We start from the raw sequence: 72089 nt of genomic DNA on the forward strand, positions 1-72089 counted from the left end.
CCTTCCTAATTCCTGTGAGACTATGGGACACCCTTTAGTGGCATGAATTGGTTTTCAACTCACTAAACCTATTTTGAGCACCTGCTGGGCAGAAAGCACACAGCTGGATGTGTTGGAAAATACAAAGTTGAAAATATGTCTCTTCCCTTTCACCCATGTCCATGCATATCAACCACAATCACCCTCCAAGGCTCACATATGCAGTTACTTCTGATACACAGTGCTTAGCATAGAGTACGTACTCCATAAATATTTGCTTAGGGAACAAATAAATCGGTCTACTTGGATGTCCAGACATAATAAAGGCACACCACAGTGCCAACAGGTAGGTACACACCTCTCCCTTCCTCTCCCTTTAAAAACTACCCAAATAAGCCAGACAGTAACCATTAGCATCAAACCCTGTTTCCTTCCTTTGAATCACCCCAGTTTTGGCATTTCTCTTGTCTCCTTTTTCTCGGTACTTGCTTATCTGTACCTCAATTCACCACCTCAGTTCAGTTCTGGCACCTTCCCATTGTTGCATGCTATTAGCACATCTATTGAAATACTTGCTAGTTGATTCCAACTTTGCCACAATATTTCACATCAGACCCTTTGGACAGGGTCAGAGGTGTGCTGTCAGCTTTCCAGAAGGAAAACTCCAGGACATAGCAGATTTCAGTTTCACTCAGCACTGCCTTCCTCTCTACCTTACCGATTTTTAAATAGAGTGTTGGTACATTCAGAGCTGTGTACCTTTTGGGAAGATTGCCCTGAAAGAAAAGGCAGATAAAGAGAAATTAGCTGGAGGCAGAAAGTTAAGAAAACATACAATTATCCAAGTGAGAAGAAATGAATGAACTAAGGTGGTAATGAAGAGGGAGAATCAGAAAGAAATGAGAGACACATTAAGGGAAGCAAATGACCTGGAAAAGTGATTGGATGAGATTCAGATTCAGCAAGCTATGGTGGACTGGTGATCTGTGAAGCACAGTGCTGTATCACAGAAAATAGCCTTTATGGATCAGAGCTGCCAGAGAAGGTGCCACAGAGGTGATGAAATGGGAGCTGAACACTCAATGACAAAGAATAGTATGTGACTCCAGGTGGGAGATAATGAATGGGGAGCATGTAGTCGGAACCACAGAAACAACCATGGATCCTGTAGGATCCTTATCATCAAGGCTTGATAGGGTTCCAAAGATTTGCTGGACATTTAATGTCCTTCTCTGCCCAGCACTCATTTCTTCTTCCGAAAACAAAGCCCGTTTTTCCAATGGGGAAGCAAATCATTGTGATTCACCAATACTGACCACTCCCTTATCCCGGCTACCAGAGTGAACAAATAATGCAACAAATGTGAGGACTCTATTACCCTGACCTCAGGGATTTGTTCAAGTATGGACAATCAGCCTAAAAATATCCAATTAGAATGATTTAAAAGATTGAGATGATCTATTCCAAGGCATTAGGATTTGGATTTCTTTTTCAAGCTCAAATGAATGTACTCAATCTATTTTCCCCCTCCTCTACCCTACACACCCACTATTGTAGCCACAGGGACAGTTGTATGTAATAAAAACCTAATGCCAAATAGCATAAGAGGTTAAGAACATTAAAAAACAAAATAGCCTGGTTCCCAGGTTACTTTTTCTTCCACTGTACCCTACTGTCTTCATCACCCTTGTAGAGACTTTGGCAGAGTTATGTAATAGAGACAGTATATCCCCTCCAAGAAAAGAGATTTGTTTGCTAATTACACAATCATTCTCTCATTATTTCTGCTCTGTTACCCCTTGTTACTTCTTACACAATTTTTTAAAGACAGGATACAAGATGATGTGACTTTACATTGTACATGCAGACACCCATGCCTTTGAAATGTGCTACTGGTTTTTATTTATGACTGATTTTATAGTTCTCTTTATTTTGCCATGCTAGGTTTTTCAGGGTAAAAGTTTAATTGTAAAATTGGATAGAGATTAGGGAGGAACAAATACCACCCTATTGTAAACACCCACATTTTCTGCATTGAAGATGCATGGCTGTGCTGGATTGCAGTTTGCAGAATAAGAAGACATAGTCCACACCTAGGTGCTGACATTCTAAAATAAAGCAAACCTGTGTTGTTCAGTTGAGGTGCTGGGAGTCTCTTCTATTATGATCTCCAAATTTAATGTAAAGAGTGTTTCTGAACACCTTTCATGAGGCAAATGTAATATAGGTCTGGTGTTCATATGTCCAGTGAAAATCCATGATCAATAGATTGAGTTTTTACAGGACTTTTGAGAAAAATATTTGAAAACTGCTTGGAATGATTTGGATAGGAATATTAAAATAAGCCCATATCTTAAAAACTGTTAATGAGAAAACTTATGTTACTAGACTTTTAGGGGAAATCAGCAAATCACAAGAAAACATGATGAACTGGAAGGTTATCTCAAAAAATAAAATTCCAAAGAAAAACTTAGGCTCATCACATAAACAATTACTCATATTTTTCTAAGCCTTTCTGTTTACAAAGATTTTATTCACAGAGTCTTATGTGAGTTAGAGAGAGCTGGCACTATTATTTTTATCCTCTTTTGACAGCAGATGGAATTGAGGTGTAGGGTGGTTAAGTAAATCTGCAGAGGTCAGACAGCTAAGAAATGAGGAAGACGTGACACAAAGAGCATTCCTGCCTCTCAGTCCAGAAGGCAGCATGAAAGAAGATGGGATCTGAAGTCTGGGCTTCCCAGACATTGGCCACAATTTCCTGCTATGTAGGACCAGCTACTTAGTCTTTTTAACATCTCTGCTCTTTCTCACCTGCTATGGTTGCTCCTTGTGCTTGGAAAAATATCTCCACTTTACTCTCTTAAAAAAAAAAAAACATAAAAAATCTTCTTGCAAATTTGTTTAAGTTCCTGGTACACGCCCAAGGGAATATAAATCATTCTATTATAAAGATATATGCATGTGTAAATCCATTGCAGCACTATTCACAATAGCAAAGACATGATATGTCCCATCAATGATAGACTGGCTAAAGAAACTGTGGTACATATACACCACGGAATACTATGCAGCCATAAAAAGGAATGAGATCATGTCCTTTGCAGGGAAATGGATAGAGCGGGAGGCCATTGTCCTCAGCAAACTAACACAGGAATAGAAAACCAAATACCCCATGTTCTCACTTATAAGTGGGAGCTGAATGATGAAAACACATGGGCACAAAGTGGGGAACAACACATAATGGGGCCTGTCACAGGGTAGTGGGGAGGAGGGGGAGCATCAGGAAGGATAGCTAATAGATGCTGGTCTTAATACTTGGATGATGGGATGGTCTATGCACAAAATCACCATGATACACATTTACCTATGTAACAAACCTGCACATTCTGCACACATACCCCTGAACTTAAAATTTTTAAAAATTAAAAAAAAAAAAAAAATCTTTATCAGCTCAATATCATCACCTCCCTCAGGATATTTTCCCTGATACTCATGCCTCCCCTTAAAAGCAGGGTTATATGCCCCTCTTGTGCTCCTATAGCTGCACCCTATGTCTGCCCCAAGTTTCCATTGCACTTTTCAGAGTAACTGGGTCGCTTATATATCTCATTAGGGGTAGAGACATTATGAAGTGCAGTTGTCTATTAAGGTTGAAAGCAAACTCTAAGGATGCCTAGGTGAGTCTCCTGCAGTCATTTCTTACTAACTGTGGGATCTCAGGTAAGTTGATTGGCCCTTCTATGCTTCATTCTCGTATTTGTAAAATGGATATTTATTAGTTTCTTATGGCTCCTGTAGCAAATTACCATAAACTTGGTGGCCGGAAACATCAGAAATTCATGCTTGCACAATTCTGGAGGCCCAAAGTCTGATATCAAGGTGTTGGTAGGGCCATGCCACCATGAAGGCTGTAGAAGATGATCTGTGTCTTGTCTCTTCCAGCAACTGGGGGCTCTGGGTGTTCCATGGCTTGTGGCTATATCATCCCAATATCTGCCTCCACGGTCCCACTGCCTCCTCCTCTGTGTGCTTCTTCCCTGTGTGTCTCCTATAAGGGCACTTGCCACCGTATTTAGGGCCATCTTGGATAATCCAGGAGGACCTCGTCATCTCAGGATGCTTAAGTACATCTGCAAACACCCCCTTCCCAAATAAGGCCACAGGTCCAGGGATGTGCATATGGACATATCATTTTTGGATGATCCCTATTCAACCAACTACAAAGTATTATAACCGTTTGCTTAGTTTTTATGTTTGTTGGGAATGTTGAAGGAGATGACATGCATAAAGCTCTCGGAACAGTATCTGGCAAAGAATAAAATGTTCAATAAATGATAGCCATTATTATCATTCTGTTTCCTAGTGACTATCACAGAGGATGGTACATATATATATATATATATTTCTTAATTCTTATTTTCCTGTTTTCCTAAGTTAGAGATGTTAATTAGCACACTCTAGATATATTGCTAACAGCAAGGGTTTAAATAGTTCATGCTAGCTAATCTTCACTTTAACAAAGATATTCAGTTACCCAGAATTCTCCTCCCCCATAACATCTGAATCTTGGCAGTGATTCCAGTTGTAGCTCTTTCTCAAGGGAAGAGTCTCCAAGTTGAGGGCATGGAGAATTTTGCTCTTTGCCAGTCCTCGAATAATGAATGACTTCATTTAAAATAAAGTTGAAGAGGTCAAGTGTATGTGATTATAGACGTGGGAAGGCTATGAAAGCAACCATCAAATAACCACCCTGTGAGATTACAGGCATGAGGATGGACCAAGGCTGGCAAAGAAATGACTTGCCCATGTCTTGAGTTGGCAACAAGGCAGGATCTCTCTTCTTCCAGATTCAGCCCAGTCTTATTCTCACCAATGCTCTGCCTCAACTTGCTGACACCATTCAGTGCAAGAACTAATACCCATGATAATATCATCTATTTGAAAAAATGGAGGATCAGAACCAATTTATGTGACTCAACAAAATCTTACTCTCATAAGCTCTCAAGACTCTATTTCAATAGATCCATGTAAAAATAATAGATAATAGCATTATAATTTGTATTTTGTATTTCACTTTTATTTGCAAACAGTACCTCAGAAAAGCAGTATAAGATACTTCAGGCTTATTTGACACACCCAAAAGTCCTCTACTTTTCTCTTCTTCTTTTCCTTTTTTTTTTTTTTTTGTTTGTTTGTTTTTGCTTTTGTTTTTGGAGACAGGGTCTCACTCTACTGCCTGGGCTGGAGTGCAGTGGCATGATCATGGTTCACCGCAACCTCGACTTCCTGGGTTCAGGTGATCCTCCCACCTCAGCGTCCCAAGTAGACACAGGTGTGCACCACTATGCCCGGCTAATTTTTGTATTAGTTTGGTGCAAAAGTAAGTGAGTTTTTGCCATGAAAAGTATTAATAACTGCAAAAACCACACTTATTTTTGTACCAACCTAATACAATATAATTTATAATATAAATATTTTAAATAATATTTTTTGTAGAGACAGTGTTTTACCATGTTGCCCAAGGTGGTCTGGAACTCCTGAACTCAAGCTATCTGCCCACCATGACCTCCTAAACTGCTAGGATTACAGGCATGGGCCACCATGCCCGGTCCAACTTTTCTTCATAATAGGATCACTTTTTCTTCTTCACAAACTTTCTGCTCCAATAAAGTGAAATGCTCACTAACTCCATACCTATTCCATGCCTCCTCACTGCACACTTCTGTTCAAACTTTTTTCTTTGTGTCTTGAACACCTTCTCCTCTATTTCTACCTCTGAAGTCTCTGTTAAAATGTTATCTGCTCCATAAAGTCTTCCTTGTTTGCCACCAACTGGAAAGTGATACTTCCTGGCTCTGAACCCTCATTTTACACCTTTTACACCTTTATTGTGGCATTAATCATTTTCTAATTTATATTTACTTACCCTCCTTTTCTATCTGTCCCCTTATTTTATTGAAGTCACAGAGACATCTGTAAAATGAGAGTCAAACAAATAAACTGGGAAGTTCCTATGTCCACAGGACTTTCAGAGAGAGGTTAAATGTATAAGCCTGATACCTTGACCACAGCTAAATGGACCAGGATGGGACCCCAGTTCAAGACCAGCCAATCACTGGACTGACCAGCAGCTATGAGGCAGCAGACAGGGCTCATAGTGATATGCTGGAGCTGGCTTACGCTAGCTTATGGGCTCCAACTGTTCCATTTTCAAGATTTGAGGAGCCAGGTGGCATTATGTCGGCATCTTGAAACCATCTCTCGTGGGAGTATTTGTACCAAGGAAATTGGCAACACACAGGTGTCAGGGTTTCCCGTATCCCCACCCAGCCTCCCACAGAGAACCAGTTATTAAACATTTACCAGCACAACACTGATGACAGCAAACTGAACCTTCTCCCTGGGCAGTAGAAGTGTGAGACCTACAGAATGAGTCAGCGGTCCTTAACAGAAACAAAGGCAGAACTAACTCAGAAAGGAGGCTGAGCGCGAAAGACGGAGACAGACAATGGTATGAGGCAGCAAAAGCCACAAGGCTGAGAGATAGGAATAGAAATAAGCTGAATAATAATGGCAGGTTCAGAATAAGCAGAGTCAGGGAATGGCGGAATTGTGATGATGACAAATTCCTGGAGTAGAAACAAACAAGTGCCTCTGCCTTGGGATGATGACTAATCCTGCCTCCTGGACACTTTGCTGGATCCCACATGACCCTTTCTAATTCCTGCTCATGTATGGGGTTGGCTCTGCAGGAATGCCTTTTTTCCTTACTTTCCTGCCTCCCAGATAAACTCTCATGACAGAGGATGTGCAGCCCAGAGAACATGACAGAGTGACCACTGCAGTTCACAGCTCATAAACTGCTTTCACATCTATCCTCACATTTAATCCTCATGATAACTTTGGCAGGCACACAGGACACCAGCTCTTGTGAGCCTCAGCCAACATATGAGATGAGGAAGCTGAGGCTCAGAGAAGCTGCAAGACTTGCCCAAATATATGAGGCTAGAACAGTAAAGAAATGAGATATGATCCTAGGTCCTCTGGCATTAGGATCAGGAGCTCAGTCCACTTTTGGCATAGGTGAGCTGGGAAATCCACGTAAGATGGGAAATGCTTTAACACTTTGCCCTCTCAGATCACAGCCCATGAAGGACGGCAGGGTTAGTCAACCATTGGAAGGAGCCAAGAGGCCAAGAGATAGAAAAAGTCAGAGAAAAAAGAAAATGAAAGAGATGAGGAGAAAATGTGATTTGGAAGTTTGGGTATCACATATAAATAATATAATATATAGGTATGCACACACATAAATATACATATACAGTATACATGTAATATCACATTATGCATGTTATGTGGCGTCAAGCATACCTGGGTTAAAAATCTCAGCTTCCCTACTCGTTGGCCATGAGAACTTGAACAAGCCACTTACCCTTCCTGAGACTCTATTCATAAAATGAATATTAGTTTCTCCACCTACTTTATAAGATTCTTATAAAGCCTGATGTATGTAAACTACTTGACACAAAGCTGGCCATAAAGTATAATTTAATATATTTGATATTTAATTACTATTATTTTTAAGAAATAATTAAAACAATAAATAGCTATAATCACTTATTAATTAGGATCATTAATCTGCATTTATCCTTTAAAAAAGTCAGCTAATGAAAGAGTTGCTGTATATAAATCAAGGGTATTTTATACATGTACACAGTCCGCTCTACCAAAAATTAAAATTATCATTGAAAACATACAGGACTCAAAATTAAATGTCTTTAAATAAAACATAAAGCAAAAACAGCTGCTGCTGGAACTTGGTCCCTAGGCAGGTTTGATTTTTGAAATGACAAAGAGACCAAATTGTGCTTCGATTCTTGCCTGAACTGAGTGAGAGAGGGGGCATGACTGCCTTGCTGACAGCCTGCTTGGGGGAAAGATGCAGATGCTTAAACAAAGGATATTGTATGCTGGACACACAGCTTTCTGGGACCCTCAGCCATCAGGGAATTCTGCAGCCACATCACAAACAGCTTTGCTGAATTTTCCTTCCATTTTCTAAACTAGCAATCACCACAAGGAAGACACCCTAACGGGTGCCATGAATGCAAAGTTATTAGGTTGATCTGGAATAACACTCCTTGCCACTGGTAGAAAAATCCCCTATATTCCTGGAGACCTTAGTATGTGGTCTCATCAATTCCTAATAGAGCCTCTGCTAATGTATTACAGAACAAGACTAATTCCACCTGGAGGATGAGTATCTTATGCTGCAGCCTAGAAATTAGACCCAGAATATCTGTTGGGAGAGCTGTTTGAATATGACTCAAATGTAATTTTTTAATATAATTCTAAAGTTAAGTAAACAAAACAAAAGTAAACACAAAAAATAAAGCCAAGAATTAAACCAACCAAACAGCACTCACCTTAACCAATGACCACCTTTCGCATATGTGCTTCCCAGCTTCTTTTCCTTCTCATGTAAATGTTAGCAGAATTGAAGTTACAGTATCTTCATGATTTTGCAATGCAAATTTTCAGGAACTGGTTCATTGTATAAAGGGACTGGAACAAGAAATGGTAATTTGAAGGTATCCATCTTACCCTACGCAGGTAGGATGCCAGGGTGCCAGAAAGCGTCATCACTAAAGAAGTCTCACTTCCTAGAGAAAACAAAGTCAAGTTAAGGTGCTTCTCTTTGTACTCCAGGATGAGAAACAGCCCCATAGTGTTATTTATTTATTTATTTATTTATTTATTATTTTTGAGACAGAGTCTCACTCTGTGGCCCAGGCTGGAGTGCAGTGGCATGATCTTGGCTCACTGCAACCTCTGCCTCCTGGTTCAAGCAATTCACCTGCCTCAGCCTCCCAAGTAGCTGGGATTATAGGTGTGTGCCATCATGCTTGGATAATTTTTGTATTTTTAGTAGACATGGAGTTTCACCATGTTGGCCAGGCTAGTCTTGAACTCCTGACCTCAAGTGATCTGCCCACCTCGTTCTCCCAAAGCGCCAGGTCCCCATAGTGTTTTATCTCTCCTGCCCAGTGTTCCTGCTACACAAACTGATTCCAGGTTTTTGATCACACTCAATGTCTTCTCACTGTGCTGCCACAGCTGTGTTCACTCTGTCTAAAACTCTATTCCCCACCATCCATTTAATCACTCTGACTCCTTTTGACCACTCAGATTTCATATTACCCACCCCTTCGCTAGCAAACCTTTGCTGAACCTGACCTGACCTGCCCCCTCAGGCTCAGAAGGCCATACAGAACACTACAGCTACCACTTTCTGGCACTTACTACAGTATTTTAATTTTGGTTTTCATGTCAGTCTCTTTTTCAACAGGGAGGCATGAAGTTACATCCAGAAGGGAAGGGCAAGACCAGGAAGTGTGGCTCATGCCATCACCCATGGATTCAGGTGTGCCATGGTGTATTTGAGCAGCAAGAGCCTGAGCCTGAGAGCGAAGTGGGAGCAGTGAGACTAATGGGATAGCAGATGTGTCTATCCAGATGCTCCTTCTCCAGAGCTCTGTCTGGGCCTCCAGACTGGGGCTGGTCCTCAAAAAGGTCACACTGGAAGAAAAGGAATCTTCAAGAAATATAGTCATGATCAAACAGCCTGAGGATCAGGGAAAGGGATGGGTCAACATCAGTTCCTACTAGCAAGCGCAATTCCAGAGAGGAGTGGGAAAGGGAGACAGATGACTGCAAACCCCAGCGGGGGTTCCCTGAAGAACTCCTAGGCCCTCAGCTGTCAAGATGGAACAGGAAGACGTGTAGCCAAGGATGACAACAGTGGTCAGCCACAGTGCTGTTAAGCATGCTCCTGCGTCCAAAGAGATGCAAGAAGGAACACAAGAGATGGTCTACAGTGCCGACGCTGTCTGGGAAAAGGAGATTAGAATTTCCCTCTGTGGGTCCCAAGGGTAGGACCTCTCTAGACCACAGAGCTCCAAAATAGTGCTCTGTGCATTCATGTGCCCTCCCCCAGAAGCAACCAGAACAAAAGCTGGTAGAAAGAAGGTGCTGGATAAATCTATGTTGGATAGAAGGATGGAAGGATAGATGGATGGATGGATGGATGGATGGATGGATGGATGGATAACTGCCACTATAGGATTACCTGGATATAATTGTGTCTCAAGAAATAATAATCCCAGCTACTAGGGAGGCTGAGGCAGGAACCCAGGAAGTGGAGGTTGCAAATAGTTGAGATTGCGCCAGAGCACTCCACTCTGGGTGACAGAGTGAGACTCCATCTCAAAAACAAAAACAATAAGCAGTAATATAGAAACAGTATCACTTGGGCAGTCCATCACTTCTACCAGGAGTTTGGAAGGACAGATTCAGAAGACAAGCAGAGAAGCAAGTTGTGCAGCTCCCTGGAGCCATGGCCCCATAGGAGGCAGCTGAGCAAGTCTACAGAGGGAAGCCTCACTGGCTAAGATTCTACTCTTTGGTCACATCCTGCTCCTGAACCAGGTACCAGACTGTAAACCTGACTCAAGGCAGGGTTCCAGCATCCATATGTGCAAATGAGGAATGCTTGAAATTTTAGAATTCTGAAGGACTTCAGGAGTCCTGAAGAAGTTTTCACAGTTCCCAAACTACAATACTTCAGTAGTTCAGATATTCATATAGATATTTCATATTATTATATTGTATTATAGCAATGTCATATATTATTATAATTATATGTATTATAGATTCTATAATTATTATATATAACTGCAGATTCAACCAGCTGCATATGAAAAATATTCCGAGAAAAAAGCAATAAAAAATAACAATACAACAATAAAAGTAAAACTTTAAAAAAAATACAACTATTTACATAGTATGTACATTGTACTAGATATTATAAGTAATTCAGAGATCATTTGAAGTATACCACAGGATGTTTGTAGGTTATATACAAATACTATGCCATCTTACATCAGAGACATGAGAAGTCATAGATTTTGATATTTGCAGGGGGTCCTGAAACAAATCTCCCACAGATGCCAAGGGAAAATGGGGGATGTGTGTCTGTATATATATAAAATATATGTACATTATATATAATATATATAATATGTATATATTATATGTCTATATTTTATATAATATATGTATATATTGTATATAATATATGTATATATAATATATGTATATTATATAATATGATATATGTATATATCATATATTATATATGCATATATTATATATGCATATTATATAATATATACATATATTTTATATATGTATATATTTTATATATACACACATATGCATGTATATGTATGTATCCACATACCCCACACACTTACACATTATAGTTATTTGTCAATTAATGACAGTGATGTGCTCTGAGAAATGTATCATTAGATGATTTTGTCATTGTGTAAACATTAGAGTATACTTACAAAAACCTAGATGCTATAATTTACTACACACACAGGCTACACGGTACAGCCTATTCCTCCTAGGCTACACACTGTACAGCATGTGACTGTACTGAATATTGTAAGCAATTGTAACACAACGTTAAGTGTTTATGTATCCAAACATAGAAAGAAACAGCATAAACACAACATGAAACATTTAAATATTGTACACCTGTGTAGGGCAGCTCCATTATAATCTTCTAAGATCATCATATATGCAGTTGTTGATTGAAACGTCATTATATGATACATGACTCTACCTATGTAGAGGCAAGGAGGAGAGAGACAGAAGGATTATTTTAAGAAATTGGTTCACACCACTGTGGGAGCTGGTAAGTTTAAAATCGATCAGGCAAGCAAGCAGGCTGGAGATCAGGTAAGAAATATTGCAGTCTTCAGATTGAAGACTGGAAACGTAGGCAGGATTTCTATGTTGCAGTCTCTAGGCAGAGATCCATTCTTGTTAGGAAACCTTAGTCTTCACTCTGAAAGTCTTCGACTGATTTGACAAAGCCCATCTACATTACGGATGATAATCTACTTTACTTACTATCAATTGATTGTAAATATTAATCACATCTACAAAGTACCTTCACAGGAACATCTAGACTCATGCTTTACCAAACAACTGGTCACCATAGTCTAGCCAAGTTGACAAAAAAAAATTTCACCCTCAAAGCCGCGACTCCGCCAGCTGTCAGAAAGCCCCTTTGATAGAGGAAACAAGAAGGCTCTTGGCTTTGAAAATGCCAAATTCTTTGGCCGCATTTCCAGACTCTGGCAAGGGGGAGACACATTCTGGGCAAGAGAATTACCAGTTTGTAAAATGCTGACAAGATGCAAACCCACCAGGAATGGCCTTCTAACTGGGTGATTCACATATGCAGGGCAGGGTTACCTGGCTAGCACCTTCTCAGTGCATTCCTGCACCACAGGCGTCGTTCCCCCTGCCCATGCACCCTGCACCTCCTTGGCAGTGGGGGAAAACCCAACCACAAATGATGAAAAGGAGCTCTTGTATCATTAGGTGGGACTCTTGCCTCACCTGCCAAACCTGGCTAGACCTGGACAAATGGATTCCATTGTCAGATTGTTGTAAATGTTTTTCCAGCCCCAAGCCATGCATCCTTTCTGCTTAGTTGTATTTTGGTGTCATGGGAAAGCACTCACATACCCTCACATACCCCTTCCTTATGTGGGCCAAGGAGAAGTGCCTGGAATAGGCAGTGGGAACCCTGGCCTGGGTGCCCACCTCTCCATAACCTGGCACTGGCTGAAGCTCTGGTGACACAGCTGATTTAATGTGTTGACTAAGGCACACCCAAGCCTGAGAAACCAAGCCATCCTTTTAATATTGTATTTTTCCTTTTTAAACAAGGAATCTGTTGCCTTCTCCAGACATGGAACATCTTTCTACTTTGGAGGTTGCTCACACTCTCATGACTGGAGTCAACTGCAGGCTCAGTGCAGGTTGTTTTATTTTTCATTCCCTCATCTAGTGAACAATGAATGCTAGAACCAACTCACAGAGTCCTTGTGACAGTTCCACAACATACTGGAGACAAAGTGCATGACATATAGTATGCGCTGAACATCTTCTTCCTTCCCCTTCCCTATCATCTATGTAACATTCTTGCTGCAATGTAATATCCCATGTATTGTCCCATTGACTGATAGGACAACCCCTCGAGATAAACACTGATGGTCCCTGGCTGGAAGAAGTGAAAACTGGGAGTGAGTTTGCCAGCCTCCTGGATTTGGGATGGATGGTGGGAGCCCCTGCTTTGTTCCCAAATTCATGCATTAGCTAGCACACTTGTGTCTTTTTGTTTTGCAACACCCCACAGATTAGGTGAAACAGGGGAAATGGTTGTCAGGGAATATAATAACAACCAACCAGGAGAGGCGGGCAAGAGAGAGCTCTGAGGCTGCTGTGGGTGAGGCCTGGACACAAAACAGGGCCACAGAAGAGGTCAGAGATACAAGGTTCTGGGCCAGGATTGGAGTGGGTGGTGCAGAGCAGCTGAGGAGAGGAGTGAGGACCTGAGCCAATGGACAGAGGGGAGAAAGAAAAGGCCACCTTACCGAGGAGGAACTAATCATAAGAGATTCTATAAACATGTCATCAGCTGAGAGAGGAAAGTGGATGGGAGAGGAACTGTGTCAGGAGAAAGGCAGCTCCTTCACCCTGGACACTGTGTCTAAGCCACCATCTTTTGCCTGGAATATTGCAACAGCCTTTCAATGGTCTACCTGCTTTCAACCTTGACACAACCTTGGCCTCCACGGAGCAGCCAGAGAGACTGTAAAGACATGAGGCAGCTGCTCCTCTGCACAAAACCCTGCAGTGGCTCTACCCTGAGAGAACCCAAAGTCCTCATAGAGCCCTTGCAATGCTCTCTGGGGTCCTTATGATCTGCCCTTCCCGTGTACTCACTCTACTCCAGCCAAACCAGTCACTGGACTGGCCACACGCACACAGGCACATGTCCGCTGTCTGAGGGCCTCTGCCCTGGCCACTCCTCCACCAGAAATGCTCTTTCCTCAAACATCCACTGGGTGAACACCATTGCCTCCTTCAACCCTGATCATATCCAGGATTCTCAATGAAGTCAGCACATTGGATTTCCTACTGCGAATTTCCCCTGCTCTGCAGTCTCAATGTCCCTTGCCTGCTCTTCTTTCTCCTTTTTATTCCATACATATTTTTAAAATTTTTGTTTACTTTTTATCATCTGTATTTCATTACTAGAATGTAAAAGCCTCACAAAGGCAGGAATTTTTATCTGCTTTGTTCATGACTGTCTCTCAAGATCTGAAAATGGTCCCTGGCCAAGAGTGGGTGCTCCATAAACATGTGATTAAGAATGAATGAATGAATGAACCAATGAAAAAAAATAGCCTTGGAACCAGATAGGTCCTGGTTGTTCTCGCTTTTGTTTTATGTAATTTCAACTTTATTTTTGATTCGGAGGGGTATATGTGTGCAGGTTTGGTACCTGGGTATATTGAGTGACGCTGAGCTTTGGAGTACTGAGATTAGTACCCAGTAGATAGCTTTTAAGTCCTTGTGCCCTCCCTCTCTCCTTTCAGTCTCTAGTGGTCCCAGTGTCTATTATTGCCACTTTATTCTCATTTGTACCCAATGTTTAGCTCCCACTTATAAGTGAGAATGTGTAGTATTTGGTTTTCTGTTTCTATGTTCATTCACTTAGGGTAATGACCTCCAGCTGCCTCCATGTTACTACACAGACATTATTTTTTTCTTTTTGTTGTTGGGTGGTATTCCACACTGTAGATATACCACATTTTCTTTATACAATCCACTGCTGATGGGCACCTAGGTTGATTCCATGTCTTTGTATTGTGAAGAGGGTGCTGGTGAACATACAAGTGCATGTGTCCTTTTACAGACCCTGGTTGAAATCCCTACTCTCCACTACCTTTGTGTTTCTCCACTTGGGGAGGTATATTAAACTTTCCTCAGTGGTAGAATTGCTATCTGCAGTTTTCTGACACTCAGCATGTGTTGTGTTAAAGATTCCACCTTAAGAGGGGCCAGGTGCAGTGGCTCACGCCTGTAATCCCACCAGCACTTCGGGAGGCCAAGACGGGTGGATCACGAGGTCAGGAGATCAAGACCATCCTGGTTAACACGGTGAAACCCTGTCTCTACTAAAAACACACAAAAAATTAGCCAGGTGTGGTGACGGCGCCTGTAGTCCCAGCTACTTGGGAGGCTGAGGCAGGAGAATGGTGTGAACCTGGGAGGCGGAGCTTGCAGTGAGCCGAGATCAAGCCACTGCACTCCAGGCTGGGCGACAGAGGGAGACTCCATCTCAAAAAAAAAAAAAAGATTCCACCTTAAGGGTAGAGGCTGGAGGTGAAATAGCATTAGAAGGAGTTATCAGGGATTTGTCTTCAGATATAACATTGACGACAAGTTTGCTGCTACAGAACTGCTCTTTTGTAAGTAGCAAATTGTTATTTTCCTTGAATTTGTGCTAATATCTGGCCTCTGGAAAATCTCTGATAAAAGGCAGGAAAAGGAGCCCCTGATACTTGTTTCCAAGGGGAAGGATTCCCCAGGAAACCCTCACTCTCCTTATACCATCCAGCCAGAGTCACCTCTTTGGACTGTCGCTAGAATCCTGCAGAGCAAAGAAAGCAAAAGGGTTTAAAATGAGGGGACATGGAGAGAGGCTTAAGCAGCCTGGGAGGAATTCTGCAGAAAGAAAGTGACTGTTGTCCTTCCTGCTGAAGCTCCTTTTTGTTGCCCAGTCTGGCTGGAAGCAGCAGGGCCTGAACCTCAGCCAAGGGACAAAGGGCTTTTTTGGCTAAGAGAAGTACAATTGTGGTCATGATGGGCCAAAACAGGAGGGAAGCATTTTATGGGGTAACAGGGCCTCCCAAATGTCAGAATTGGTGCCTGCAGGATGTAATTTAATTCTGTAAGCACTTACTAAGCACCTGCTTTGTTCCAGGCATACTCACATGATTAAGAGACAATCCCAGGGCCCAGAGAATTCCCAAATTAGTAGAGGAGTCATTCATTCCATTTATTCATTTATTTATTTAATATCTTACTTCTTTGGCCATATAATTCAGTAATTAAGAACAAAGCCTTGAATTAAGAGAGTCAGGTTTATTCATTCATTCAGGAAAGATTTATTCAGTGCCCACTTAGGGCCCAACACTGCTCACCACCTTAAAGAGAAAAAGGCAGACAAAATATAGATCCCTACCCTCAAGGACATTGACTGCTTGGGGCTTGTGAGGGGAGACAGACAATGAACAATAAGCATAACAAATAAATTGCACAGTATGTTAGAAGCTGGCCAGTACTAAGGGAAAAAGAAAACACAGCCAGCGGCCCAGGAATTTTGAATGCCGTGTTCAATAAGGCTGTCAAGGTGAACCTTACTGAGAAGCCCACAAGTGAGCAGAGACCAGGAGCAGTGAGAGAGTTGGGCGGGCCTGTGGACATGGAGTAGGGGAGGGAAAGCAAGGCAGAGACAGGGACAGCTAGATACAAGGCCCTAAAGAGAGGCCATGCCTGTTCTGTCCAGGGCCAGCGAGGAAGCCCAGGAGGTAGGCAAAGAGTGGGAGGGGAGAGTAGTAAGAAAGTTAAGGTTACGGGCAGAGTATGCAGGGCCATAAGGACCGTGGTAGGATTTCTGCCTTTATTGAGTGACATGAGTAGCCCTGGCAGGGGTTTGGAAGACAAGTGCCAGGATCTATCTCGTGTTTTAACAGAATCACTCTCGTGACTATGGTGGGAATAGACCTTAAGTGTATAAAGCTGGAGGCAGGGAGACCTACTAGATGGCCGTTGCAGCAATCCTGGGGAGAGGTGACAGCAGTTCATACCAAAATAGTAATAGTGGAGGTGATGAGAAGTGGCTGAATCCTGAATATATTTTGAAAGCTGAAACAAGTTTCTATGAATTGACTCTAGGGACTCCAAGAGAAAAGGACGAGTTGATGATAAATTATAAGGTTAGTGGCCTGAGCCTATCAGGACTATTAAAGAGGTCCATTAAAGTGTGATCTTGGGCAAGTCTCTAAACTTCCATGTTCTTCTTTGTAAAACAGAGAATAATGATACCAACATTATAGGGTTGTCATGAATATTAAAAGAGATAATACATGCAAATCATTTGGCTTGTGAAGAGGGCACATAATAAAGGTAGATAACCAACTGATTAATCTTACAGCATCTTCAAGACACCAGAACAACACTTTGAGGGATTCTGATAAAGATGGAACAAGAATGAGGTGGAATAGGGGTGACTGAAATGCATGAGGAGACTGCAGTTTTATTCTCATGACTACTCCTAACCACTTTATTACCTTTAGTAAGTCTCTTAGCCTCACTCTATCTCAATTTCTCAATATATAAAACAAGAGGGAAGGTGATCAACATCAAAGATCTGCAAACAAATCCACCTTGTGTTTTTGCGAATAAAGTTTTATTACAACGCAGTCATGCTTATTTTTCTATGTATTGTCTATGACAGCTCTCCTGCTAAAACAGCATCGTTAAATAGTTATGACAGAGACTGTACAGCCTCCAAAGGTTTAAATTACATCTGGCCAAGTACAGAAAAAGTTTGCAGGCTCTGGTCTAGAGTGCTGTTTCTCACATAGCTGTTAGATATAAACATGACATGGCTAGGCATAGATGTGCCCACAGACAGAAAGTGTGAAATCTTTTCTTCAGATGAAGTCTTAGCCAGAAGCCTAATAAATAACAGAAAGTATGACTCTGACCTGGCTGATGCGTAGAAGGGGTAGGAGAGATATGAACGGTGTCAATTCTATCTCGGGCTCTGACCATTCTCACACCCTGGGTCAACCCTGAGGCACCTTCTCTTCATCCCTGGGATGAAACACAGTTTGAAAGACAGGAATCTCAGATCATCTCTAGGGTCTATTCCAGGTCTCTACTAATCAAGGAGACCATGCCAAATAAACTATACAGATTGGATAACACTTATGTTAAAAGCCTTAAAACTGGTTTTTCAGTTTTGAGAAATGAACTGGGAAGTTAATTTTATACTGGATAAGGTCAAAATTCACTTCTTGTTGTGGCAGACATTTTCAACTTTGCGAGCTAGAGAAGGGTAGCATTTCCACATTCCCAGCTTCTCCCTAATGAGCAATTAGGATATTAAGTGTCTGCCTATTACTTTGTCTTAATATAATGGGACCCTGAAAATTTTCAACTTCAATCGATTTTGACTTTTCTAATAAACTTCTATCAGGAAGAATCTTCCCTACTCTAACTTCTTCTATTTTCCTTCAGATTTGGATACCTGTGTGTTATAGATTGAATGTCATGTCCCCTCAAAATTCATATATCGAAGCCCTAATTCCCAATGTGATGGTATTTGGAGATGGACCCTTTGGGAAGTAATTAGAGTTAGATGATTTCATGAGGGTGGGGTCCTTATGATGGGTTTAGTGTCCTTATTAGAAGAATCAGCAGAGAGCTCGTTCCCTTTTCCTCTTTCTCTTTGCCATGTGAGGACACAGCGAAGATGGCTCTCTGCACCCCTGGAAGGGAGACTTGGCCAAATCAGCCGTCACCCTGATTATGGACTTCTAGCCTCCAGAACGGTGAGAAAATAAATTTCTGTTATGTAAGGCACCCAGTCTATGGTATTTTGTTACTAAGACACTGTACCTCCAGTTCAACCAGCTTACCAATTAGTCTCTCACCTCCCCATTCAAATAATCCTTGCAAATCCATATCTCACAAGAAATGTTGCTGATTTAACTAATGCTCTCTCTTTAATGCTAGTCTAAAACTGACAACCACCTGTTAGTCAACATCAACAGGCCCTCCCACACAAATATTCTATTACTAATGTCCAAAATAAATTAATCACCCCCCATTTCCTCCTCTATACTCATCTTCCCTTCCTCACTTCTATTAATGTCACCATCATTCTCCCAGTCACCTAAATTAACACACTTAAGATTCTATTTTATACCCCTGACCCTCTGCCCCACAAATGCCATCAACAGTATTTATTTTCTCTCCATTATACATTTTGCATTCATCTCATCTACTTCACTTCTACCACCATTTTCTGCCTCAAATCTTGGTCACCTCTCCCGTTATTATATTAGTCTGCTAATTCAGGTCCCTGGTTTCAATTACTCTCTCCTCAAGTCCTCTTTCACTAGACTTCCAGATACATCATTTTAACTGCAAATCCGATGATATCACTCCTCTATTCTCTATTGCTGGTATAATAAAGTCAGACACTTGTTTCTCATTTTAACCTAAATTAGAATTCTATCTACCTTCTTATTTTTAATTCGCACTATTCTTCCCCTTTACATACTTGACATGCAAATTTGAAGGAGATTGTCACTCTCTACTAAACCTTGCCCTTCTTTTCCTCTGGCTTCTTTCTATATTACCTCCTTGAGCTTTGCTGCATGTCCAAATCTTCCAAAGCCCAATCAAGCTCTTTTACTTGATGGTGTCTCCTCTGGTCCCCTCTCCCTGTCTTTCAAATACTCTCAACATTTTAACATTTACTTAATATATATATAATATATATACTTATGTATGTGTGTATATATATAAAATAAATATATACATACATATACATATACATACATATATACATACACATACCATTCCTATGACAAAAAGATTCATTATAGATAATAAATGATGGGTATTCTAAATATTATTATCATCTTCATCTATGCAAGTTTGATATAAAGTGTCTCCTAATTCCAGAGCATGGCAGAGATGGCTTACTCTTCACCCAAAATTTCTGCTCTTTCTTCTACAGAATAGAGCTATCTCTGGCAAGGCATTGCTCAGCCAAGGACTACACTTCCCTTGCCTTTTTGCATCAGTGAGGGACCATTTGACTGGTCTTGCAATGGAATATCAATATAAGTGATGTATGTCCGGGTGATGGTGATTAAGATGTGGATGTTGCTTTTCTACTCTCGTTTCCTTTCTACTGGCTGGAGGCAGAGAACTCTGAGATCTTAGGAAATTGCCGAACCCCAAGATGGGGAGAGTCTGGGTCTCTGAATCACTATTTGAAGGGAAGTTGTCTACATGAAGCAGAAACACCCCTATTATATTCTCAGCTGAGAAGGAAATAAACTTTTCTTGTATTAAGCCACCAAAATTTGGGAGTTTAGTTGTTAGAGAAGCTAGTATTATCTTAATGAACAGAATATGCTAAATGCTGAAGGTACCAGGGATAAACAACAGGCAGGTAAAATTTAGAACACAGTAAAAATCTAGCCATTATGAAGATGTAGTTAAAATATTGAGAGTATTTGAAGGACAGGGAGAGGGGACCAGAGGAGACACCGTCAAGTAAAAGGGCTTGACTGGGCCTTGGAAGATTTGGACATGCAGCAAAGCTCAAAGAGGTAGTACAGGAAGAAGCCAGAGCAAAATAAGAGCAAGGTTTCAGTAGAGTGACTATCTCCTTCAAATTTGCATGTCAAGTATATAAAGGGGAATAGTGACAATTAAAGATAAGAAGGTAGATAGAATTCAAATTTAGGTTGAAATGAGAAAAAAGAGTCTGGCTTTATTATACTATCAATGGAGAATAGAGGAGTGATATCGTCAGATTTGCAGTTCAAGAAAATTTATCTGGAAGTCTTATGAAAGAGGACTTGAGGAGAGAGTAATTGAAACAAGGGACATGAATTAGAATACTAATATAATAAACGGAGAGGTGACCAAGATTTGAGCTAGAAAATGGGGATAGAAATGAAGTAGATGAGATGAATGCAAAATATATAATGGAGATAGAAACATAAATACTGTTGGAAAAATGTTTAAATTAATATTATATAATATAAATTATATACTATAATATTTAATATATATTAAATATTATTTCCAACACAAAGGTATATATTAAAATATATATATAATATATAATATATATTAATATAATACATAATTATATAATATAAATATTATATTATAGATAATATAATAATATATATTATTTCCAACACAAATAATTTAACAATAATTGTAACTTAAAGATAATACTAATTATTTTTGAGATGAGGAAGCTTTGTTTCATAATATTAAGAAATGATAATTATAAAAGTGCCAGGTACAGTGGCACACATCTGTAGTCCCAGCTACTTGTGAGGCTGAGGCAAGAGGGTCACTTGAGCCCAGAAGTTTGAGGCTATAACACTCTATGATCATGCCTGTGAACAGCCACTGCACTCCAGCTTGGGCAACATAGTGAGACCCTGTCTCTAAAAATATTAATCATAATAATAAAAGCAGCACTCATTCAGCATTGATTATGAAATGGACTAAGGACTTCACATACAAGGTTACTCAAGTTTACAAGTTGTTGAATGAGGTTTTAAACCCAGATCTACCTGTCTCTAAAGACCATGTTTTATCCATTACTAGTTTAGGCTTCCCTTCATGTTATAGAGCTAAACTGTACATAAAAATAGAAGTTAATATTTAAGGAGTCCTTCCTATTTGCCAGCCTCGTTTATACTTCACCTGTATTATGAAATTTAATCTACAACACACACACACACACACGTATATACATACATAGGTATGTATACTATGTATATATATACACAAATATATGAATATATACATATATCCACATATCTGTGTGTACGTATATTTATATATACAGTTTACCCTCGAACAATGTGGGGGCTGGGGATGCTGACCCCCACCCACAGTCGTAAGTCCCAATATGATTTTTTAACTACTAATAGCCTACAGTTGACTGGAAGCCTTATTGAAAATATAAACAGTCAAGTAACAAGTATTTTGCATGTTACATGTATTATACGCCTTATTTTTACAACATAGGAAGCTAGAGAAAAGAAAATATTATTTACAAAAGTATAAGAAAGAGAAAATATATATACTATTCCTTGAGTGTAAGTGGATCATCATAACGGCCTTCGTACTCATTATTTTCATGTTGCGCAGGCTGAGGAGGAGGAGGACAACAAAGACAAAGGGCTGGTCTTACTGTCTCAGGGGTGGCAGAGGTGGAAGCAAACTCATATATAAGTTGACTCACACAGTTCAAACCCATGTTGTTCAAGGATCAACTGTATGTATAATAGAATCATAATCTATAGTTTATATATGTATGTATATATGTATATACTACATAGTACCATTATCACGTTCTTTATACATATGAGGAAACTCAAGCCCAGAGAGACTAACTTACTTTTCAAGGTCCAGTGAGCAAATGGTCCTGCAAATGTGAATTTCAGCAGCTAGAACACTAAGGACAAAAGTTTGCCACCTGGTAAGTCTCTGTGTTTGCAGGCCTGTGTGTCTCTGCTGACATGAGACCATGAGGTCATTAAGCACCAGAACTGTGCTGTATTTATTATTATATTCCCCGTACCTAACATTGCCTGGCACGCTTCAATAAATATTTGTTGAATGGAACTGATGAAGTTCAGGGAAAATTGTTACCAAAGTAGAACTAGCATTTAGAGTCTGTGAGATTAGAGGAGGAGTAACAATTTCTGCCAGAAAAAGAAAACAGCCTGGCATTTCAAGAAGCAAATTGAAGTCCAAATGTTTAGTGAACTTCTCAGTGTTTGTCTTCTTGGGGAACTTCTGCATTTCCGGCAGTGGGTCAGGACTGGAAAACTATAAGCAGTAAGGAGGTCACTCTATCTCACCCAGGCTGTCAAGAACAATCTTACAACCCTCTCATTGTGTGTCTCTCAGCCAAACACTGCTCAAGGACTCAAGAAACAGAAAAATGCTTTGATTATATTGGAAGTTTGGGGAATATGTTTGAGAAACAGTTAAATCCAAGGTCTTCAAAAGTTCATCTTTTATGTTTGAAACATTAAAAAAAAAAAAAAATTGAGGCCAGTGTGAAGAAGGTCATAAGATTTCCTAATGAGGTGACCTAGATTCATAAGCATAAAATGAATAATTAAGATTTGGGGGGGCATTAGGTAATACAAAGCATGGCCATATATAGTATCCAAATTAGACTCACTCCAAATCTTATTTTTTTTTTTTTTAAGTGAAAGGCAGTGGGTTTGCATTTGGTTGTTGGCTTTTGATTTTGTTGTTGTCGTTGTTGCTATTATGTTTGTTTTCAAAGAACTGCTCTTTAAGTTTTCTGTGAAGATAGTATATTGTGTTCACACTTTGTTTCTCTTTTCCAAACAATAGAACTGACAAAGAAAAATATGCATGTGTGTGGACGCATGCATGCATGCACGTGCAAAAAGACATAGGAATAATGGGGGAGAAAAGATGACTTATCTCAGATAAGGAAGGAACAAAGACACAAATGAGTGAGAGAGAATATAGTCAAGGGCCAGGCATGGTGGCTCATGCCTGTAATCCCAGCACTTTGGGAGGCCAAGGCAGGTGGATCACTTGAGGTCAGGAGTTCGAGACCAGACTGGCCAACATGGCAAAACCCTGTCTCTACTAAAAATACAAAAGTTAGCTGGGTGTGGTGGCACACTCTTGTAATCACAGCTACTCAGGAGGCTGAGGCGGGAGAATCACCTGAACCTGGGAAGCAGAGTTGGCAGTGAGCTGAGACCACACTACTGCACTCCAGGCTGGATGACAGAGGGAGACTCTGTCTCGAAAGAAAAAAAAACAATTTGAGAAATTGAGAATATAGCCAAGAGCCTCCTGGTCTCTGGACCTGGGGCTCAGCAGTAGGGCAAAGGGTTCAGTCCCACAGAGTGATGATCATAAAACTTAAGCCATCCAAGATGGAAAATCAGGGCTAGGCTCACTGCTTAGAGCTAGTGATATACATATAGGGTTTTCCCACTTATAAATAAGGGGGAAAATCCCCGCTTCCCAGCCCTACCTGGTGCTATGGATTTTAGCAAGCTTCCAGCCCAAGAGGGACTGGAGGGCACAGTCACCACCTCACAATTAGAAATGGAACGAAGCTTATTTGGAGATTGGCTTTACAATATTCCCATTATTGTTGTGTGTGAAACAGGGTGCCTGAAATGCTATGGTGAGACCTAGAGACCTATATGGGCCTGAAGGCAAGGGGAAGACAATTTTTAAATCATTAGGTAGGACAGAATTAATACAGATAGAGACAGAAAAGAATGAATAAAATTCTCTCATTTAACCCTAGCCTTATTTCCTAGCCTAACTCTAACAGAATAGAAACCAGTAATCAGAAATGCCAGATACCTCTGATACTGGAGATACAGTAAAACAAAGAATAAAGGTGTGTGTGAGAAGCAGTTCGACTCCTAGGATGCCTCATAAACCCCAAATGAGATAACTACTCTCCTCATTTCCACGTAGACTCAGGGCCTCAAAAGATGACGTTTATCACTTGAACCGTGGAATCCAATGCCTCTGGACTCAGTGATACCAGGTACAGCTGAGGGAAGAGTGCAGAATTAAAAATGCTCAAAAGGAGAGCCCAGTTCCCTTTTTCACTCAACTCCCAGAAGGTCATCATCTAGGTTTACAAGCCCAGGCAGTAGCCTTGAGGATTCTGGACTATTGACCCCAGGTGAAAAGTCATGTAGTTACTGGAGTACTCTGATTCTGCAAGGAACTAGTTGACTCTCTGCTTGGTACCCAATAGTGGAACCCATCATTCAGAAAGTCCTCACCCCATCTGTTGGCCATTCAATGAACTTTTAAGTGCCTCATCTCTCAATATAAATGGACAGCAAAAAACTTGTCAGTTTTTTGAAGAATACTTCCAACATAATAGATAGATGAAAGTAATTGTTTAAAAGTATCAAAAATAGAGAAAATACAGTAAGTAAGAATGAAAGTTTTTAAAATGTCTCAAAGAGGTAAAACACATTACATTCATGAGACAAGAACAAATACTATTTGGACAACAAGGAAAAAAAGAGTTCTTTGAAATTAAAAATATGACAGCAAAAATTTTTAATCCAGTTTAGTATTTGAAAGATAAATCTGAAGAAATCTCCTAGAATGAAGTCCAAAGAGCTAAAAATAGGAAATTTTTTAAAATAAAGGATCCTTTTAGGAGGACCAATAGCTAAGTATTAGGAGTTCCAGAAAGAAAGATTTAACACAGGGAAAGAAATAATAATAAAAGAGGACAAGAATTTCCCATGATTAAAGGATATGAATCTAGAGATTAAAAGACCCCATTCAGAGTCTAGTACACTCTGAACACAAGAAACAAAAACAAACTCTCACCAGGGCATAGTATTATGAAATATTAGAACAGTGAAGGTAAATAAAAGACTTAGGGTCCATAGAGGAGAAAAGCATGCAATTTTATATACTCATGTATGAGAGTGGCACTGAACTTTTTTACAGGAACACCAGATTCTACAAGACAATGAAGAAATATCTTCAAATGTGAAGAGAGGGGTAGTGATTTTAAACTTAGAAGTCTATACCAGGGCAAACCATCAACCAAATGTGAAGGTCGAAAGAAGAATTTTCCAAACTGGCAGTATCTTTAAAAATTACCTGCCATGAATTCTTTCTTTTTTAAACTTTTATTTTAGGTTTGGGGGTACATGTGAAAGTTTGTTATATACATAATCTCATGTCATAAGAGTTTGTTGTACAGATTATTTCATCACCCAAGTATTAAGCCTAGTATCCAATAGTCATTTTTTTCTGCTCCTCTCACTCCTCGTGCCCCCCACTCTCAAATAGACCCAGTGTCTGTTGTTCTTTTCCTTGTGTTCATGCCATGTATTCTTATTCAGAAAGAAGATGAAGGTTATGTTCTACCAAACAAAGCCATTAACCTAAAAAGAGAAAGCAAGGAATGAAAAACTACCCTGAACTCCAGCCCAGGAGAGATGCAAAGGTAAGGTAATTCTCGTGATGATGGTAAAGGATGTCCCCAGTCAACAGCTGCTCACAAAGATGTAAGGCTTCAAAGAAAACAAATCCGTCTTTTTCTGTCTAATTATTCCACACACCTCCACGCATGATATATTGCCTGAATTTATCTGAATATACTGAAAAAATGATTGTACTTTGTGACTTTTAGAATCAATTAATGATAGGTACATGGAAAACCTAGGCAAATAAGAAGTGAAGAATGTGTTATCTCTATAGTAAATAATATATAAACTATATACATACATATACAAACAAAATATATAGATCTTGTATCTAGAAATCTTGCTGAACTTCTAAAAAAGTTCTAAATAGTTCTATAAATTATCTTTGGGTTTCTATGAGAAAATTTTACTGAGAGAAATAATAATTTATTGATTTCTAATTTTATACTTCTTATTTCTTTCCTTATTGCATTGTCTAGGGCCTCAAATGGAAGTCAAAAAGAAGCAGCTTTATTTTATTTCTTCACTTAATTTGAATGCTTTCTAAAGATACATTATATTAACTCATTATATACAAATTCAGTAAGAAATTCTAGCAAAAGTGTAAAAATAACGATCTCTTTAAAAATGTTTATCACATCATGTTTGTAATAAGATGTTAGAAACCACTTTGTTCGCCAACAGAAAAATTATTAAATTGTATAATGTTATAAACAAAATAAAAAATGAACTAGAACTAGATATGTTAAAATGAATAAATCTCAAAATGTAACAAAATTCAAATGTTAAAAATAGAATGTTGATATATTTAAATTTGAAAAATACACTATTAATACCTATAGGTTAGAATAGTTACAATGTTAGTTTTAAGTTTAATTGCTAGACATAAAGACTGAAGAAATAACAACAAACATGACAGCCTGTTTTTCTCTCATGTAAAAGACACACAGAGAGATAGAGCATCTAAGGTTTATATATGGCCAACCCACAAGAAAATCAGTCCCAGCATTCTTCCATCTGTATCTCTGCCCTTCTCAGACAATGTCTTTCATCCTAGGATCCTAGATGCTTGCTATAACTCTAACCATTATATCAAAGTTCCAGTGACAGGATGGAGAAAGAGGCAAAGGAGATGTTTTTCTTTATTTCTAAGGAGATTTCCTTTTAGTTACACACAACACTACTACCCAATCTTAATGGCCAAATCTTGGTACTACAGTATTGCGAGGGCAATTGGGAAACATACTCTTCCCTTTAAAAATCAAGATTTACCTGTTCCAAAGAAGAGAAGAATAGATTATGGTGAGCAATTAGGTAATGATAAACACCCAATTCACAATAACATTCTAATGGGATTCGGCAATTATCTCTGATGAATGAGAACATAAAACGGGACGGAAAAGAAACAGAGAGGGGTTCAACTGTACTTCTGATTATTTTCTTCTTAATAAATATTATTTGAAGCAAATATTTCGAAAATATTAAGATTTGACATAGCAAGGTGGTAATATTTGTCGTATTTATTTTTGCTTTCTCCACATTTATAATATTCCATGTAATAAAAAATTAACTTAATGTTCAAATGGTCAATTTTGCACCATTGTTCTTTTATTTTAAAAAGGTAATCTAAGCTTCTACATACATATACACAAAAAACTTAGAATACATAAGCTATACTTAGAAGACACAAGTTTCATTACAAACTCTCTTATATGAGGCTTCAGTTATTTTGACTTTAAAATAAAATCCTAGATTCATCAAATATCTCAAGTTCTGGCTGCCCCTAATAAACCCTTGTTGTTGTTATTAATCAGCATTAGGTGAACTCCTACTATTAATACATGGAGATAACTGATCACAAGGCATTCTTCCAAACAATGCGTCATAGAATATACCCTGGGTGTCAATTGCCTAAATTTCTGGTTCCTCATACAAAGGCTGATGCATTCCCCTATTGATTGAAATTGTAGTTATAGGAAGAAAAGTGGAAATAAGACTCTTCTGATAAGCATGGAAGACCATGAATACATTATTTCACTCCTCTTATGACAAAGATCTGTTTAAGTTCACCCTACAGATCTCTGCTTAGTTGACGCTTCGACCAAGAACTTAACCATGAATACATTATTTCACTCCTCTTATGACGAAGATCTGTTTGAGTTCACCCTACAGATCTCTGCTTAGTTGACGCTTCAACCAAGAACTTTATGACACCCCACCACCACCACCACACATAGATTACATTAGGTGCTGATTCTTTTAAACTGCTATGGTGGTCCATAATTGCTTGTATCTTGCACTTCCCTATGCCACCTATCCCATATCCTTCCCTGTACTCTGAATGCCTGTTTACTTGTTCGTTTGCCCCATAAGACCCCAAATTTCCTTGAAAGAAGGTGTACTGTTTGGATCACTGTGGTATTCCCAACACATATCCCAGGGAATGGTACATAGGTGTTCAATAAATATTTTCTAAATAAATGAGTAACTGAATGTCACTCTTCTCTCTCTGGTATTGTCCTAAACACTGGTGTTGCTGCTTAGTCAGGATAAAAACCCTTGTGGTCCAAAGGCTTCCTTTGTTACATCTAATTTACACGACTATAAAACGCTGTGGAAAGCCCAATTGCCAGAAACTCACCCCTGCATATTCATTTTACAGTAAGTGCTTTTGGAATTTCCCTCAACAAAAATATCAGAATTTAGAGGTCTCAATTGCTGGGAAAACAATTCCTACTACCAATGGAAGAGTCATGAGGCACAGCAACTCACATCATCCTACTAAAGGATTTAGTGTGGATAATGGATTACTGGAATTCCTACATCATGAAGAGAAATGGCAAAGAACAAAATCTCTGTTCGATGTTCAGGCGCCTCATTCATTTCCTGTTTTTCCAGTAAGTTCACATTAGACACAACCCTTAACCTTTTCAGATCTCATCTCTTGTGGAGATACATGCGTCTTCCCAAAGCATTACAAAACCAGAGCCTGAAGCATCTCAGACTACCTCTTCTGGCTCCTACTTCTCAAAATCACACTATTAAAAATTTGGGGTTCCACCCACCTTTTACAAAGAAGGCAATATATTTAAGGAAACTGTTGTTATATTTATTAGGTATATTAAGCTTAAGGACTTAAAAATCACAAGACATATTGTTGATAATATTGTTGTTACTGTTCATAGTGCATTAAATAGTGTTCCTTCAAAATTCATGTCCACACAGAACCTCAGAATGTGATATTTTTAAATAGTGTCTTTGAAGATGTAATTAATTCAGGATCTCAAGATGAAATTATCCTGGATATAGGGTAGATCCTTTGTCCAAAAACTGGTGTCTTTATAAGAAGGGAGGACACAGAGAAACACTCAGGGAAAAGACCATGTGAAAATACAGAGAGAGAGATTGGAGTTATGTTGCCACAAGGCAAATAACCCCAGGACCCACTAGAATCTGAAAGGGTCAAGGAAATTCCTTACCTTCAGCCTTCATAGGAAACATGGCTCTGCTAATACCTTGATTTCAACCTTCTAGCCTCCAGACCTGTGAGAGAGTAAAATTGTTGTTTTACCCAGTTTGTAGTATTTTGTTATGGCAGCCCTAAGAAACTAGTTTGGTTTGAAAACACCAAAACCAGCTGTTTGTTGCAAATGGTAAAAATGTTACGTCTATGCAAAACACAATAATAAGAAATGATGTTATCACTGGGAAGCGTATTAGGAAAAAAGAAATTCTTAAGAAGCATTAGGAAACCTTGGTTCCACCCAGGTCCCACCATCTGTGGTAAGTATTGAACTAAAAAGTACTTATTAGGTGGATAATCAGTGTTCATCTCAAATGACCAGTAAAGGCAGCCAATTACACAAATACAACAAGACTAAACATTTCAGAATTTTTTTAAAACACAGTAAAGGGAATAATCACCCAGCAATTTATCATTCTGTTGGTCAGCACTAGCATTTTGTTGACATTTCTTCCTGGGAGATGTTTCTTCCACATCCAAAGTTATGTTCAAGCTTTAAACATATGTTCTACTTTTAACATTTAGCATTGTAGCAAACCACATTGTTATAAACTTATTCACAGAAAAAAGTCAAACTTTATTGATATACAATTGATAAAATGCTAAATCACATTTTATTGATCCCTACATAGATAAAATGTAATATTTCATTGAGAGGTTCTTACATAATTTACTTCAAGTATTCCTTATTGATGGACATAGATCATTTTCATTGTTTTTTCTACTACAAATAGTTATCCAGTAAATATCTTGTTTCAGAACTTTTAACAATATTTATGATTCTTTTCTTGGGATTAGTTCTAAAAAATTAAAAGGAGAAAAGACTCCTGGGTCAGGTAGTATAAAAAATTTAAAGGCAAAATACTTTCTAAAAAAGAGTATATCAATTCATACTTCAACCAGCAGTGTGTGAAGGTGAGAACAGAAAATGGTAGTCTACATACTGAAATATTTACTAACTTCATAAGCAATAAATGACACATTATTTTAATTTGTATTTTTTAGAGACTGGCATAAAAGAAAAACACAAATGCCTATGTTATGACCTAGCAATTCCACTCCTAAATGCATTTATACATCCACCAATTCACTCCCAAGCATATAACCAGGAGAAATGAGTGGTGTGTTCACGATAGCTGTTTCATTCATAATAGTCAAACACTGGAAACAACCCAAATGTCCCTCATCAGCAGAATGTACACGTAAATTGTGGTATATTCATAAAATGAAATATTACAGAAAGATTTTTAAAAGAACAAACTACTACCACATATCTCACAGGCATCACATTACATGAAAGAAGCCAGAAACAAAGGAAAAAAATACTGTTTAATTTCATTTATATGGAGTTCAAGATCAGGTAAATGTAGCTAATAGAAATTGAAATCAGAATAGTGATGGAGGAAAGTGAAGAGTGTTAGTACTGACTGGGAAAGGGCATGGAAGTGGCTGTGAGGTATTGGAAAATTTGTAATTCTTAATCTGGGTGGTGCACAGATGAGCATATGCAGGTATAAAAACACACTGCATGTGAGCTGAGATCCGGCCACTGCACTCCAGCCCGGGCGACAGAGCAAGACTCCGTCTCAAAAAAAATCAAAACACTGCATTTAAAATTAGTTCAATTTATTACGCGACAGTTTTACCTTTATGGAAAAGCAAGAATTATAAAAAAAAACAAAGTGTGAATTTTGAAGGACATTACAAGTAGATGAATCTACCTGTGAAGGTCCTTTAAGATAAATGGTTCATTGCTCCATTTACCTTAAAGTGAGAATTGGCTTCTGGATGATATCATGCTTTTCTGTTCAGGGAGTTTGGTAATGAACTCACTGAACTATTTACACATATGTTTGAAGGTTACAGAAAACTGGACTTGTGCCCAAAAGACTTAGAGAGTCAAGAAAGTCGTCTTAGCAATTACCATCTGGCAAATCTACCACTTCAATTATTATTTAAATAACTCTTAGAGACAAAATCATAAGCATAAAAAGAAAAAAGCATACTAAAATCTTCAGTAACTGGAGAATGGTACAAACACTAGGAATCAGAACTGCATTCTAATCCAAGTTCTACAGTAAATGATTTCCATAGCACCGCACTTCTCTGGATTTCTATCTTTATTTGTTTATTTTTTTCAGTCCTTTTCGGTGCCTCCAAATCTTCCACTCGTCTAAATGTTGGTGTGCTTCAGGGCACCATCTCCCTAGATAATTGCATATAATTCCATGACTTAAGTACCATATATAAGCCAATGTCTCCCAAATTTATATCTCCACACATGACCTCTCACCTAAACTTCACACTCAAAAATGTAACTTCCTGCTTAACATCCTCATTAGATATTTAATAGGCATCTCCAATTTAAGGCCTTGATTTTCCATACACACTTGAGTTTCCAAAAAGTATTCCTTCTCCAACTTCCCCAACTGAGGACAAAGTTAACCACACTGCCCAAAGCCCCCTACCCAGAAATAGAAGAATCATAAAACTGGGAAAGCCCTTTCCCATTTTTGCTTTTAGGGCAAAGTCTCTCCAAACAAGAAAGAAAGCTTCATCAGTGTAAGCAATTTGTTTTGTTAATTACTAACATCACCGGTCACTAGAACAATGCCTGGCATGTTTTAGGAACATGACAGGAACATGTAGGATCAATGAATGAATGATATATTGAACATCATAATTTCCTAATTGGAATAACTTCTAATTATATATAAAGACCCATCTTTAGTAGTACTTTCATTTAGTCATTGGATTGTTGTGAGGTTCAAATAAATTACATTATAGAAAACGTCTTTTTTTTTGGCAATAAAATGGTAGATTGCTCTACTAGTCTCTGCAGAACAATGGCTTTCCAACTCTGACATTGTCATCTGTAGGTGAAAGTGGGAAGGTTTGTGTTTAAATCTGGACTCTGGATTTAATTGGGGGGACCTTAATTAATTGGAGAACCTTGGATTATGTGTTTAATCTCTCTGGTACTCTCATCCATAAATTGAATATAAGTAAATCTGCCTCATAAGATTGTATTACAAATTACTTTAAATGATACAATATTTATGAGAGTGCCAAACAAGTACAAGGTCCTCAAAAAATAACAACAACAAAAATGATGACAGCAATTGCCATCCTGACTGGCATGAGATGGTATCCCATCATGGTTTTGATTTGCATTTCTCTAATGATCAGTGATGTTGGGGTTTTTTTTCATGTTTGTTGGCCGCATGAATGTCTTCTTTTGAGAAGTGTCAGTTTATGTCCTTTACCCACTTTTTAATGGGGTTGTTTTTCCTTGTAAATTTGGTTAAGTTCCTTGTAGATTCTGGATGTGAGAACTTTGTCAGATGGATAGATTGCAAAAATTTTCTCCTACACTCTGTAGGTTGCCTTTTTGCTCTGATGATAGTTTCTTTCACTGTGCAGAAGCTCTTTAGTATAATTATACTTCATTTGTCAATTTTTGCTTTTGTTGTAATTGCTTTTGGCAATCTCGTCATGAAATCTTTGCCCTCACATATGTCCTGAATGGTATTGCCTAGAAAAATAGCTAATGCATGCTAGGCTTAATACCTAGGTGACAGATTGATAGGTGCAGCAAATCACCATGGCACACATTTACCTATGTAACAAACCTGCACATCCTGCACATGTACCCCAGAATTTAAGATAAAAATTAAAGAAAAATCATGACAATAACAGAAAAACAATGTTTGTGTGAATTATACCGTTATCATGATGTTTCCTTGAGGGGCCAACTATATTTTAAAATAATTTTATCAATTTTTATAAAGTAGTATATATTTACTGTAGAAATGGTGAATCATACCTACAAATAGTTTTTAAATGAAACTTACCTAGAACCCTGTCTCCCAGACACAATCACTGCTGACATTTTAGCTATACATTCTTCAAATCTTTCTTTACTTCCTCCTTTCCTTCCCTCCCTCTCTCCCTCCATTGCTCCTCTTCCTCCTCCTTCTTCCTCTTCCTCTTCCTCTCTCTCTCTCCCTCACCCTCTCTCTCTCGCTGGAGTGCAGTGGTGAGATCACAGCTCACTGCATGTAACCTCCATCCCTTGGGCTCAAGCGATTCTCCCACCTTGGGATCACAGGCGCACACCACAATGCCCTGCTAATTTCTTTATTTTTTGTAGAGACAGGGTTTCGCCATGTTTCTCAGGCTGGTCTCAAACTCCTGGGCTCAGATGATCCACCTGCCTCAGCCTGCCAAAGTGCCAGGATTACAATCATAAGCTACCTCTTCCAGCCCTTCAAGTCTTTTTAACAACCATATCTGCATGTATGGTATTTTATCTGTCATTACATTAACAATGTCATCCAAATTCTTAAAGAACATGATTTCTAAAAGCTGTATTTCCTTTTTCTGAGCTCTCGTTGATGTTCTGTTGAATTGACTTACATGTTTACAACTATTAACAATAATAATATTATTAATAAATTTGGGGGGATTATTTCCATGGGTAAAATTTCTTTTTTTTTTTTTTTTCTTTTTTTTCTTTTTTTTGAGACGGAGTCTCGCTCTGTCGCCCGGGCTGGAGTGCAGTGGCCGGATCTCAGCTCACTGCAAGCTCCGCCTCCCGGGTTCACGCCATTCTCCTGCCTCAGCCTCCCGAGTAGCTGGGACTACAGGCACCCTCCACCTCGCCCGGCTAGTTTTTTTTTTTTTTTTTTGTATTTTTTTTTTAGTAGAGACGGGGTTTCACCGGGTTAGCCAGGATGGTCTCGATCTCCTGACCTCGTGATCCGCCCACCTCGGCCTCCCAAAGTACTGGGATTACAGGCTTGAGCCACCGCGCCCGGCCTCCATGGGTAAAATTTCTAAATGGAATTAATGAATGAAATGAAAATCATTGAAATTTTTCTTCCCCCCAAAATGTGCTAATTTACACTAAAATCAGCAGTGTATGACTGCCTATTTCCTTACCTCCTAATGAAAGATTGAATTATAGCACAGAAAACAACAGCACAAATATCATTGTGGTAAACAAATGAAAAGTCTTACTATATTGTATTTTTTGTAATATGTAATAATAAAGTTTAATATCATTGTTTTAACAATAATGACTTCATTATATGTGTTAAAATGTATACTGTTATATTTTTGTTTTCAAATACAAATTAAAAATTCCACCACCCAATCATATTGTTTGTCAACTCTTTCTTCATACAATTTCAGACATCTCTCTATGGATAAGAAGAGGTCAGAACAGGTATGAAGTTAGGGAGGAAAAGGGGAAAGAAGGGTGAAAGAAGTCCTTATTAGAGATACAGTGTATCCTCATTATTTGTGGATTCCCTATCTGTGAATTTGCTTACATGCTAATATTTGTTTGTAATCCCAAAATGAATACTACTGGAGCTTTTGTGGCCATTCACAGATATGGATACAGTAGCAGAAATTTGAGTCATCTGACATACACATTTCCAGCTAAGTCAAACCAGGTGATGTTCTGCCATTTGGTTTCAGCACTTATACTGTAAATAAGTATCCTTTGCACAGTCTATTTTGTGCCATGTAATTCCCATTTTTGTGCTTCATGTTGGTGATTTTACTGGTTACGGTGGTTTCAAAGCATAATGCTGAAGTTCTGTCTAGTTTTCCAAAGTGCAAGAAGCTATGATGTGAGAAAATACAAGTGTTAGATAAGCTCAAATCAGTCATGAATCATAATGTCATCAGTCGTGGGTTCGATTTAAGTGAATCAACAATATATATTAAATAAGGTGCCTTTAAACAGAAACACACATAAAACACATAATTTTGTAATGATCAGTTGATGAAGATGCCGTGATCAGAGGCTCGAAAGAACCTAACCTGAAACATAATTTCCCCCAGGAACAATGGTTGAGTATTCTCTAATTCAGTTTTCCTAGTGACTTTATAGAACACACCAACCATGAATTCTTGAATCAACTGTACTTTAGAAAACTTAGAAATAAAAATTTTTAATGGATTGTACTATAAATGCTACCATTAATAAAAGTATTAAATTACTTTTATTTGAATTTACAGTAAAGTATAAATCATGTAGAATTAAGTAAATCACTAAAAAATATTCAATTTTCTTCCCAACAAGAAATATTAATTCTTAAAAGATCCCTCTAGATTGCCAAACTTTAAGGCATGAATATGGCTGTGAATTTACTAAGAGGCTGGGGTCATTATGTTTTTAAACTATGCTTCAAATTTACATACCATTCATGGATTATTTGACATGAGAATATTAGAATTCTTATACTTCCCAACAGATACATCTTCTCTCTACCCCATCCTGAATTTGTTAAATTATTACTGTAACATTGTGAAAGCTTATGCCATTTGCATTTGAAGATGTGACCATAAATTCAATAGTTTTTCAGATTTGCTCTACTTTTAAGCTGATTTCAATACTCATCATCAGTGCTGACTGCAATTTCTCCATTCCTGAGTTATGACTTTGCAATTATTCTTACTATAAATGATTATTGGAATAGAACTACATTGTTATCTATAGGATGGATGAACACACCTTTGCAACACATACTACACACGCACACACACAACCAGAAACCACCCCCCAACCCAGGGACTCACTCGCAAGGTACAAACTGGAAGAGATGAAACAAATGCCATTAATGGAAAACCAAACATCATATGTTCTCACTAATAAGAGGGAGCTAAGCTATGAGGTTGCAAAGGCATGCCACAGTGGACTTTGGGGACAGAGGGAAAGGGTGGGAAGAAGGTAAAGGATAAAGACTACAAATTGGGTTCAGTGTATACTGCACAGGTGATGGGTGCACCAAAATCTCACAAATCACCACTAAAGAAATTACTCACGTAACCAAATACCACCTGTTCCCCAAAAACCTATGGAAATAAAAAAATTAAAAAACAAAAGAAACAACTGCCTTCCTGTGTGTCATTGATTCTAAGACACATTTTTTTCATATTTTATTATCTCGGAAAATGAGGTATGCTTTACAATTGATATCATGTCAGAGTTTAATTGGCAGTGGTTTTTGTTTTTTAGTTAAAAAAATTAAAAATCATATTGCATCTTACAATTGATGGCATCTTTGATTTAACAGGATATAGTGGCATAGATCTAAAGGGACAGCCCATGGAGGAGATTGGGGGAGCTATGGATGTTTGGCAGGAATGGAAGAAGTTTGGGTAACTGTGGCAGAAAATGGCAAAGGTGATTGTGTAGGAGGATTCCAGTCAGAGACTGGGAATACCTTAGTCAAAAGATTGTACAAAGGTCAACTTGTCCACAATCATCATCCTCAAATATTTGAAAGGCTGTCATGTGGAAGAAGAAAACATACATGTTTCATAGAGCTCCTGAGGACAGAATGAGGGTCAGCAAGTCAAGTAAATGATGCTGTGTGGGGCTCAAGAAACTCTGAATTTTAGAAATTTGAATTGGCCAGCAGTTGGATAAACTTTCTTATGAGAAAGTGAAATTTATAGAAAGGAGTCAAGAAGAGGCATATGGCTTTAGAGGGTGTCCCTGCCTTAAGTTTGAGGTTTAACAAAGCAACTTCTCTCCCTGTTTTAAGATTCCTATACTCTAAAAATTCATACCCATTTTAGCCTCTACCAGAAAATAACATAGGTAAATAATCACAAAGAAGCATAGAGAAATGTGTAGGAAGATGTTAATTGTAGAGGAAGAAAGAATCAAACAATATATCCATTCATAGGCAAATGTTTCAATAGCCACTAAAATCTGATGAAATATAACACGGCTGTTGAAAATGACCATTATGAAGACCATGTACTGGCAAGGAAAGCTGTGTCTGAAAGTCTTGAGAAAATATGACACAAAATTACATCTTTACTGATTATATGTAAAAATATGTAATTTTCTGCATATGGAAAAAGTTAGAAATGTGGAAGTGAAAACAGGTGATGTTTTTGACTGGCAGAATTCTGGGTTAGTCTTTTTCTCTTTCATTTTAAATTTTCACTACTATTGTGGTTAGCAATTTAAGCAACCCTTGTTGTGGGGAAGTTAGTTTGTCTTATTTGAGGGACACCAACTGGGACCTCTCTGATATGAACAACATGTGCTGTAAATTGCTGGTGCTCCTTACTGAAACACTTAAAAAATATATCTTGAGTTGTTTGGACCTAATTACCTAATAAACAGACCTGTTAGGTGTTTATTTTAGACTACGGGCCCCATCAAAACATTACTGAGACAATAAAGGCAACGTGAATCAAGACAATTTTGGAAACCTTTGACATAGCCCCTACATTCAAATAACTCATCATCTAGTCTCAAAAGGCAGATCATAAATAAATGAAACTAGCAAAATAGGTCATATAATCCGGATGAGTACAAAATGAGGAGGGTGAATTGGAGTGGGAGAAGAGGGGAAGACAAGTAATTTTGATTGCGTGGAAGGCATCAAGAAAAGCTGCACAGGAAGCATGATTTTTAATACTGGTTGTTTATTTCATCTAAATAATAAATGTTCTTATTTTCTTAAATAAAATAAACTAGATTATACTGAGAAAATGGTAATCTCTTGCCCCAGTCACCATCAAAACCCCACTCCTGCTCCCCAGAGCCAATCTCTTTCAATTGTTTTACCTACTTCTCCTGGTAATTGTTCCCCTATCTTTAAATAAGATGCTTATACTGCTAAATCTTGTTTCATAAATTTTCAGCCTTTTGTGTTAACTTCCCATTACAGAAGTTAAGGGGTTAGCTTTCTTATGCCATCCTCAACCCACATCCCTCAATTTAATTATATATCAAATACTGCGGGCATCATTATGAGTATATAAATGTTGTTTATTACTGAACCATGTAATGTACCATAATTACATATTCCTTCTCCTAGAACTTATTGTTTTTCCTCGGGTTCTTAATATATTCTGGTTTCTCTTCATTTTTTAAACATACTTACTATTACTTTTGTCCTAAATGCTCCAACAGATCTTTTAAAACTTACCAGTAATTTTTGCACTTGCTGGGCTACAGTTTCAAACACTCTATCCATTTCTGCCTCCTGCCCTCCCTTCTTTGACCCACCCATCCTGCACCCTCTCTCCCACAGCCTACAGTTCTTCTGCTCCTATTGTGGACCCTTTGATCTCCAGGCCAGCTACCTGGCTTTCATGCTAAGCCTTCTTTTCCCCACCCTCCTTTACCCCAGGCATTACATGGCCTGGTTTCTTAATACCACATCTTTCTCTCCCTTGATTGACTCCCTCATTTTATAAAGAACATTCTTCAGTTGCTTCCTAAGAAAAGATGTGGAGTGGGAAAAACATTTGAGTCTTTCATGTCAGAAAATGTTTATACACTACGGTATACCCTAAATCGATAATTTGGCTTAGTATAGAATAGTAGGTTGAAAATAATTATCCAAGTTTTGAAAACATTGCTCTTTTGTTCTAGCATTCAGTGTTGCTGAATGCTTCGACATTCAGAAGCCATTCTGAATTTCCTCTCTCTCTCTCTCTCTCTCTCTCTCTCCTCTCTCTCTCTCTCTCTCCCTCTCCCCCCTTCCCTCCCTCTCTCTTTCATCTCAAATAACTCATCTAGGGTCTTTTTGTGTACAGTGTGCTGAGCAATCAGGGAACCCATCAGTGTAGAAGCTCACACATTTCAGCTGTGAGAGATATTCCTACATTATTCATTTGATTATCTTATCCTTTCCTTTTTCTGTATCTTCTCTTTCTGAAACTCCTAATGTTTAGAGGTGAAGCTTCCCAGATTGAGATTCTAATTTTCTTTCCTTCCTTCTTATTCATCATTATTCCTCTTGTTTTTCAACACAGTTATTTTCCAAAATTGTACACACTTTTAAATTTCTTTTCTGGGGTATGAAATAAAAATATTTTCCCCAAGAGCTCTTTATTGCTCTGATGTTTCTTTTTCCCTAGCTTCCTGTTGTTATTCTAAAGCTGCAACAAATTTTCTTGTCTTTCTGAAGTTATTAGTGGCAGCTTTTTAAAAGTTTTCCTCTGTTCCCAACATTGTCTCTATTTCACTGAATTCCTTTTCCTTGTTGTTTTTGTTGATTTGTTTCTTTTGGGCGCAGTGGCTCACCTGTAACCCCAGCACTTTGGGAGGCCGAGGTGGGCAGATAACGAGGTGAGGAGATCGAGACCATCCTGGCTAACACTGTGAAACCCCATCTCTACTAAAAATAAAAAAAATAAAAAATTAGCCGGGCATGGTGGCGGGCGCCTGTAATCCCAGCTACTCGGGAGGCTGAGGCAGGAGAATGGCGTGAACCTGGGAGGCAGAGCTTGCAGTGAGCGGAGATGGCGCCACTGCGCTCCAGCCTGGGAGACAGTGAGACTCCGTCTCAAAAAAAAAAAAAAAAAAAAAAAAAAAGATTCGTTTCTTTCATTGGTTGATCTTTTGCGTGTTTTCAGCTCTTTCATGTGGAAAGCCTTCCTCAAAATACCCAGTTATCCTGGATTGACCACTTGTTTTTTCAGAGTGAAGCACTAAGTGTTTTATCTGAACACTGTACGCATGGGCAGATACTTAATTGCTGGGTTTTACTCATAGTAATGAAAGTGCAAGCCATCCTTCCTCATGGAGAGCTCCACATGTCTATCTCTAAAAATCTCTCTGAGCCCACTTCATTTCTACACAAAATGACCTTCCAATCTGCTGCTGTAGAAGGTGAAGAATAGGACATATGTCTGGCTGCTGGCCTTCTAAAGCAATGGGGGAAGGGTGCTGAGTGTCTCCGAATTTGTGATATAGATTTTCTTTAATCCCATTTAACCCCATGCCACACTACCTTGCTCTCCCCAGATGGTGGTGTCCCTGAGACCACAGTCCCACTAGTTTATTCTCCAAAGAATGACTTTTCTCCAGTGTGACAGTAAAAGGCAAGGATGTAACCACCTTCTGGCTAGGAAAGGCTGGGAGGAAGCTGCACCCTCAGGGGTCTGCCAGTCACCCTGTTTGAGCCTGTCCCTCCAGCCTTCCACTGATCCTATACTTTTCTTGCAGAGCTTCTCAGGCTCCACGGGCAAGTCATCTGCAGGCATTTAAGGAGGTACTTTCTCCACTCTGCTAAGGTGCTTGCCATGCCTGCATCTGTTTCCTATCTTCAGAAAAGTGGTTGAGCCATTCCATTCATTATTGTCTTTCCTATTATTCTTTTTGTTCTTGCAGAACAATATCTGTACTGACCTGCCAACATTTCAAGAGTTTGGGAGGGAGACGTGATTAAGTCTATGTGAACAATGGACTGTGATTAACTGGAAGCCTAATGACAATTAGAGAACACAAACAATGGAGTCGATCAAGTGGCGAAACTAGAAAGGGCAGTCTAGGCAGAGTTCTACATGATGGTCTTCTAGGAGACATATAAAATCATCGGCTCATGGGTAGCATCTTTCGACTGTGGAATACCACGCAACTTCAAAAGAAGTAGCATAGTATTCAAGTAGCATAGGATTCAATTTTAAAGCTTAGCATATGGAAGGATACAGATTTTATTCCAGGTCTCTCACTAAGTAGTTGTGTATCTATCAGGAAAATTGAAATTCTCTGGGCCTCCATTTCCTCATCTGTCAAAAATGGAGAAAAATTAGACCTACTTCATAAGGTTTTTGTACCAATTAAATGAAAAGATGCTTTGTGAAGAGTTTAGCCTTGTGTCTAGCAAAACACTAAGCACCAATAAACATGAGTTAATGTCATCATCATCAACCTCCAATTATACAAATGCACATTAATAGGGAAAATTTGGCTAAGAAGACTGACCAAAATAATTTAGATGAGCAGAAGAAATTTGTATGAAGAATTAGCAACAAAGTTACAAAAGACTTACTTTGGATTCGGTTTCCTAATAGAAACTAGAGTTATTTGAAGGGTTAAACTAAACATAAGTATTTGTGTAAGATGCTATTTAGAATGTATCACACAGTACTTATTAAGTAGTAGCTATTTTGCTATCATTATTATTAAATATAGGCATAGGACAAATAAAGCATCCTGAAAAGTTTAGAACTGGAAAGTTGAAATTAAACTGCAAATGAGAGTGACTGACTGTCAGACTTAAAAACTAGCCCAGAGGCACACTCTGATATTTCAGTCAATCCCTGGAAATAATGGAGGGTCCAGCCGAGTTCTCCTATAGGACTTTGTACTTCCCTTAATACATAGCATTACCTGTTCGTGTATTTTCCTCAAGGGACTATGGCTGTCGTTAGGGAGGAACCCAGTTGGTTTAATTCTCCCCTCTCCCCAACATGTAGCATTGTACTTAGAACACATAGTTCATAATGATAAATAAAAACTGCTTAAATTATCTAAATAAATATTTGCAAGAGCAAGCCTGAGGTGACAGAATGGAAAATAGCTGGTTTGATATGCCTTTCATTTCATGCTCATGACCTCACAAACTCCCAAATATTCCATATTCTAGCCTTTTTTTTTAAAAAAAATTAAGTTTCTTATGCATAAACTAGGCACATTGAGCAGCACTGAAATAAACAAGCCCATTTGACTTCAACTCTTCAGAAATCTCCAAAGTTGGCAAATCTTACAAGAGCCTGCCCAGCAGTACTGATGCCCTACTTGACAAAAGGGTTAACAGCAAAGCATTTTAGGAAAGGACTACAGTGCTGACTGTATTTGTTTTTACCCAATATACTTACCAGGCTTTTCTTATTAGCTAAACATCTTGTCACAGATTATTAAAATGAAACAATCGTTGTTAAAACAAATGAAAAAAAGATGCTGTCTGTAATGTCTTGAATGTTACTCTTTGTAGGCCTGCCAATTGTAAGATTCTACAATATTTCCTGTCACTACGGAGAATGAGTGGTTTTTTCTGCATAGTACACAGGGTTGAAAAGTATCCTAAGATAAAACATTGTATTTTAATGATGCTTAAAGTATTTTCACGTGTTTACATCATTTGGTTCTACCCAACAATTTAGTGGGAATAATTCCATTCTTGCAATGGAGAAAAAAGGAGTTAGTGAGGACTAAGTGACTCAAACCAAGGTCACACAAAGAGTTGAGCATGCAAGACAGTGGGAAAGTAGCCACTGTTTATAAACAGCCATCTGGGAGGAAGAGGACTTGGGCTCTTGTCCTGTCTCAAGTCTAATAAGCTAAGCAACCTTGGGCTAGTCGTCTCATTTCTCTGGGTCTCAGTTTCCCTGTGTAGAAAATGAGAAGTTTATATTAAAAGCCTTTCTAGTTCTAATAACTCGGAAATTATAGAATCTATCCCCAGATTTTCTGAGCTCTTTCCAAAGTAATACATGAAGCGGTTCTCTGGGATCAAACTTCTGTCACCAAAGAATCCAATTCCTTCTTATTTCTCAGTTTCCAGATGCTTACTTTGAAAGACAACAAATTGTATGCAAATGGATTGAGAAGCTGCTATGTGGCAGGCACTATACGAGGCAGTCATGATGCCAAGGTGAAGAGACCTGGTGCCTGCCCTCAAGGAATTTACTGCCTAGGGGAGACACATAACCACCTACAAAGCTATGTCATGGCTGTAGAAATGGAGAGATGACATACAGTATGCAGAGGAATTAGATGGAAAGATGGATGGATGGATGGATGGATGGATGGATGGATGGATGGATGGAGATAGATAGACAGACAGACAAATAGAAATATAGATGGATATAAGCAGGCTCAGCAAGCTCAGGTTGGTCTTTTTTAGGAAGGGATATTTGTGTTGACTCATTAATGGACAGAAATAACACATTGTGATGATACATAATAGCTTGTGCAGAGTCAAGAAGGTAGGGTGTGGCATGATGCATCCAGAGAACCACCAGTCCTTCTGGAGTATGGATGGGGCTATGGAAGCAGAGGTGCACACAGTGAGAGGCAGGGCTGGCAAAAGGAGCCGGATGTAGTCATGAATGGCTACTGTTGTTCCATGTGCTGTTACTTTTTAGTCTTGATTTATTTATTTATGTTATACCTTGCTCCTGAAAGGATCTGAGGTTGTGTTAGTCCATTCTGCTTTGCTATAAAATAACATCTGAGGCTGGGTAATTCAGAAAGAAAAGATGTTTATTTGTCTCATCACTCTGCAGACTTTATAAGCATGGTAACAGCCTCTGCTTAGCTTCTGGTTGGGGGCCTCAGGAAGCTTACAATCATGGTAGAAGGTGAAAGGGAGGCAGTGTGTCTCATGGCAAGAGAAGGAATCTTTTAAACAACCAGCTCTTGCATGAAATCAGAGTGAGACCTCACTCCAATGCTGGGAATCACATTTCAACATGAGATTTGGAGGGCTCAAAACATCCAAACCATATCAGAGGTGGTTTGTTTAAGTGAAAACAACAATAACAAAGCAACAAAAATTCAGACTATCTTAAATAATAAGGAAATATATTTGGCTCAGGAAAAAAGAAACCTAGAAACCAGCTAGACTTCAGGATTTATTCACCTGAAGACTATAACTCAGTTTCTCCATAGTTTTATGATTGCCCCTTACTCAGTGTATTTACTTTCCTCTGACATCCAGTGGTTACTTTTTCAGTTATAGGAACTATCTGACTCAGAACCCTAAGAATTTCTCCCTCTTGTGTCTCTAGACTGAGCTTGATCAATTCATGAATGGAGTCCAGGGGCCTAGCAAGTGCTAACTGTCTTAGACCTGGATTCCTGAATCACTATGCCAGTTTTGGATGAATTAGCTCCAAACCACTTACATAAACCTCCAGAACTGAAGATGGAGACAGGGTTCCTGAAATCAAGAGTGACAGAAGGAGATACATCATCAAATGAACAGTGGGATAGTTTACTTAGGGCAAATACAATAATGGGTATATAAATGGCAATATCCACTGCACTCACAATAAAGTAAAAATTAATATAAAGATTCTGATGCAATATAATAGTCTTATAATGTTATTTTGTAGTCTACATAGCTCTATAGACTATATAATAACACATAGTACTGTTATATTACAAATAACAAGATAAAGCTGAAGAGATAATAAAGGTAAAATGGTGAGATGAGAACAATGGGAAAGTTACTAGATAGACTCTGAACAGTAAAAGCCCCAACAAGTTAATTACAAATAAAATGGCAAGCTGAGAGCGGTGGCTCACGCCTGTAATCCCAGCACTTTGGGAGACCGAGGTGGGTGGATCATGAAGTCAGGAGATCAAGACCATCCTGGCTAACATGGTGAAACCCTGTCTCTACTAAATATACAAAAAAATTAACCAGGCATGGTGGCGGGCACCTGTAGCCCAGCTACTCAGGAGGCTGAGGCAGGAGAATGGTGTGAACCCAAGAGGCAGAGCTTGCAGTGAGCAGAGATCGTGCCAATGCACTCCAGCCTGGATGATAGAGCGAGACTCCGTCTCAAAATAAATACATAAATAAATAAATAAATAAATAATAAATAAATAAATGGTAATTTTGTTTTGAGCCTCCTGGCAGCCAAAGCAAAGAAGGAAGAATGATCAGTTAAAGGGGCCACATTATACTTTGGAGGAATAAAGATATTTCTGATCCAGAGTCCTCAGATAAATTATTTTTCCCACAAGTCTTCCTAAAGGGGTCACTGCATGACAATGGAACTGTCAGTAGCATCCCTATGGTGTATGCAATGAGGAGTTTGAAAACATCTATCAACACTACCACAAATTTAATTTAGTTGCTCCGATATATTTTGTCCAAACCAAGGCAATTCTCAGATGCTCTGGATTAATCTAAGGATAAAATTTCGGGTGATAAGAAGATGTCTCTCAAACTGGGATAAAATTAGAACTGCTGGGGACACAACAGGAGTTAAAAATAGTATATATTCCTGGTGGCAGGAAGGAAATCATTTTGGCTTGGCCTTTTTCGTGATAGAAACAAATTTAAAAGATTATTTTTGTATTTAAACCAACATAAATATATTACAGAGTAGAATATAAAATGCATAAATGCTATGAAAAAGAGAGCATAAATGAAAGGATATCCCAGTTGTGTGAACAGCCTTGAGCTATATACCCAGTCCCCCAGAGGCGTCATCTCATGGTCTTCTACCTTTCAGGTTTGTTCAGAGGAAAGATTTCAAGACACTTCCCTCTACACTTTCCTCATCTGGCCAACTCCTAGTCATGTCTGATAGCTCCTTGTACTCCTTTGATCATGTCACTCTGTACATTTTGTTGTGGTTATTTGTTTAAAATCTGCCTCCCTTAATAGAATGACAAGAAATTGGCTACCTTGTCCTCCAATTCCTGCAGTGTCTGTGTGGTATAAGAGGCCAATAAATTAATAAGTTAACAAACTAAAGATGCCTGATTGTTATGGGCCGAATTGTTTCCCCTCAAAACTAATATGTTAAAGTCCTAACTCCAGCACTTCAGAATGTGACCTTATGTGGAGTAGGGCCTTTAAAAAAGTAATCAAGCTAAAACAAAATTATACAAGTGGCCTCAATAAAATATGACTGGTGTCCTTATAAGAAGAGGAGATTTGGACATAGAGATATGCATAGAAGAAAGATCATACGAAGAAATGGCCAAGAAGATAGTCCTGGAATACATCTTCCCTCACAACCTTCAGAAGGAACCAGCTCCGCCCACAGCTTGATCTCAGACTTTCAACCTCCAGAACTGCAAGACCATACATTTCTGTTGTTTCAGTTGCTCACTCTGTGGTACTTTGTTATACAACCCTAGAAAATTAATACACTCATCTTCAAATCCTTCAGATGGCCTTACCTCCCATTAATATAAATGTGAATCTCTTTCCTTGCTCTCTTGCTCTTCATGTAACAAAATACATACTACCTCACAGAAGGAAGAAGTAGGCCTTCAAATCCTATACAATTTTAAGGCATTTCTTCCTTTAATATTGTAATCCAGCAGCCTTCTACAATAGGCAGAAAAATCATGAAGATAGTTTAACTGGAGAGATGACAAATAAGTGCCATTTTAGTTTATAAGGAGAATTAAATTTTTGAGAACTAAACATCCTAATTGGTATCTTAAAATTTTTCATTAAAAAACAATCCTGGTTCATTGAGTTTACTTATAAACTTTGGCTGTAGTTTACACTTAGAACAAATGGTTTTAATTTCACTATACACTACCAAATCAACCAAGTCATTGTAAATGTAAACTTAACCTTCATGTCTTGGAAATATGTGTGTGTGTGTGTGTCTGTGTGTGTGTTTTTCCTGGTGCTTTCCTCTAATTTTTATTGTTTAAATTTTTTTCTTTATTGTTTCTCAGTAACTGAGTGTTCCTTAAACCAGAGAGAGAAAAACAAAAGGAAAGACATTCTCAATCATGGGACTGGGGCTGTTAGATCCCAGAGATTGTTTTCCAAAGAGTAAATCAAAGTACTTTTCCAGGACTAGCTATAGGATTATCATGGTACAAATTTATTTGCCGTGACAGAATAGAGAAAATTTAGGCTATTATTTTCTACAAACCCTAAACACTTTTGCAAGAATATCAAAACCCTAGGTTAACATTGTTTCACTTAATATGACCCAGTGTTAACAATTAAACAGGGCCAAGCATTCTGTAAATATTTAAAACCCTACTAATTTACACTTGGCATCATCTATGAAAAATCTGGGTACCTGCCACTCATTTGGAATTCAGGTGTGAATTATAAAGTGCTCAACAAATTTCACATAACAGAAGGCAGTCCAGGTTCATATGCAGGCAGGAGTACTAAGGGTAAGGAGAAGTGCTAGTTGACATCCTAACATCAAATGAGGAAGCAGGAAACCCATAAAAACTGGTCACAAACATATAAAACCCCAGCATTCATTTTTTATAGAAGCACCGAATGTTAAATGTGCCATAGGCCCCAAGATATTAATGTAATACAACCCAACAGAAGGAGACAGGGTCACTGCAGTGCTCCCTGGAAAGGCAAAGGGATCAGGAACCAGGGACTCAGAAGGCCCCCTGATTAGCCAGGCCACTTGGAAAAGTCATTTAATCTCTCAAAGCTGCTCTTTATCCACAAATTAAAATAATAATTCTGTCGTTGCCTACTCTACAGGGTCATGGTGGGGATCAAAAGTAAAAGAGCTGCTGCATAAAGTCACTGACTAGATTTCACACCTCGTTCCCTCCTCTCTCTTTTCTTGGCTTCCAGCACCCCACACACCATCCTGTTTCCCTCTAATGCATTGGCTATTCCTGCTATGCAGGTTCCACTCTTTGATCTCTAAATTTTGGAGTACCCTAGACTTTAGTCCTTATCCTTTTTCTCTGGCCTATGTATAGTCTCTCCTTAGGTAATCTCAAGGCTCTAAGTATGATTCCTTTTGCTAATCATTCCCACATTTTTATCTCCGATTTTAACCTTCCTTCTGAATTTCAGACTTACATATCTAACTGTAAACTCGACATCTTCACTTGATGCCTGATAGGCGACTCAAACTTTATATGGCCAAAATAGGCCTCTTGATTCTCCACAATCCAACCTCTTATTTTCCTAGTCTTCTCTATTTTTGTCATTCATCCTCTCCATTGGTCAAGCCAAAAAAAAAATCTAGGAGCTAGATTACCTGGTCCTTCATCTCCCACATCCTATCCATCAGCAAGAACTGTCTCTGAAACAGATACCAAATCTGTCCATTTCTCTTCACCACTACTACCATAGCCCTTGTCCAAACCACCTTGTCTTTGCTCATCTGAATGTCCACAGACAACTCTCAACTGGTCCTCATTTTCCTATTAGCCTAGGCAAACTTTTTTTTAACATTTATTATAGCCTTTATACAAACTTAATTTAGTGACATTATATAAATGAAAAATATGTAAACATAGTGTTTTTAATTTAAAAATCACCAAACAATTACACAGATACGTGTATGTAAAAAAATTAAAAATCAATAAAGGCCTAGAATGATACACACAAAATCTATGATACATTTAACTTCTTCAAAAAAATTAAGACAAGGATGAAAGACAACATGGACTTGACTCTAACACATAACAGTCCCTTCTTTTAAAAAGCATAAGAACTTGGAGCAAACATGTCAGTATGTTAAATGTTGATTCTTGGTCAGATATTTTGATACTGTTCTCTGTAAATTTCTTCTGATTTTTTTCAAAATAAAAAAAGTAAACACAGAAAGGAGAAGATAGAAAACATAACAAGGAGAAGGGTAAAAGGAGGATATAAAAAGTATAAAAGGATAATATCCCTGAGCTAAAAAAAATGCATTAAAACTTTAAATATAAAATGTTCTACACATGTACAGGTAGAGAAGTATTTCAATTTTTTGAAAAAGGAAAAAAAAGTCTTGCTCTATTTCTAATTGAAATGTTTCTATGTGTCTCTATACTGTATAAAATCTTGAAAATATAAATCAAATCATATAATCTATTTAGATTATATGCCACTTCCAGTGGCACAACACATTTAGAATCAAATTCAAATTCTTTACTATAGTATACAAAGTCCTACCAAATCTGAACTCTAACCATCTATCTCTCCAACTTCCTCTGGCCCCACCACCATCATCTAGGGGCCAGCCATACCACCTGTCTGTCAATCACAAGTTCTTCCTCACATGAAGCCCTTTGCAGTGGCACCTCATCTGCCTGGATGGCACTTCTCCCAGAACTAAACTTGACTGGAACCTTCTTGTCATACGAGTCTTTTCAAATAAGATTGCCTCAAGGAGACTTCTCTTGACCAACTATCTAAAGGAGCCCCCTAACACTCTCAATTATATCACCCCATTATAATTCTCTTCATAGCACTGACCACCATCTGATATTTTACTGTTTATTTATTGGTATTTATTCATGCATTTTCTTCATCCCCTATCCTTCTCCCAGAACATAAACTCTATGATTGCAGAGGCTATGTTATATCCCTAGGACTAAAAACTATGATGATCCTCTATAAAGAGTGTATTTGTCTCTAGTGCAGTATAACAAATTACCATAATCTTAGTGGCTCCAAACAGCAACCATTTATTAGTACTGGTCCTTTAGGTCAGAAGTCCATTCACAGCTTGGCTAGGGTCTATGATCTGATGAGGGCACTAAAGGCTGAAATCAAGGTGTTGACTAGGCTAAGTTCTTATCTGGAGGCTCTGGAGAAAAATTTGCTTCCAAGCTCATTCAGAATATTAGCAAAATCCAGCTTCATGATACTATAAAATTGAGATCTCCATTTCCTCATTGACTATCAGCCAAGGGTTCCTAGAGGTCACCCATACTCCTAATCATCTGGGCCCCTCCATCTTCAGGCTGGCAATTGTGTGGCAAAGCCTTCTTATGCTTTCCAATCTGACTTCCTCTTCTATTAACAGCTGGAAAACTCTGTTTTCAAGGACTCATTTGACTCAATAGTGCCCACTTGGATAATTTCCCTATTTTAATGTCAACTGTGCCATATAAAAAAATCCCATCACAAGAGCAAAATCCACTGTATTAGTCAGGGTTCTCTAGAGGGACAGAACTAATAGGATAGATGTTTTTATTTTATTTTATTTTATTTTATTTTATTTTACTTTATTTTGAGATGGAGTCTCCCTTCTTTGTCCAGGCTGAGTGTAATGGTGCAGTCTCGGCTCACTGCAACCTCCACCTCCTGGGTTCAAGCAATTCTCCTGCCTCAGCCTCCCAAGTAGCTGGGATTACAGGCATGTGCCAGCATACCCAACTAATTTTTGGATTTTTAGTAAAGATGGGGTTTCACCATGTTGACCAGGCTGGTCTTGAACTCCTGACCTCAAGTGATTCTCCTGCTTCGGTTTCCTAAAGTGCTGGGATTATAGGCGTGAGCCACCACACCTGATCAGATAGATATATTTGAAAAGGAGAGTTTATTCAGGAGTATTAACTTACACAGTCACAAGGTCCCACAATAAACCGTCTTCAAGCTGAGGAGCAAAAAAGTCAGTCTGAGTCCCAAAGCTGAAGAACCTGGGAGTCCAATGTTCGAGGGCAGCAAACATCCAGCACAGGAGAAAGATGTAGGCTGGGAAGCTAAGCCAGTCTGATCTCTCATGTTCTTCTACTTGCTTTTATTCTGGTCATACTGGTAGCTGACTAGATGGTGCCCACACAGATTGAGGGTGGGTCTGCCTTTCCCAGTCCACTGACGCAAATGTTACTCTCCTTGGGCAACACCCTCATGGACACACCCTGGATCAATACTTTGCATCCTTCAATCCAATCAAGTAGACACTCAGTATTATCCATTACAATCCACCATATTCATTGCCCTGGGGATTATGAAAAATATGTACAAGAGTAAGCAGGAAATCTTAGGGCTTGTTTTAGAATGGCCTTTATCTATCTGCCTAAAAGAGAGGGTATTTTAGGCCCGGCATGGTGGCTCACGCCTGTAATCCCAGCACTTTGGCAGGCCAAGGTGGGTGGATCACCTGAGGCCAGGAGTTCGTGATCAGCCTGGCCAACATGGTGAAACCCCGTCTCTACTAAAAACAAAATACAAAAATTAGCCGGGCATGGTGGCACTCACCTGTAATCCCAGCTACTTAGGAGGCTGAGGCAGGAGAATCACTTGAACCCGGGAGGCGGAGGTTGCAGTGAGCTGAGATCACGCCATTGTACTCCGGCCTGGGTGACAGAGAGACTGTCAAAAAAAAAAAAAAAAAAAAAAAGACAAAAGAAAAAAAGAGAGTATTTTACAAACATTGGTGAAAGAAAAAAAGAATGAGTAATAAAAGTAGTTATCTAAAATCACACATAATCTCACCAGTGTTGGCATTAAAGTAATTTAATTCATAAAGAAGTCCCTGTGACATCATGAAAAGCTTAAAGTGGAAATAATTTGCCATGGTTAAGAAGAAAGTTCACAGAAGCAAGAATAATTGGGAGCGAGGGGGTAGCTCAGAAATATAAACCCTAGTTAGCTGATGCAGGCAGTTTAAAATAACAACAACACAGACTAATTGGTAAGACTTGGTTTTCATTTGACTCAGCTACTTACGAGCTCTGATGTTGAGCAATTTATTTAATATATCTCGTTCAGGTTTCTTCCTTCTCAAATGGGCAACCACTCCACAGGTGGTTGTGTGATTTAAATTATTGGACGCAGGTTCATTATCTAGAACATTATCCAGAGCATAGTAACTACTTGAAAATTGTCATCCATCACTCTGCAAAAATCAGTTGTTTTGAATGCCAATTCAGATTTGCTTCACCCAGGCAGTCTTTCAGTGGATTTTTGCAGGGTAAGAGTGAAGAGGGTTGGTGGTATGTCCTAATGTTAGAAAATTAGTCAGAAATATATATTTCTGAATTGAAACTTATTAAATTAAACAATTCTTGGTGTATTACTTAAGAGCTATATTTCCTTTATTCTAAAAGAAAATAGCCTTATTGGGTTCCACAGAAAATACATATATTCTTAGAGTTTGAATTGCCTGTTTTACTGACCATGAATATGGTGGATTCTGCTCTTGTGATTAGATTTTTTTATATGGTATAGTTGACCTTAAAATATGGAAATTATCCAAGTGGGTCCTGTTGAGTCACATGAGTCCTCTGAAAATAGAGTTTTCCAGTTGGTAATAGAAGAGGAATATATATTTCTGATTAATTTTCCAACATTAGAACATACCACCAACCCTCTTCACTCTTACCCCACAAAAATCCACTGAAAGACCTTGCCTTGATGAAGCAAATCTGGGAACTGTCATTTGAAATAGCTGATATATGTATATATAATAATTATATATTTACAACATATATAATTAATATCTATAATTACACATATTATAATATATTATATATTATATATTATAATATCTATAATCATATATTACACATATATTGTATAATTATAGATATTAATTATATGTGTTATAAATATATAATTATAGATATTAATTATATAATATGTAATTTCATATATATAATCAATGTTCTTCTTGCAAATGACCTGAACAACTTTCTGAACCTCAATTTCTAGGAAGTTGCCATACTGAAGACTAACAAATTCAGTGCAGTCAGCTTTCCTTTCACTGATGGAAAGAAATTCTTACTTATTTAGCTAAGTATCATGCAAAGAAATTGAATAAAGTTTAATGAACATATTTTATTAAAAATACCTATCTTTAAATACTGCAATCTCAGCACAGCAAAGAGCTCCTAATAGAAGAGGCAACAGTGCAGTGGCAATAAATCCCAGCTCTGCCACTTAATAGCTCTTTGGCACTGGACAAGTTAACATAATCTCTCTGTGCTTCATTGTTCTCATCTGCAGAATGGAAACAGTAGTTAATCATATGGCTGATGTAAACACCAAATAATTCAGTATAAGTAAAATATTTAGAACAATGTCTGGCATAGAGTAAATGCCATAAAGATTTATTGACTAAAATTAGGACTTTAAGGAACAAATAGAACCTGGCTGAGGGAACAAGATACCTACATCTCATGCTCATTCAGTGAATACTTCTAATGCATAGATGGTACTATTTAAGTTGCTGTTTTTCTCCAACACCACCACCCCATCTTTTTTTTCTGATGGGCTGCTGTATCAATTCAGATTTTCTGAGAGGTAGGCACCAAAAAGGGATTAGATGAACGAGATTTGACGGGGAAAACACATATGAAAGATAAAGATAAAGGGAGCAGGAGTGGTAAGGAAGAGCTTTCAGATCATAACACAGATTGAATAGTTATGCAAAGAGAGAAAGAAAGAAGGACTGGCCAGGAAAAGCTCAGACTACAGTGAGGTTCTAAGAAAATCTCAGCCAAACCAATAAGGAGTCAACAAGCAAACACAACATTGCCTGTTAGTGGAATCCCACATTGGGTAGAGAAGGAAGGGACCCAGTTCCCCTGTCATATCCAGATGTTGGCTAGAAGCGTCCAGATGAAGCACAGCATTGGCAGTTTTGAATGTGAAAGTCCAACAGCTGCCATCAGCTGTGCTTACCACAAAAGGTCTTCTTAAAAGGGGATCTGAGTGGCACACTTCTATGGTTGCCAGAGCCCCTGTGGCTGCATTTATGCAGGTGAAATGCACACATAACATGATGTCCACTGATCTTTTTTATTAGGTCATGATTTATAGACCATTGCTGGCAGGTGGACACCTAGCAGGTATCACTGAACACTCTAATGTTTTGGGGGGACCAGCCAGGAGGAAGCAACTGAGGCTACTAATGGCTCTCTGATGGGATCTACGTATGGGGAAGATTGATGCATTGCTGGTTAAATGTATCTGTGGACTGATGAATTGATCCTTTCTTAAGTTTGGCATTTGCTGATCATGGAGTCCAGTACTGAGCAGCCTTGTTTTACATGAAGGCCAATACAGGAATAATATGTATGGATACATATTATATGTACACATAGGAGTGTATGTGTGTGTGTATTACTTAGAGGCTACATTTCTTTCATTCAAAAAGAAAATAGACTTATTGGGTTTCACAGAAAATATATATATCCTTGGAACTTAAATTGCCTGCTTTATGAATAGAAGAATGCCATTAAGAAAGTTGGCACTGTTTTTTAGCCACCAAAATGATTATATCCAGAATTATTTGAAAAACATCAAGAATAAGGCAACTTTCTAAGTTTCTCATCTTGAAATTAGATCACAGACCACATTTCCAAGTTCAACAGCCCCAGCTGGCTCTCTGGCCTGTGTGTTGACCACGTCTCCATAGTATACCAGGTGCTATGAGAGGACCAGGGGCACAGAACAAAAAGACTAAGTGCCACAGCTTGGGAGGACACTGCCTAGTACACTAAGCTGACAAGGACAAAAGTGCTCTAGAGGTGTGTGAAGACATCATGCAAATTCAGAGGAGTGAGCCTCAACTCTCAACTCATCACTATGGGAAGAATAGTGAATAGCTGGGAACTCCAGGTAGCAAGATGCGCTTAACGGTGCTGCTACACACACCTGACATCCAGCTTTTTCCTCATCCTACTCCACATCTTTGCTTCTAGTTTAACCTTGACTCTCCAAGTGCAGATGAGCTTAGTGTGACCCTTGCCACCCCAGTCATTTATTTGTTCACCAATTTCTGAATCAAGGATATATTGAATACAAAGTGCATTTAGACTACAGTTTGTACTGATCCAAGGTCCCGTACACAATATATATCTATATTGTTACATTAATTTGCAGTATTAATCAATTCAAATCACTTAGGGAATAAATAAAATCCCAGCAGCTATAAATTATCCAGTTTCTCATCTATATTTTGCAGAGATGGCATGAAAGGTTGAAGGATTGTATTAGTCTATTTTCACACTGCTGATAAATACATACCCAAGACTGGGCAATTTACAGAAGAAAGCAGTTTATTGGACTCACAGTTTCATGTGGCTTGGGAGGCCTCACAATCATGGCAGAAGTTGAGGAGGACCAAGTCACGTCTTACATGGATGGCGGCAAGCAAAGAGGGAGCTTGTGCAGGGAGACTCCTGTTTTTAAAACCATCAGATCTCATGAGATCCATTCACTGTAACAAGAACAGCACGGGAAAGATCTGGCCCAGTGATTCAATTATCTCCCACTGGGTCCCTCCCTCAACATGCGGGAATTATGGAAGCTACTAGATGAGATTTGGGTGGGGATACAGAGCCAAACCATATCAATGATTATGAGATTTGCTGCCAGAATATCAGCACTTACCATGTGTGACCTGAACAACTTTCTGAAACTCATTTTCCTTGCCATAATCTGGAAAATAGAGATAACAATATTTATCTTGCAAAGTATGCATTAAATTTCATATGAAAAGAGCAAAGTACAGTGATTGGAATAACATAAAATGAAAGGTAGGAAATAAACTAAGATGTGTAAAAAGGAAATTTAGATTTTTGAAAATAATTTAGAAGTGGGACAAATGCTCCTAGACAAGAAAAAATCAGGAATCCTAAAGAAAAGGCATAATAGATTTGAATACATAAAATAATTAACCTCTATGTGATAAAATATAGCATAAACAAATGCAACTGAGCATATAATAGGCCAGGAAAATATAGTTGCAATGAATATAATGAAGATTAATAGCCATTTTTTTAAAGTTTCTGCAAATTAATAAGAAAAATACAACCCCAGAGAAAAATGACCAAATATTATATATCAGCAATACACAGAAGAATTACAGCCAATAAAGACCTGAAAACATTCTCAGCTTAGCTGCTTCTTGAGTAACACAAACTAAAACAAATAAGTGATTCCATCGTTTTTACTCACCATATGAACACAACAATGTAAATATTTAAAACATCCCTTATAGGTAAATATATGGGCAAATGGATACTTTCATATACTGCTTAAGAGAACATTAAGTCAAGGTGCCTGCTGGTGTAGTAAGCTTCACTATTATGATGCTTGGTTACAAAAAATGGGGGAAAGATAATTTGAATCAATTTAAGTTAAAAATAAGAACATTATTACTGTTTACTACTATCATCATAAAGAGATTGAGATATTTCCTCAATCTTAACATTGCTCATGTAGTTTGACTGCAGGAACACTGAGAACCAGGCACTCAAATTGCATTTGGACTTATCTTGGGGGATCTTCTCCAGGTATGGGCTTCATACTTCTCTCTCTCAGTGCCAACTAACTTTGTCCCTTTGGTGAAAAACAGCAACCAACAAATTGTGAGTTTTAAGTCCTTAATAGCTTCAACCATCAGAACATTATTGATTCAAGTCACAAGTTTCCCATGCCCAAAAATTCCAAGAAAGTCAGTCTCTGGCCCTGACTAGATCCAATGAACATTCCTGGACCAATAATTGATAACTTCAGAGATGAGGTTCTGTGATTAGCCCAGCTTGAGTCTTGAGCCACTCCTGACCCAACCCATTGCATCAGAAGATGAATTCACATGAACTTGGCTGCTCTCAGCAGAAGGATAAGGGAAATCATAATTCCCAGAGGAAGGGACTATTATTCCCAGAAGAAAAGCATGCTAGCCAGATACAAAAGAGCTTAAAATATACAGGCACTCAGTGTCCTTTTTAATAAATTAGACAATTAAAATATAAATTGGTATAATCAATTAATTAGAAGAGGAATTTAGCAATATCTATCAAGACTTTATATAATCTTATGTCCACAAATTCCACTTTTGTTCATGTATCATAAAATGAACATACATACACAAAAAGTATTAATTCATTAACTTGTTCATCAAATATTTAGTGCATGGTGTGTGCTTACTATTCTAAGAGCTGGAATAATAGTAATAAAAAAGATAAAACTTTTCTGTATTTACATTTGAGTGGAGAACAGAAATTATAAAAAAGTGATCGGCACATAACAAATGTTTGTTATTAAGCATTCTGTCCAATTTCAATGTCTAGATATCATAAACTTACAATATAAATGTATCTTTTGTTTATGATCAGGAGTTTTCAATATTTCAAATCTCCATCTATGATATCATATACACTGGCAATTGCAAATGGTGTCATGTTATGTCTAATTTTTACAGAATTGTACACTTTACAAAAAGTTTTCACATCTACTATCTCATTTTTCTCATTCATCAACACTCCAAATTAGATAAAGGCAGTATTTTTATTACTTTATCATTGAATCTCCTCTCCAGAGCCAAGCAAAATGCAAGGTAAGCAACAAATAAGAATTTGTTAAGGTATCAAAATTAAGAGGCATGGCTAAAACACAGAGGTGCTTAGGTAACATAGCAAGTTATATCTTTGCAGCTGCTGTTCCTTCTAGGTTTAAGGACCTTGAAATTTGGTTTTTAAAAGAAATAATTAAGTTTTTTGTTCATGGTATATTCACAAAACAAGAATTGCTCTTGTAAAACTTGGAATAGCAACTGGAATTCAACGTATGGAGCATAGAAAGAAGTTTTGGTAACACCCAGGTTTGAGCCTCAGGAGAAATCTAAGACTCATGTTTTAATTTTAAACACATATGTGTGACCTGGACAAGTTACTCTGCCTCTACAAAATGAGGTGATTGATTCAATTGAATAATTTCTTCTGGCTACAAAATGTGATGATATGTCTTCTTTTTCAACCATACCTGTTCCATAACTGGGGATGGACCTCAATGGTTGTGTTTTAGTTGACTCTGAAGACAAGGAAATGCATTGTAAAACAAAGTCATTCCAGGCATCCATGTGAGCAAATGAGTGTTTTAGGCTCCAAAAATGAGGTTGCAAACCTAATTATGAAAAAGAATAAGTATTAGTTATGTTACTTAGTTAAATGAGTCAACAGAAGAGAGTTTAAGCCCATTCTCTTTCTTGGCGAAGTCTCATCAAATGCCATGACTTTGCAGATACCTACCTAGGTAAATGCATTGAATGGGAACTACTGAAAAAGAAAGTCTGTTCTTAGGCAATCACCTTGGGCTGAAAATATAATGACAGAAGTAGTCCTTAGACAGGGTATAACATGATTAGTTATATCCTTCTCAATTACAAGGAATAACAAGCACACATAGTCCCTCACCTAATTTTCGTGGCAGCTTCCTGTTGTGGGATATAAATGGGTTTTAGAATACCATGAACTCAGGTTGAAAATTCTAGTCTTTGCCCTGAATGACATTGGCTAAGTTATTAAACTCCCTTAATCTCAAATTTCTAATCTACAAAATTAGGATAATAATATTTACATTATGAAATTTAAGTCACAAATGTATTTCAGCACCTGGTTGAGTCCTGTGACACCAAATAGATGATGAATAAACATTGACGTATCACAGTTTGTTTAACCATTCATCTATTAAAAGACATCTGGATTGTTTCCAGTTCTGCCTATTATAAATAAAACTTCTTTGAATATTTATGTACAAGTTTCTACTAAAAATAAGTTTTCATTTCCCTGAATAAATCCCTCAAAGTGGAATTGCTGAATGAAATGATAGCTGCATATTTAGTTTATAAAGTAATTGCTAACCTGTTTTCAAGAGTGACTGTGCCGCTTTACATACCACCAGCAACACAAATGAGATCCACTCTCTTCACATTCTCAACAGTATTTGGTATTGTCGTAATTTTTATTTGTGCCATTCTGATAGGTATGTAGTGATAACTCATTATGGCTTTAATTTTTGTTTTGCCATTTGCTAATCAGGTTGTTTGTTTTGAGAGTTTTTTTTTTTTTTGAGACGGAGTCTCGCTCTGTAGCCCAGGCTGGAGTGCAGTGGCCGGATCTCAGCTCACTGCAAGCTCCGCCTCCCGGGTTTACGCCATTCTCCTGCCTCAGCCTCCCAAGTAGCTGGGACTACAGGCGCCCGCCAACTCGCCCGGCTAGTTTTTTGTATTTTTTAGTAGAGACGGGGTTTCGCCGTGTTAGCTAGGTTGGTCTCGATATCCTGACCTCGCGATCCACCCGTCTCGGCCTCCCAAAGTGCTGGGATTACAGGCTTGAGCCACCGCGCCCAGCCGAGAGTTCTTTATGTATTTTATATGCTACCCCTTTGTCAGGGAAGTGGTTTCCAAATATTGTGTCTCCAGCTTCTATCTTGTCTTTTCATTCCCTTAGCAGTGTTATTCTGAAGGCAAAAGTTTTTAATTTCAGTGAAGTCCAATTTATTCATTTTCGTCTTTTATGAATCTTACTAATAATGTTATATTTAAGAACCCTTCATGCAAGACTAGGTCACAGAGCTTCTCTCCTATGTTCTTTTCTAAAATATTAACAGTTCTATGTTTTATGTTTAAATACATAATGCATTTTACATTTTTGCATAACCTGTGAAGTTTAGGTTTATGTTCATTTTTATTGTCTATAAATTACAATTACTCTAGCACCATTTGTCGAAAAAGTTATAATTCCTTCTATGAATTGCCTTTCCATCTTTGCCAAAAATTGCCAAGACCATACACTGGGGAAAGGACAATCTCTTCAATAAGTGGTGCTAGGGAAATTGTATATCCATATGCAGAAGAATGAAACTAGACCCCCACTTTGAACTAAATGTAAGACCCAATATAATAAAACTATTAAGTAGAACAGAGAAATGCTTCAGAAAATTGGTCTGGGAAAATATTTTATGAATAAAACCTGAAAAGCACAGGCAACAAAAACAAAAATAGACAGATAGGATGAAATCAAACTAAAAACCTTCTGCCCAGCAAAAGGAATAATCAGCAGAGTGAAAAGACAAGCTACAGAATGAGAGAAAATATTTGCACACTATTTATCCTACAAGGGATTAATATTCAGAATATACAAGGAACTTAAACACCTCAACTACAAAAAAATTTAATTAAAAATTTAAAAATAATAAAAATCAGTTGGGTATATTTATGTAGTCCCTTTGTATTCATTCTCTGTTATGTCCTTTTGATCTATATGTCTATCCTTCCACCAATAACATGCAGTCTTGGTTACTATAGCTACATAAGTCTTGAACTTGGGTAGAGTGACTCCTCACACTACATTCTTTTTCACAATTGTTTTAGCTATTGTAGTTCCCTTGCCTTTCCATACTACTGTTAGAATAATCTCGTCTGCATGTACAAAAAATATAGCTGGAATTTTGATGAGGATCTTAGTAAATCTGTTTTATCAGTCTGGGAGAATTGATATTTTTATTATGTTGAGTCTTCCAATCCATAAACATAGTACACCTCTTCCTTTATTTAGAAATTCTTTGATTTCTTCCATCAGTATTTTGTAGTTTTCAGTTTGTAATTCCTGTACATATTTTTTATATTTACACCTCAGTATTTAATTTTTGGAGCAACTGTAAATGGTATCATACTTTTAATTTTGATGTCCATGTTTTCACTGCTAGTATATAGAAATGCAATTAGTTTTTGCATGTTTATCTGGTATCCGGTGATCTTTCTGAACTTATGAGTTCTGGGAGAGTTTTTATAATACATTCTTTCAGATTTTCTATGTAGACAACCATGTCTTCTACAAATAGTGAAAGTAGTATTTCTTCCTTTTTGATGTGTATGTCTTTTTCTTTGCTTGCCTTAATTGCGACAACTAGAAAGAACTTCAGCATTATGTAGAATAAGAATGATGAACGCTGACATCATGTATTTTTCTCAATTTAAGGGGAAAGCATTCGGTAATTCATCACTAAGTATAATGCTAAGCTGTAGATATTTTATAATTTTTTTCTCAAGCTGAGAAAGTTATCCTGTATTTCTTTTTTTTTTTTTTTTTTTTTGAGACGGAGTCTCACTCTGCCGCCCAGGCTGGAGTGCAGTGGCCGGATCTCAGCTCACTGCAAGCTCCGCCTCCTGGGTTTACGCCATTCTCCTGCCTCAGCCTCCCGAGTAGCTGGGACTACAGGCGCCCGCCAACTCGCCCGGCTAGTTTTTTGTATTTTTTTGTAGAGACGGGGTTTCACCGTGTTAGCCAGGATGGTCTCGATCTCCTGACCTCGTGATCCGCCGTCTCGGCCTCCCAAAGTGCTGGGATTACAGGCTTGAGCCACTGCGCCCAGCTATTTCTATTTTTTATGATAGATTTTATAATAAATACATGCTGAATTCTGTCAAATGTTTTTTGTTTCATTTTGTTTTCTTTGCATCAACTAACATGATTGTGTGGTTTTTTTTTCTTTGCTCTGGTAATATAGTGGGTTACATTGGCTAATTTTTCTATATTGAACCAGACTTGCATCCTTGGAATAAATCTATTTTGGTCATGAAGTATAATTATTTTTATATATTATTGAAATATATTTGTTAATGTTTTATAAAATATTTTTCTGTTTATATTCATGAGGGATATTTACCTATAGTTTTATTCTGTACTTCTTTTGAGTTTTCATTTCAGAATACCATTAGTTTCATACGTTTAATTAGGAAGTAGTTCTAGTTTGTTTTCTAGAGAGACTACACTGTGCTGAATTGGTATTAGTTGTTCTTCAAATATTTGGTAGAATTCTTCCGTAAAATCATCTGGGACTGGATGTATTAGTCTATTCTCACACTGCTATAAAGAACTTCCTGAGACTGGTAATTTATGAAGAAAAGAGGTTTGACTCACAGTTCCATAGGCTGTACAGGATGCATGGCTTGAAGACCTAAGGAAACTTACAATTATGGTGGAAGGCAAGGGGAAGCAAACACACCTTCACATGTAGGAGCAGGAGGAACAGAGAGCGAGAGAAGGGGAAGTGCTACACATTTTCAAACAACCAGATCTCATGAGAACTCACTATCATGACAATAGCAAGGAAATCCTTCCTTCCCCATGATCTAATTAACTCCTACCCCGTTCCTCCCCCAACATTAGGAATTACAATTCAATGAGATTTGGGTGGGGATCAAAGAGTTTTAAAGTTACAAATTCAATTTTTACGAGTTGTTGGGCTATAAAAATTATCTATTTCTTATTCAGTGTGTTGAGAGTTTGCTTTCTGAGGAATTGATCCATTTTATGTGTTATCAAATGTTTTATGTGGAGTTGTTCATATATTCACTTATTATCTAATGTCTTCAGGGTTTGTGGTTATATCAGTTGTTTCATTTTTTCATATTGGTAAATTGTCTTTTCTCTTTTTTTTTCTTTGTCACTCTTACTAGAAATTTGCAATAACCAGCTGTTTCTTTTTCTCTATTTCTAATTTTGTTAATTTCTACTCTTATCTTTATCATTTCCTTTCTTCTGCCTGCTTTATTTTATTTATTCTTCTTTCAGTTTCTTGAGGTGGAAGCTAATACTATTAATTTGAAATGTGTCCTGTGTTCCAATGTAAGCATTTAGTGCTATAAATTTTTCTCTCAGTACTGCTTTAGCTGCATCCCACAAATTCTGACATGTATTATTTTCATTTTCATTCAGTTCAATGTATTTTTTTATTTCCCTTGAGAGTTCTTCTTTGACTCAAAGGTTATTTAGAAGTAAGTTGTCTAGTTTCTAAGTGATTGGAGGTTTTACTGTTATTTTAAAAAATAATTTCTAGTTTGATTTCACTGTAGTCAGACAACATGCTCTGGATGATTTTAATTGTTATAAGTTTGTTGTTCTTTTTATGACTCAGAATATGATTTAACTTGGCATATGTTCCATAGGTGCTTAAAAAAATGTGTATTCTGTTGTTGATTGTTCTGTAAATATTGATTACATCCTGTTGGTTCCAGTAGTCTTGTGATATGAATATTAGATCTTTTGACATAGTCACATAAGTCCTGAGTATCTGTTCAATTTTTAAGTTTATTTTCTATTGTTCAGATTGGATAATTTCTATTATTCTTTCTTTCAGTTTACTGATTCTTTTCTCTGTTCCCTCCATTCTGCTGTTGAATCCGTCTGCTGAATTTTTTTTGTTATTGCATTTTCTGTTCTAAAATCTGACTTTATTTACAGCTTCTACTTCTTTGCTGAGACTTTTTTTTTTTCATTTGTTTCAAGCATGTTACAATTGCTCATTGAAGCATCTTTTATAATAGCTGCTTTAACTTTCTTTTTCAGATAAATGGGACAGGAAACATAATCAGTACACTGAAAGAGAGAACAATGAAAATTATGCAATCTTAAGATACTGAAAAAAAGAGAGACTTGGGGACCTTTATGACTAAAATAAAAGCTCTAACATTCATGTCATCGGAATATGGGAAGGAGAAAAAAGGGAGAGCTGAAAAAATAATGGTTGAAAACTCCTCAAATCTTAACATCTCTGTCATCTCAGTGTCGGCATTTATTGTTACTATTCATTCAAGAGAGATTGTCCTGGTTCTTGGTTTGATGAATCATTTTTTACTGGAACCTGGACATTTTGGGTATTTTGTTAAGAAACTCCAGATTTTATTTTAACCTTATACTTTTGTTAGCTATTGATGATATCACTCTGGCAACAGCAGACAGGGATATTGACTCATTACTTCCAGGTAGAGATAGAAGCCCAGGTTCCTCACTTGGCCCCTGTTGATACCTGACAACAGGGGGCTCTATGTCACTACTGAGAGGAAGTGGGGGTCTCAGTTCCCCACTACCCCTCCCCTGATACCACCCTGGATAAAAGTGTAAATGACTCATTACTGCTCCCCACATGTCCACCACAGGGACTGTATGGCCTCATTACCACTGAACACTAGCAAAAATCCAGACTCTCCATTAGGTATCTTCTGATGTCGACTCAGTAGCGGGAGGGAGTAGAACCTAATTACTGCAGGGTGCACGTGGAAGTCCAGGTTCACATGTGGTCTCCACTGACATTGTGAGTAGGGGGTCTTCATTACTTCTCAGCAAGAATGAAAGTACTAGCTTTCTACTTGGCCTCTTCTAACACCATCCAGCACCATCTAACACATCCAGGTATGTTTAGGGTGTTGGGGGGAACACTTTGTTACAGCCTAGCAAGAGTAGAGCTCTAGGCTACCCACTTGGTCATTGCTGGCATAGCTGATAGTCGGGCCACATTTTTTTTTTTTTTATGTTGTATTTGGCTGGAATAGGATGGTTATCGTCTAAAGTTTCTGTGCTGCTAGACTGCCCTTTTTCCTTTCTCTCTCTCTTTTTTTTTTTTTTTTTTTTTTTTTTTTACAGAAAGCAGACTTTTGTTTGGGCTTTATTTGTTTGCTTGTTTGAACATGTTAGCATTTACAGAGTTCTAGTTTCTCCACCTCCAATTCTGGGATATACAAGGCAAAAAGGAAATCAAAGGGCCTTACTGTCCCTTGGGTTCCAAGACGCCTAGATGGTTATCCTTCTTTTCTTTACCTTTTGGACTTTTAGATTTTTGTGTTGTATATAACATTCAGTGTTATTTGTTGTCCTTAGTGGAAGGAAGAGGGGCAAATAATCTACTCTATCTTTAAGGAGGCAGAGGTTCTAAACATTTATTCTTAATAACATCTTATAAAAACACATTTAAATGACATTGAATGAAATGTTAAAGTAGAATAAAGATTTCATATGTTTAGTAATCTTATTGTTGTTATGCCTTACAAGATTAAGATTCGTAGGTGAGTATTGCCCACATTCTTAGCAAAGGCATGTGTATGTATAGTCCCCTATCTAATTTAAAGGTATTTTTGGTAGGCAGATTGATAACTATGAATATGTGGTTTGATGGTGCTAAGTAAACCAGCCTTCCTCAAATAAATTCTCTCTCTGGCTAGTGTATAGCATTACCAGGCTTAAGCTTTATCCCTTTAATGAATGTCTATAATATCTGCTGAAATATAAGTATCCATGGAAAATATATGGTACTACTCTAGACCCCAATTGTGCTGCATGCTTCCAACCCTCACCAACAGAAAGGAATTAGATACTTAACAGAACCAAACAAATATGAGGACAGTTCACCAGAACTCCCAAGTATATTCTTTTAGACACATACACACAGTCATGTACATACGTCTCTGCAACACATACGTACATATGCATCTCAAACAACCAAGTTGACAAAGAAGACCCAATTTAATCAGCATTTTTAGATTATACGTAATATTTATTGACAACTGTTTGGTGTGTTGAATAGGTTACAAGAACTTGGATGTAACATGTCTTCCCACTCACCTGAAGAGAGAGAATCTGATTTTCTCTTGTGTCTTTCAGTCATTTAGGAGCTAAGCTCAAAAAGGTTTTATTAAGCACTTACTCTGTAACAGACACCATGTTACTAGGGATAAGAATGTACAACTCGCTTCTTTATGCTTTCTCTTATTTTATGGCTCTTACACCAAAAATTTGTTTCTATAAAATTGATTTTCTTAATCATAAATTTGTAATGCATTTTAGAAACTGCTTTCCCATACCTCCACCCATTAATTCTTAAAATAAGGTAGAAAGCTCTATTATTTCTTATATTTAACAAATGAGGGCGGTGAGGTCAAGAAATTTCAGTGTCTTTCCCATCAGCACACAACTAGAACTGCAGTGATGTCGTAAACAGTGATCTTCTGGCCTTCCAAGCCCAGAACACTTTCATATGACACTTAGATGCTGCTCACTTTCCGAGAGCTTTTTCCCCAATGATCTGACCATATTTGGTTAAGATCCCACCTTATGATTGTATTCATTTTCCTAAATTGTTCTACTAAACCAGTAATTCCATGAGGATGAAGCTCTTGTTATGATTCATTACTTTTATACATCTGTCCTTGTTGGTCTTCCCTTATTATTTGTTAATTTCAAAATTGCTGCAATGGATCCAGACTCTGAAAAAGAAATAATCCTTGATGTTCTTCCTTGTTATCAATCAACCTGCCTCTGCCTCTTCCTAGCTCTGTGGTCTCAGCTAAATTAATAATATTCTCTTAGCTGGGGTTTCTTATTTTATTTTAATATTTTTTATTATACTGAAAGTTCTACGATACATATGCAGAACATGCAGGTTTGTTACATAGGTATAAACATGCCATGGTGGCTTGCTTCACCCATCAACTCGTCATCTATCTTAGGTATTTCTCCTAATGCTATCCCTCCCGAAGCCCCCAAACCCCCGACAGGCCCCAGTGTGTGATGTTCCCCTCCCTGTGTCCATGTGTTGAAGTTTCTTATTTTGTAATATGGGTGTAATAATGCTTACCTCTCAGAGCTGTTAAAAATATAAAGAATACTCAACGGATTGTGCAAAACTCCTAGGAGAGTGTTTGGCAGAGAGCAGGCCCTCCTCTCCGTCCTACTGCATAACAAACCTCTTGAGAATAGGAACATGTCCACACAGTGCTTTGCACTTATCACGCATTGGAAACAGATTTGCTGAATGAATGGATAAACAAATACTGCAAAAGGATTTTTAATTATCAGTATTACAAAATAACTTTACATACAGCAAGTTGATACAGTATTTTGGCATATAGTCTTGTAGTACAGTCCACAAGATATATATACACACACACATATATATATCCGTATATATACTATACACACTATACATATCTTATAGACTAAAACTGAATAAATGATCATTAATAACACTAAATCTTTTCACTTTAATATGTTTGCCCTATTATTTATTTAATCTCTGATGTCTGTACCAGCTCCCTGCTACCTGACTTTATCCTTCTCCTGTGAACTAATCATTCATTCATACATGCAATTAACATTTGCTGACCATTTACTGTCTACCACAAACCAGGACGCATGATTCATAAGACTCCTCTGTCTCTGATTCCAAAGGATTTATACATTATGAAAAAAACCAATGCATAAACAATTTATAATTAATGGAGGTGTTATGATAGAAGTACAAAAAAGTGCTATGGTTATAAGAATGATTCATTTTGCCTAGGGACTTTGCTTACCAGAGCTTACATGCTAGAAAATGATTTTTCTCTTTGTAAACTAAATTGGTAATAAAAATAGCTGGTAATAAAAATAGCTTCCATTTGTATAGTACTTTAAAAGTGCTTTCACATCCATTTCTTCTTTAAACCCTCACAATGAATGTTCTATAGTGTAATGGTTTTCTTTAAGATACATTTGCAAAAAAAAAAAAAAAAAGGAAGATATGAGGCCAACTGATATGCAACATGGAAATTCATTTGAAATCTCATAGGTAGAAGATATAAGCCAGAACTGGAAACAGTAGTCAATTGGAACCTCATGGGAATCATAAGGTTCAAGAATTTTTGCGATTTTGCTAATAACAAAGACCAGTTTCTTCACCTTCATCCTCAATGCCATCTCCTCATTTCTAGCCTGACCTACCATCTCACTCTTGGGTTGCGCCAATAGCCTTCTGACTGGATTCTCTGATTTGTATCTCATCTCCCTCCAAACCATTTGCCATATTGGCCACAAAATAATTTTTCAGTACAAATTGAACCACAGCATTTTCCCATTGAAAGTTGTTTTATCCTATAGAACTTCACACTCCCTATAGAGTTAAGTCCAAATGCTTTCACATGTATATAAAACTCTCCATCATCTAAACCTGTTAACTTCTTCAAACTTGTTATTGGTCACTTTCTTCCAACTATACTTACTGATTTTACTCCAAGCCGCCATACTATCTCCATTTTTGTGCCTTTATAGATGCAGTCTTTGGCCTAGAATGCTTTTAGCTCTCCACCATTCTGTCTGGTACCATGATGGTAGACATACAAAGTGTGGCGATTTTCTTGTTTATAACTAGACTTACTTAACAACAATAGCAGAATCTTCACAACATAATTTTCACTCTTGCTTTTTTTCCTCTTATTTTATTACTACATAAAATAGAGTTTGGGAACCATTAGTCTAACTTTTTCTCTTAAAATCTCAGGGAGAGATTATTATGTTTTTATTGCATATTAAAGATTCATGACATTTATATTCCTTTAACATAGAACTAAACTATCTTCTATTGTGAGCATATTTTGTGCTACATGCTAAATAACTAGCTGGGAATAAGTCAAACAGGGCATATCTGAGTGTATCGTGGATCTCATATTCAAATGAAATAGAAAATAAAATAAATAAATGAATTAAATCTTACATATTGGTAAGCAATGCTTCTGAGGAAATAAAAGATGGCCTGAAAAGGAGGACACTTTAGAGAGGACAGCCCATGAAGGTCTCTAGGAGGAAATAAATCTTAGATGAAATTTGAAAGATGAGGAGTCAGCCACGCAGTTGGAAGAAGAGTCAGCTGGGCCAAGGCAGCAGCAAGCTCAGAAACTCTAAGTCAGAGCAAAGTTTGGAGTGTTTGAAGAACTGAACAAGCACAATAGTTGAGCATGGTGCATGAGAGGTTGAGTGGTCTCAAGCTGATGGTAGAAGACACAGGGCCTTGTAGACTAGACCAAAGAAACCACTGGATGACTTTGAAAAAAAAGGATGAACTGGATGCAACACGGGCTACTGGGTAAAGAATGAATTATAAGAGAACAGGAGTGGAAACAAGGGAACCAGTTAGGAGGTTATAGTAAGGTTCTGTTAAGAGATATTGATGGATGGGACTACAGTGGCGTCAGTGGCAATAGAAAGAAATGGATGGATTTGAGATACACTTTGGAGATGAAACCAACAAGATCATTTTGGAAGCTAAGAAAAAAAATGTAAGATGTGTCCTAACTCTCTGGCATGAAGCCACAGGGTAGATGGTGAGCCATTTACTGAGATGGAAAAGACTGAGGAAACAAAAAATAAATGGAGGAAAACTGAGAGCTTCATTTTGGACACATTATATTTGGGGTACCTCTCAAACATCTGAGGGAAGACATCAGGTAGGTAGTCGAATAAGCAGTTCATACCTCAGAAGGGAGTCCTGAGCTAAATATGCAAACGTGGAAGTTTTAAATACAGAGATGAGGTGAGGTGAGTTAATGCATTGAATATATTAAATGAAATAATACATAGAAAGTAGTAGACACTCTACTTGGCATAGTAGCAAACATGTGCTCAAATATTAGCTGTTGGATGCTGCTTGTGGTTAGGACATTCTTCACATAAGGTAACCTAAGATTTTTCCACTAAGGATAAATGGCTTTTATATTATTTTCTTCTCAATAGAAATATTAACAACCAGTAGTTGTTAAAAGTTACTCGTGTATTTGAAAGCTTATTTAGAATGTTTTACATATTCATATGTAGAAGTACAAAAGATGAAATGAAAAGGTTAATATTAGAAATACACGGCATATATAACAATATATTACATAATATAAAATATATATTGTATTGTATATAATAGAAATAGATATATAATTTAGTTTCAAAGGTATTTTTAACAGACCGAATGGAAAATTGGTTAAATTATTCAGATTTTAAGAGTTTTAGCATGTACATACAAATATATATATTCCAGAATGCTGATAAATTAATTTATGACACAGATTGATTTTTATGCATGGTAGTTACAACTAAGAAAATGCAGTTTCACCTCCTACATTGTCTCTGCAATTTACTAGCTCTGTGAATTTGGGCAAATTATATATAACCCCTTGGTTCCTCAATTTCCACATCCGTAAAACACCAATAATTATACCCTATCTAATCATGTTGTCACGTGAAATGACAATAATGTGTGTAAAATGTATAGTACAGTGCCTGAAGTAAACCATAAATGATTGGTCTGTACAGTGGTTCTCAACCCCAGATGAATATTAGAATCACCTGGGGAGTTTTTAAAATGCTGATGTCCAGGTTTCACCTAAAGCAATTACATCTGAATCTCTGGAGGTGGGGCTTAAGCCAATAACAGTTTTTTAAAAAATTCATCACATGGGCCAGGTGCAGTGTCTCACACCTGTAATCCCAGCACTTTGGGAGGTCAAGGCAGGAGGACTGCTTGAGCCCCAAAGTCAAGACCAGCTTGGGCAACATGGTGAGGCCTTGTCTGTACAAAAAATTTTAAAAATTAGCCAGGCATGGTGGAGTGCACCTAAAGTCCCAGCTACTTGGCAGGCTGAGGCAGGAGGATTGCTTGAGCCCAGGAGATGGAGGCTGCAATGAGCCTTGTTCATGCCACTGCACTCCAGCCTGGGCAACAGAATGAGACCTCGTCTCAAAACAAAACAAAACAAAATGAAACAACCAAAAAAAAACCTCCCTCACTTTATGATTTCAATCTATATCCAGGGTTGAGAACTACTGATCTATAATAACTATCATATATCACATATGGGCATGTAATGTTTGTCTATGTGAATTATATTAATATAATATTGTGTCACGTAAATTAAACAAGTGGTCAAAAGAATTTAAAAATCTGTCCAGTGATTTAGTTTGAAAAAAATATATAAATTGGAAGAGTAGATAAATGATAATCAGGCCTAACATCTCTGGAGTAAGTTGCCTGTGCACAATTACCACCTCCAACATTCACTAGCTTATAACTTTGGGCAAGTTACTCAACTACTGTTTCCTCATTTATCAACTAGGGATAATGAAGATGCCTATCTCTCATTGTGTTGTTAGTAAAATGCGTATAACATTGTCTGGCATATCACAGGTATTACATATTTATTATTTTGGGAAATTTGATGGAACTTTTGCTGGGAACGTAAATTAGGTTCAAACACTGCAGAAAGCCGTGTGGCAATTCCTCAAAGAGCTAAAAACAGAACTACCATTAGACCCAGAAATCCCATTACTGGGTATATACACCCAAAAGAATGTAAGTCGTTCTATCATAAAGGCACATGCACGTATATGTTCCCTGTAGCACTATTCACAACAACAAACACATGGAATCAACCTAACTGCCCATCAATGGTAGACTGAAGAACATGTGGTACATACACACCATGAAAAAATAAGATCATGTCCTTTGCAGGAACATGGATGGAGCTAGAGGCCATTATCCTTAGCAAACTAACGCAGGCAGAGAAAACCAAATGCCACATATCCTCACTTATAGGTGGGAGCTAAATGATGAGAGCATATGGACACATAGAGGGGAACAACAGACCCCTGGACCTACTGGAGAGTGGAGGGTGGCAGGAGGGAGAAGATCAGGAAAGATAACTAATAGGTACTAGGCTTAATACCTATGAAATAATTTGTACAACAAACCCCCATGACACGAGTTAACCTATGTAACAAACATGCACATGTACTCCTGAACTTAAAAGTTAAAAAAAGAAATTTGATGAAAACAGGTACTTGGAATGAATATTACTAGTCATTAATATTCAATCTGAGTAAGATACTTTTGCATTAGAACTGAAAAACAGATGCTATACCAAAAGTCTGGGGTAACTGTGAAGAAACATTCTCTAGACCTTATATGAAAGATCAAACTGATCCTCATTTCATATTAGCTATTTGTCATCACAGAAAACAATATGTTAATCTTGCCAGGACCTATATAAAACACCATAGAATATGTTAGTAAAAGTATCCAGCATGCCTGAAGCCCTGAATCCCAGATACTACACGACAAACTGCTGGGAATGTTCAAATTATAACCATATACAGATCCTGTGTTAGGTGCAGGTCCTGGAAGTGAATTTTCAGTGATAAATCCCTCTGTCTCGACTGGCTTGACTTCCCCTACTTCTCTAGCCTTGCTCAAACGGCCTCACCTCACCCCCTTGCTGCATCTAGGCAACACCCTCTTCCCTTTCCATAACAGATCCTACTATTTGTCTCCTCCAAGGCTTGGCTATTCTTGCTGATACCTCTTCCTAGAATGTTCTTCCTATTTCCCTCTGACCATCTCACCCCCAACCTACACATCTTTTAAGATTCAACTCAAGTGCTAAGCTTTTCCATTGAAGCCTTTCCCCAATGCCCCAGGTTGAGGTAACAATTCCCTCTTTTTTACCTGCTTACACCATGAACAGAGGGCCATTTAAAACCATCACTGGGACCGGGCGCGGTGGCTCTCGCCTGTAATCCCAGCACTTTGGGAAGCCTAGGCGGCCAGATCACGAGGTCAGGAGATGGAGACCATCCTGACTAACACTGTGAAACCCCGTCTCTACTAAAAAATACAAAAAGTTAGCCGGGTGTGGTGGTGGGCACCTGTAATCCAGGCTACTTGGAAGCCTGAGGCAGGAGAATGGCGTGAACTCAGGAAGTGCAGTTTGCAGTGAGTCGAGATCACACCACTGCATTCTAGTCTGGGTGATAGAGCAAGACTCTGTCTCAAAACAAAACAAAACAAAACAACCGTCACTGAGCCTCCTTAAAGGCCACAGCACTTGTCTTATTCATTTATTTACTTATTTACTCATCAGCCCCTGACACAGAGCCTGGCTCGTTTAACTGATTTCATTGACTTAGAGAATAGAAGGAAGGGAGGGAAGGAAAAAAGAAACAACATCCATTTGTAGAGTATATGACCTAGAAGAAGGATACCAACAATGAGCATGAATGTATAAATGAAAAACTGTGGCCCCTGGTTTCAATAAGATCAACAGAAAAACCATGCTGACACTCAGCCATCAGTTTCTCATAAAGTTAATGCAGCATCACATCTCTGCTTCATGAAGAAGCACTGTTCCGGATTTCGGTTAGAATTAGAAGTTTACTTTCAAAAACTGAAATTCTCTAGGTTTCCATTCTTAATTAAATTAACTCCCATCTTTCAAAG

The 72089-nt window shown here is 37.9% G+C and overlaps 1 long non-coding RNA gene across 1 annotated transcript; it reads right to left on the reverse strand.

The window, feature by feature from the left end:
• Nucleotides 1-2567: 2567 nt before the first annotated feature.
• LOC117085162 lies at nucleotides 2568-50768 on the reverse strand. The gene is made up of 6 exons (XR_004437830.1): nucleotides 50709-50768; nucleotides 50069-50448; nucleotides 29216-29279; nucleotides 8409-8645; nucleotides 5909-5955; nucleotides 2568-2839 (listed from the first exon to the last, which is right to left on the reverse strand). It is a non-coding gene; the product is annotated as an uncharacterized LOC117085162 (long non-coding RNA).
• Nucleotides 50769-72089: the final 21321 nt, after the last annotated feature.

The sequence above is a fragment of the Trachypithecus francoisi genome, unplaced genomic scaffold (genome assembly GCF_009764315.1).
Source record: "Trachypithecus francoisi isolate TF-2019V2 unplaced genomic scaffold, Tfra_2.0 Lachesis_group1, whole genome shotgun sequence".
Lineage (NCBI taxonomy): Eukaryota > Metazoa > Chordata > Mammalia > Primates > Cercopithecidae > Trachypithecus > Trachypithecus francoisi.